The 72,089-nt window shown below is 48.4% G+C and overlaps 2 protein-coding genes and 1 long non-coding RNA gene across 3 annotated transcripts; 1 reads left to right on the plus strand and 2 right to left on the minus strand.

Moving 5' to 3' along the window:
• The first annotated feature begins 32,238 nt into the window (after positions 1–32,238).
• On the plus strand, positions 32,239–34,705 carry LOC109738866 (uncharacterized). Its single transcript, XM_045227453.2, has one exon. It carries the CDS (start codon positions 32,393–32,395, stop codon positions 33,638–33,640), a length of 1,248 nt encoding a protein of 415 aa, XP_045083388.1. The 5' UTR covers positions 32,239–32,392; the 3' UTR covers positions 33,641–34,705.
• An 8,247-nt stretch (positions 34,706–42,952) lies between these two features.
• Positions 42,953–46,690, minus strand: LOC109738867 (uncharacterized). Its single transcript, XM_020297971.4, has 2 exons — positions 43,389–46,690; positions 42,953–43,297 (listed from the first exon to the last, which is right to left on the minus strand). The coding sequence occupies exon 1, from the start codon at positions 45,879–45,881 to the stop codon at positions 43,479–43,481; it is 2,403 nt and encodes an 800-aa protein (XP_020153560.3). The 5' UTR covers positions 45,882–46,690; the 3' UTR covers positions 42,953–43,297; positions 43,389–43,478.
• Positions 46,691–52,695: 6,005 nt separating this feature from the next.
• On the minus strand, positions 52,696–54,058 carry LOC120962779 (uncharacterized). The gene is made up of 2 exons (XR_005753707.2): positions 53,913–54,058; positions 52,696–53,432 (listed from the first exon to the last, which is right to left on the minus strand). It is a non-coding gene; the product is annotated as an uncharacterized lncRNA (long non-coding RNA).
• Positions 54,059–72,089: the final 18,031 nt, after the last annotated feature.

A 72,089-nucleotide genomic window follows, 5' to 3' on the forward strand; every position in this document is an offset into this window, starting at 1 on the left:
CAGAGAGGAGGCAGATGAGTACGAGAGGAGGGCGGAGGCAGCTCGCCGCCACGCTGCAGCTCAGGAGGCGATAACCGCTGCATCTCAGTACGACCCCAGCTACACCTACGGATATCCGCCAGGCCATCCCTGGCAATGAACCAACTTAGGCCAAAAGCCTAAGCTTGGGGGAGTACGTATTTCCCACCGATGTTACATTTATGTTCACACACACTCATTGCTAGATGTCGGTGCTCATACTCTTTCACTGTAATATCCATGCTAGTTTATTTTCTTTTTCCTGCTTTCTTCTTGTGTGTTTGTTAAACTTTAAGAAAAAACCAAAAAAAATTAGTGTAGCTTCTAGTTAGTTTACTTTCCTTGCGGTAGTAGTAATAATTAAAAGAAAACCCAAAAATATTTCCCGTTCTTCTTTTGCTTGTTGGGAGCTTTCCAGTGTAAATAGTTTTATTTCTTTTCTTTTCTTTGGGGGTCGATAGGAGAAGACCATGATTAAATTGTTGAAGTGGCTCTTATATGCATTATTGTTGATTTAACCAAGAGCCCATATTGCCTTGTCTTCTCCTGTTTATTGAATGCTCGCAGATTCCAGCTTAGTCCAACGCACGTGCACTCTTATTATTATTCACATCATTCGGTCGTGCAAGTGAAAGGCAATTATGATGATACATGATGGACTGACTGAGATGAGAAAAGCTGGTATGAACTCGACCTCTCCTGTTTTTGTAAATATGATGAGTTCATCGTTCCTGATTCAGCTTATTATGAATAAATTGCAATGACAATTAGAGATCATAGTTGCTCGTGCCATGCTTGATTAGCTATGAGTTATAATGGTTTACCTTGCGTGCCAACATGCTATTAAAATGGTTGTGATGTGGTATGATGGGGTGGTATTCTCCTTTGAATGATTTAAGTGACTTGACTTGGCACATGTTCACACATGCAGTTGAAACAAAATCAACATAGCCTTCACGATATTTATGTTCATGGTGGATTATATCCTACTCATGCTTGCACTCAATGTTTATTAATTTTAATGCATGTTCATGACTGTTGTCGCTCTCTAGTTGGTCGCTTCCCAGTCTTTTGCTAGCCTTCACTTGTACTAAGCGGGAATACTGCTTGTGCATCCAATCCCTTAAACCCCAAAGTTATTCCATATGAGTCCACTATACCTTCCTATATGCGGTATTTACCTGCCGTTCCAAGTAAATTTGTATGTGCCAAACTCTAAATCTTCAAATAAACATTCTGTTTTGTATGCTCGAATAGCTCATGTATCAACTAGGGCTGCCCTTATCTTCCATGTTAGGCGGGTTATTCTCAAGAGGAGTGGACTCCGCTCCTCACTCACGAGAAAATGGCTGGTCACTGGGATGCCCAGTCCCATGCTTTATGCAAACTAAATCAAAATAATTGAAACAAAACTCCCCCTGGGACTGTTGCTAGTTGGAGACACTCGTTGTTTCGAGCAAGTCATGGATTGATGCTTGTTGGTGGAGGGGGAGTATAAACTTTACCATTCTGTTTGGGAACTGCCTATAATGTGTGTAGCATGGAAGATATCGCCATCTCTTAGTTGTTATGTTGATAATGAAAGTATGCCGCTCAAAATATTATTTATCTATATTTCAAAACCGAGCTCTGGCACCTCTACGAATCCCTGCTTCCCTCTGCGAAGGGCCTATCTATTTACTTTTATGTTGAGTCATCACCCTCTTATTAAAAAGCACTAGCTGGAGAGCGCAGCTGTCATTTGCATCCATTACTATTAATTTATATTGGGTATGACTATGACTGGATCTCTTTTACCATGAATTACAATGTCTAGTCAGTCCTTGATCTTTAAAGGTGCTTTGCATTTATGTTTTGCGGTCTCAGAAAGGGCTAGCGAGATACCATCCTGTTATATCATATTATGATTGTTTTGAGAAAGTGTCGTCATCCGAGATTTATTATTATGGCTCGCTAGTTGATTATGCTATTGATATGAGTAAACATGAGACCTAAGAGTTATTGCAAATGTGGCTAGTCATAATCTTTGCTGAAAACTTGAATGCTGGCTTTACATATTACAACAACAAGAGCAAACAGAGTTTGTAAAAGTTTTTCTTTATCACTTTCAGTTTATCAACTGAATTGCTAAGGACAAGCAAAGGTTTAAGCTTGGGGGAGCTGATACGTCTCCGTCGTATCTACTTTTCCAAACCCTTTTGCCCTTGTTTTGGACTCTAACTTGCATGATTTGAATGGAACTAACCCGGACTGACGTTGTTTTCAGCAGACTTTCCATGGTGTTATTTATGTGCAGAAACAAAAGTTCTCAGAATGACCTGAAACTCCACGGAACGTCTATTTGGAAATAATAAAAAATCCTTGCAAAAGATGAAGACCAGGGGGCCCACACCCTGTCCACGAGGGTGGGGGGTGCGCCCTCCCCCCTAGGGCGCACCCCCTACCTCGTGGGCCCCCTAGAGGTCCTCCGACGCCAACTCCAACTCTATATATTTGCTTTCAGGGAGAAAAAAATCAAGGAGAAGAAATCATCGCGTTTTACGATACGGAGCCGCCGCCAAGCCCTAAAACCTCTCGGGAGGGCTGATCTGGAGTCCATTCGGGGCTCTGGAGAGGGGGATTCGTCACCGTCGTCATCATCAACCATCCTCCATCACCAATTTCATGATGCTCACCGCCGTGCGTGAGTAATTCCATCGTAGGCTTGCTGGACGGTGATGGGTTGGATGAGATCTATCATGTAATCGAGTTAGTTTTGTTAGGGTTTGATCCCTAGTATCCACTGTGTTCTGAGATTGATGTTGCTATGACTTTTTTATGCTTAATGCTTGTCACTAGGGCCCGAGTGCCATGATTTCAGATATGAACCTATTATGTTTTCATGAATATATGTGAGTTCTTATCCTACCTTGCAAGTCTATAGTCACCTAGTATGTGTTATGATCCGGCAACCCCGAAGTGACAATAATCGGGACCACTCCCGGTGATGACCATAGTTTGAGGAGTTCATGTATTCACTATGTGCTAATGCTTTGTTTCCGGTTCTCTATTAAAAGGAGGCCTTAATATCCCTTAGTTTCCATTAGGACCCCGCTGCCACGGGAGGGTAGGACAAAAGATGTCATGCAAGTTCTTTTCCATAAGCACGTATGACTATATTCGGAATACATGCCTACATTACATTGATGAATTGGAGCTAGTTCTGTGTCACCCTATGTTATGATTGTTACATGATGAACCGCATCCGGCATAATTCTCCATCACCGATCCAATGCCTACGAGCTTTTCCTATATTGGTTCTCGCTTATTTACTTTCCCGTTGCTACTGTTACAATCACTACAAAACACCAAAAATATTACTTTTGCTTCCGTTACTTTTGTTACCGTTACCACTACTATCATATTACTTTGCTACTAAACACTTTGCTGCAGATACTAAGTTTCCAGGTGTGGTTGAATTGACAACTCAACTGCTAATACTTGAGAATATTCTTTGGCTCCCCTTGTGTCGAATCAATAAATTTGGGTTGAATACTCTACCCTCGAAAACTGTTGCGATCCCCTATACTTGTGGGTTATCAGAGGGGAGTGCCATCCACCGTGAGAACAGGAACAGGAGAGTCGACGGGTTGAACGGAGGTCAAAGTGGAAGAATCATAAGTCATATGAAAAGACGCTCCGGTATCATCCATGGGGATGTACCTGAATGAGTAGAAGGTGGTTTCTTAGTGCTAAAAGAGTCAGTCACAGAACCTGCAGAACCTGTCGGTGAAGAATCCCAAGCAGCAAGCAGGCATCGCAGCTGCGCAATCTCATGCGTAGACAGGGACACGACCGAAGAGATCGAGGTAGAAACACTAGTGGAAGATGACGATGAGCAGTCACCACCACTCGTGGTCGTAGAGCAGTCACCATCGCGCGCGGAAACCGCGAGAGGAGCTGACATAGAGCGGTCACCGCCGCGCATGGAAGCCGCGAAAGGAGTCGACGTAGAACGACCAGCATAGCATGTGGAAGATGTCGTATTGGACAACATCACAAACGAATAAGCACCAAGCACTGAGCGACGACGTATGTGTGAGACGGGATCAATATATGGAACACCGTCGTTAGTCTGCGGGGACGGACGAAATTGTAGGCCCGACCGAAACATCATATCTGTTTTGTCTCACTCTCTTTTTTTCTCTGTCTTTTTTTTCTCACTTTCTTTTTACTCAAGTAAGCTGACCAGATGGAAGGTCAACATGACCTGGGGAGGCCTTCGCGCGGCCCATCGTATTCAACGACAGGTGCGGAACGGGCGGCCAGGGAGGACACCGGCCGGGGTGGAGGGTGCGCCAGTGGACCTGGAGAAGGCCGGCGGCGGGTTGGAGGAGCAGCTGGAGACGTCTAGGCGAGAAGGAGAGGCCGGATTGCGCCTGTGGGTGGCAGAAGTGAAACCGGGCCGCGGCGACGGGAGGGGCGGATGCACTGCGGCGGCCGAGCTTGAGAGCAGAGGCGCAGAGTGGGAAAGCGGACAGGGCTGGCGGCCGGCGGCGGCAGCTGTAGACGACCGGCAGGGAGCGACGGCTTGGGCGGAATCCGGGCGGGAACAGAGATGTTGCTCCCACTTGTCCTTGTCCAGATCGAACCCGATCTCTCGCAGACGATGATGGAGTCAGATCGAGATCGATCTCTCGCAGATCAGGTAGAGACGTAGAGCAGCGGCAGGAGAGAAACAACATGCAAGGGAATGCGGCAGCCAAGCACAGCTGCAGACCGGGTGGAGCAGCGCAGCCGGAAAAGAGGAACACGGCGGCGCGATTGGACTGAGCACGAGTTGCGGCGTGCGAAGGAAAAAAAATCTAAAGCTCTAATACCATGTCATGAATATGCAACTTGATATTATGGAGAGGCCTAAGCCATCATATATACAAGTACAAGGGGAAGCCAAAAGGCTAGAATGTAGAAGACCAAAAGCTATCATCAATAGTAACTCTAACAGATAGAAGATCAAAAGCATCCCGGTCTTACGTCTTAGTCAATGATCTCCACTGCTGTAGGAACAAGCAAGATTTATACAAGCAATCAATAGGTTTAGCAGGAAACATATGCTCAATGGTAAACTTGTTTCTGGTAGTCCACAAGGCCCAACAGACCGCTGCCAGACTGACCCAAAATAACTGCTTGGTAACCCCAACCAGGCCATTGGCGAGGACCCGGAACTCAGAGAAGGAGGATGGAGCCCAAGACACCTGGAGCCACGACCTAAAGCAGCACCAGACCAGCTTGGCCAGCACACACCGAAAGAAAACGTGGTTCGTGTCCTGCAAGGCACCACACAACGCGCACCGTTCCGAGCCCGGGCCATTGCGCTTACGAATTTGATCGGCAGCAGGGCGACGGCCCCAGAACGCTTGCCATAGGAAAATCATCACCTTAGGAGGGATACGGGCACGCCAAATCGGACTGAATTTGTTAGTGGGGGAGCCATCAATAAGCTTAGCATATAGAGACTTAACAGAAAAACGGTCAGAAGGAGCATGGGGCCAGACCATCGAGTCGGCTGTCTCCGAGAGCACGAGGAAGAAGGCAGCAAGACGCTGCCATTCATCCAAGTCTGTAGGGGACAACGAGCGTCGGAAGGCAAGGTCCCAATTATCAACCGAAACCTCCGCGATGGAGATATCCGGATTCGGACAATAAGAGAACAGCGTGGGGAAGGCCACAGAGAGGGTTGAGTCTCCACACCACCAGTCGAGCCAAAAACGAATCGAAGCTCCATTACCAACCACAAACTTGACATGTGTAGGATCGGAAGTATGTCTAGAGGGGGGGTGATTAGACTACTTGACCAAATAAATATCTAGCCTTTTCCCAATTTTAGTTCTTGGCAGATTTTAGCAACTTAGCACAAGTCAAGCAATCAACCTACACATGCAATTCTAAGAGTATAGTAGCGCAATGTAAAACAATTGCAAATGAAGGTAAAGGGATGAGTTTGAAGGAGCAAACGCAATGTTGATACGAAGATTTTTTATCCGTGATTCCGATAGGTGGTGCTATCATACATCCACGTTGATGGAGACTTCAACCCACGAAGGGTAACGGTTGCGCGAGTCCACAGAGGGCTCCACCCACGAAGGGTCCATGAAGAAGCAACCTTGTCTATCCCACCATGGCCGTCGCCCACGAAGGACTTGCCTCACTCGGGTAGATCTTCACGAAGTAGGCGATCTCCTTGCCCTTACAAACTCCTTGGTTCAACTCCACAATCTTGACGGAGGCTCCCAAGTGACACCTAGCAATCTAGGAGACACCACTCTCCAAGAAGTAACAAATGGTGTGTTGATGATGAACTCCTTGCTCTTGTGCTTCAAATGATAGTCTCCCCAACACTCAACTCTCTCTCTCTCACAGGATTTGGATTTGGTAGAAAGAAGATTTGAGTGGAAAGCAACTTGGGGAAGGCTAGAGATCAAGATTCATGTGGTTGGAATGGAATATCTTGACCTCAACACAAGTGTAGGTGGTTCTCTCTCAGAAAATATGTGTTGGAAGTGTAGGCATATTCTGATGGCTCTCTCCACGAATGAAGAGTGGGTGGAGGGGTATATATAGCCTCCACACAAAATCTAACCGTTACACACAAATCGGCAAACTCGGTGGGACTGAATAATGAAACTCGGTCTGACCGATTTAATTCAAAATGTGAACGTTAGGATTCTCGGTGGGACCGACTGGATCAACTCGGTGGGACCAATGTCATTAGGGTTAGGGCATAACGTAATCTCGGTGAGACCTATTACACAAACTCGGTGAGACCGATTTTGGTAATAGTCAAACAGAGAGTTGGTCAGGCAAACTCAGTGGGACCGGTTCACTCATCTTGGTTCGACCGAAATGTTACGAAAGGGAAACAGAGAGTTTGCATTGCAATCTTGGTGGGACCGATCGCTCATCTCGGTTTGACCGAAACGTTACGAAAAGGAAACAGAGAGATTACAACCCCATCTCGGTGGGACTGAGATCCCTATCGGTGAGACCGAATTGATTAGGGTTTCTGGCAGTGGCTATGACAACTGAACTCGGTGGCTCCGGATATGAAATTTCGGTGGGGCCGAGTTGGACTTTTTGGTTTAGGACATATGTGGATATGAGAAAGTAGTGGAGGGTTTTGGAGCATATCACTAAGCATTTTGAGCAAGATCCTCATTAAGCAACACCTCATCCCTTCTTAATAGTATTGGCTTTTCCTATAGACTCAATGTGATCTTGGATCACTAAAATAGAAAATGTAGAGTCTTGTGCTTTGAGCTTGAGCCAATCCTTTGTCCTTAGCATTTTGAAGGGTCCACTTTCTAATCTATGCCATGCCAATCATTGAGCTTTCCTGAAATGTTTATCTTGGGATAGCATTAGCTTAATGAGCTATATGTTGTTAGGAATTACCAAAACCACCCACGGATAGTTGCACTTTCAATCTCCCCCTTTTTGGTAATTGATGACAACATATAGATCAAAGCTTCGACAAATGATAATAAGATTGAGGAAACATCGTCGCTTTGAGAAGTATGTGATAATCAAGAGCTCCCCCTAAATTTGTGCATTATTTAAGATTTGCTTTTGAATGCAAATGCACAATCGATTAGGATCATGGGTTACTCCATGTCACATACATCTTGGTGGAGCGCTCAAAATGATAGATATTAAAAACATGCACTCATCACCAAGCAAAGTGAATGATCATAATAGGATGTAAGAGATAATATCATCCAACCAGCATTGAGGGTAGCATATGATGAAACACATGATCAAACAAGTATCTCACAAGGTAGCTCACACAAGCACGCAATAAAGTTTCAAATCAAACCAAATAAGTGCAAAGAGAGATAAAAACCAATAGTCTCTCACTCGAAGCCTATGATCTATACATTTTCTCCCCCTTTGGCAACAAGTTACCAAAAAGTTCAAAAAAGTATAGTGCTAAACGACTCTCAGGCTTGATCTTTGGGAGGTGGTGTTGAGAGAACTCCAAGGACGAAGGCTTCTGATGAAGTAGCTAGAGCTGCTGGAGTTGGAACTGGAGCTGTAGCTGCTGGTGCTGATGCTGTAGCTCTGGTGTCAGTCACTGGCACTGCAGCAGACCTCTGTCCTCTGGGCACTCTAACAAATGCATCTGTGGTAGACTTGTCCTTCTTCTCCCCTGCTTCCTCCTGAAGTTGCTCAACCGCAGTTTGGATTTCAGTTACCTTGACATCAAGGTCATAGAATTTTGTATCAATAATCCTTTCCAAGCTCTCCTGGTTCTTGGTCAGGGTGGCCAAGCCCTGCTCAATCCTCAGAGTGGATTGGATCAGATATCCAAGCTGGTCTTGCTTGCTCTTCAAGAATACCTGAGATGCCTCTTCCACAGTTGGCATCTTTGCAGCCTTCTCAGCTTTAGCTTTGGCTTTCTTCTCTTGTGCTTGCACAGATGATGGTTCATTCGCAGTCATGACAACTGTGTTGTCCTCAAATTCAGGGTAGATGGGCAGGTGCTCCTTATCCAAAATGTACTTGCATTTGCCCATCTTTGAGTTGATGAGCTCCTGGATGTGTGGGGCATATCCACAACTTCTCTTCTGATCAGCTGCAGTCCTCTTGATTGTTTCCACAATCAGGCTCATAACCTTGAACTTTTGCGGGACATCAAATATGTGCAACAAGTTGATAACATGTCCTCTGATCATCTTGTGATCACCTGACTTGGGTAGCAGTGTGTGCCTTAGAATCCAATTGATTATTGGCAGACCAGACAATAGGTAATGGACAGATCCAAACTTATGTGTATCTAAAGCAGCATCTGGGATCTCTTTGTACATGTTGGCCATAGAGTTGTGGTCTTTCTTCTTCTTTGCATAGATATCCAAGTCATCCTCATGTTCTTCAGGAGCATTGATCAATTGAGCCCACTCTTCAACTGTAGACTAGTACCTAGTACCCTTAGACATCCACACAATCCTTCCATTTGGATAGAAGTGGGCAGTGGAGTAGAATTGCATAATGAGCTCATCATTCCACTTGGTGAACTTCTGAGCCACAAACTTATCAACTCACATGCCTTGAAGCTATCATATACACCAGGGAAGTGATCCTCATTCTCCTTGATGAATTCCCAGTCAACCCATCTCATGTCACACACTATGGGCTTCTTGTCAAGCAGAATTGTCTCATAGAAGTCCTGCTGTTCCTTAGTGTGAAATCTGTAGTCTACAGCAGTCCTTCTCCTGGTAGCATATGGATCAGACTCCCTCCATAGTCTCAATCCTGAATCCTTCCTGATTTTCATATTCTCTGCAACTAGGTGTGCATCATTGTGGTCAGGGATCTTGGGCTTCAGCTTTCTCAAAACAACAGAATCATCTTCTTTTTCTTCTTCGGCAGCTTGAGGCACTGGGGCCTTGTTTTTCTCCTCAACAGGGATGTTCCTAGTGCTCCTCTTGGGTTTTGGTTTTGGAGCTGGAGCAGCAGCCTTGGAAGCAGCTTTGGGCTTAGATGGAGCAGCCCCTGATCTGATTGCATCTCCCATGAGCTTTTAATCTTTGGGTGCTCGTGCAACATCCTCTTCCTCTTCCTCTTCTTCTGAATCTCTCATGATTGATGGCTTCCCAATAACTCTGGCAATGGTCTTCTTGACCCTTTCTTTCCTCTTCTTGCCATCTCCAGTTTCCTTGGGTTCAAGAGTGAACTCCATTGTTTCTCCTGTGGCAACTTTTCTTGGCTTAGACATGGGCTGTCTTCTTGCTGGCATCTTTGTTTTCAGACCTGGCTTAGTTGCAGCAGCTGAACCATACTCTTTCTTCAGCACTTTCTTCTTTGAGGTGGCTTCATCTTCAACAGCCACATAATCTTCATCTTCAGAGTCGGAAGTCCTCTTCTTTCTTGTCCTTGTGGCAGCCTTTGGCAGATTGCTTGGAGTGCTCCTGCTGCCTTCATCATAGCTGCTAGAGGGACTAGTGCCCTCACTCAACTGAACCTGTTCCTCTCACTTGTTCTGGCTGTCACTTTGGTCAGACATCTCTGCAAATACTCCGACAGCAGATCCTGTGAATGGGTTATAGATGAGGTAGAGTAGATGAGCATCACAAAGTACATGAGTTTTTGCAAAAAGGATGACTTAAAAACTTAGTTTTAGTTCTTCACAGAAAGCATTTCGGATCTACCGATTTGTAAACTCGGTGATACCGAAGCAGCTTTTGGAACCTGAACTAGTGAATTCGGTCAGACCGAGTCACAGTTTGGTGGCACCGAGATTGCTAGGGTTTCACAGAGAATCGAACTCGGTCACACCGATTTGCAATTTTCGGTCAGACCGAAAACGCATGTGCTCTGGCCTAAGCCAAAATCGGTGAGACCGATTTCTACAACTCGGTCGGTCCGAGATGAGTTCGGCGGAGACCTAACCCTAAATTTTCAAATCAAAACTAATCTACGGGATAATTTCACTGGACAGGATGATTTCAATCATGGCAAGAATCATGGCAAAGCAATGTGCTAAGAATCGGAGTTAGGGATTAGCACAATGATCAAGTTCGTACCCTAGTTCGGTGACGAACTTGCTGGCGGCAACGGCGGTGAAGATTTCCGTTGACGGCGGTGGAGACCAGCGGCGGGAGGTCGCTGGCGACGAGAGGACGATCCGGAGACCAAAGGAGGCAGAGTAGGTTACGCGCGGGCGAAGGGGTTCGGAGAAATTTCCAAAATTTGGCCCGGCGGTATATATAACTTGACCATGTCGGTGTGACCGAGTGGAACGACTTGGTGGCACCAAGATGCAAAACTGCAAGCAGTTGCTGCAACTCGGTGTGACCGAAAAGTTCTAATTGGTTGCACCGAGATTGAAAACCCTAGATCAACTTGGTGACTCGGTAGGACCGAAAAGGATGAATCGGCCAGACCGAGATGCACAAAGAGGTTTTGGAGGTTTAAGTCTATGACGAATCAGGATCTCCGAGTGCTCCTCACACAGAGTGGTTCGAATCTGACTTGATCAAACTTTGTGATGTAGCATGAATAGAGTTTGAGACGAGAAACGCATAGATAGCTAGAGGGTGTTCTTAGGCATTCTTGTCCATCCATTTGGCAAAAGGAAAGAAAAACCAAACAATCAAAGCAACAAATGGATGTCCTCGAATGAGTAAAATATGCAACCAACATGCTCATACAGTAAAATGGCAAATGAAATATGTGACAAAGCATGCACAAACATTCTAGCATCTATCAAGCAATTGGTGATGACTAGGTCATCTATATATGAGTATATTGACTTAGGAGTCAAATGAGAACACTTGATCATAGGTCATACTCATCGTTTAAGCACAAGTGGGGTTACCACTTTTACATAAAGCATTGTTGTGATCACACTATTAGAGTTGCTTTAGCTCATTGGTTTGTGTAAAGCTCCCCCTAGATGTGATATCCCCCCTAAAAGGGATGAACTAACCTTGGGTTTTGTCGATGATGACTTCATGTAGGTGTTGAAGATGTAGATGCTCAATGTTGATGTAGATCATTCGGAGCAATCCTTTGGAGTGAGTTGCACTTTCAATATCTACACGGGTTAGTCCCACAAGGAACAAACAAGGATATCCATAGACATAGAGTGATGCACACACAAGATGATGTCCATGAAAGCATTAGGTTACCTTGTCCCTTGTCTTACCAACAAGAGGGTTTGTGACTCCTTTAACTAGTGCAAGATATGGAAGTTGTTTACACTTGTCCTCGCCAAAATGATAAGAGTGAAGTATGTTGGCGGAGTCACCCTCAAGAACTCTCTAGTTCTTCTTCTTCGGGATCCACATCATCTGGATGGGAATCCTTGGAATCGTAGTTGTGCTTGATGAAGTAGAACTTGATGTAGTCTTGGGAACCCACTTGACCAAGGCCTTAGGTGCTTCTTCAAATGCATCAATTTCCTCTTGAAGCTTGTCCTTGCCTTTTTTGCTTGTGGTCTTGTGGTGGAAGATCATCTTGAGCTTGTGTTCCTTTGAAAGAAGTAGGATCATACTTCTCTTGTTGAGGAACAAACTTCGTCTTGGGGTATTGATCTTCTTCCCACTCAACTCCATTGGCATTGAACTTTCGTTCAAAACCAACACCTTGATTCTTCCGGTGTCTTCCTTGCTTGCGCACAATTTCCTCAAATTGCTTACTTCCGGCAAGACTCTTGTAAACACCTTTCTCTATGATTCCCTTCAATAAGCTATTTTCTTGCTCAAGTGTAACTTGGCTAAGAGAATCATTAGTGGAATCAAGAGAACTACTAGAAGCATCAACATTGGATTTAGCATGATTGTTGTTACTACTAGATGAAGAATCTTTCTTGTTCTTGTTGCTAGATTTAACTTGTGGCATGTAAGTAGACAAGAGTCAAAGTTTGGCAATGTAAGAAAAACTTTTCTTGCGAAGATCATCATTGATTGCCTTTTAAAACTCATGCTCTTGCTCAAGGTTGAGCTTTTCAAAGCATAGCTTATCATGAGTCTTTAAAAGTTCTCGATGATTTTCCAAGGTAGTTTCATGAGCTAACTTAAGAGTGTTTAGTTCTTGAGTTAGACGCTCAATCTCCTTCTTATCATCATCATTCATTTTATCTTGATTAGCATGATTAATTGATGTTTCATCATAGTTTTCATCACTAGAGTTGTCAACAAGTAAATCATCATCACCTAGCAAATCATCTTCATCACTATTGAAAACAACATACTCGGGATGTGTTACCTTTGGACCTTTGGCCATGAAGCATCTTCCAATTCCTTCATTTGGTGAGTCAAATATGTCGTAGGAGTTGGTTGCCACAAGTGCTAGACCGGAAACACCTTCATCTTGAGTATATTCGGAGTCGGAGTGATAACTTCTTTCGGAGTGATTGTCGGAGTCAGAGCCGGATACCCATTCACCAACATGAGCTTGATGTCTTCTTTTTGTGTAGCTCCTTGATGACTTTTCCTTCCTTTCCGAATCCTTGCTTCTCTGAGAGGGTCTTCGTTCATAACGATCATCTCTACTCCTCCTTTCTCTTGGTGGTGATTCTTCTCTTCTACTTCTTCTTTTGGGAGAATCTTCTCTTCTTTTGTAGGGGGTCGTAGACTCATTGGAGTAGTGTCCGGGTCTTCCACAATTGTAACAATTTCGCTCACGACTAGAAGTTCTTTTGTCATTGTAGGACCTTGACTTGGAGCTTCTTTCTTTGCTTCTACTCTTGTAGAACTTGTTGAAGTTCTTCACCATTAAGCTCAATTCTTCATTGAAGGTTTGCTTCTCACTTGATGATGTGGGAGCATCACACGAGGCTTTGTAAGCACCACTTGACTTGTTGTGAAGCTCTTCCCTATCCTTGAGTGACATCTCATGAGCAACAATTCTTCCAATGACTTCCGTTGGCTTGAGATCTTTTTAATTGGGCATCATTTGGATCAATGTGCACATGGTATCATATTTTCCATCCAAGGCTCTTAGGATCTTCTTGATGATGAATCTATCGGTCATCTCTTCACTTCCTAAGTCGGCAATCTCATTTGTGATGAGAGCAAGCCTAGAGTACATTTCAGCGACACCTTCACCATCCTTCATTTTGAACTTGTCAAGTTGACTTTGAAGCACATCCAATTTGGATTCCTTGGCGGAGTCGGTACCTTCGTGCATATCAATCAAAGTATCCCAAATTTCCTTTGCATTCTCAAGAGGGCTGATTTTGTTGAATTCTTCGGGGCACAATTCATTGAAGAGAATATCACAAGCTTGAGCATTGTATTGTAGCATCTACAATTCTTCCGCGGTAGCATCACGGTTCGGTTCTCTCCCATCAAAGAATTCACCTTGCAAGCCAATACACACAATAGCCCAAACGGCGGGGTTATGTCCAAGAATATGCATTTTCATCTTTTGCTTCCAACTAGCAAAATTAGTACCATCAAAGTAAGGACCTCTACGGTGGTGATTTCCCTCGCTAGACGCCATACTCTCCTAGGTTGTGAAACCAAGGGTATGACCACCAAAAGCTATGGAAATCAAAGCAAATGGAGACCAAAGCTCTGATACCACTTGTAGGATCAGAAGTATGTCTAGAGGGGGGGTGATTAGACTACTTGACCAAATAAAAATCTAGCCTTTGCCCAATTTTAGTTCTTGGCAGATTTTAGAAACTTAGCACAAGTCAAGCAATCAACCTACACATGCAATTCTAAGAGTATAGCAGCGGAATGTAAAACAATTGCATATGAAGGTAAAGGGATGAGTTTGAAGGAGCAAACACAATGTTGACACGGAGATTTTTTATCCGTGGTTCCGATAGATGGTGCTATCGTACATCCACGTTGATGGAGACTTTAACCCACGAAAGGTAACGGTTGCGCGAGTCCACGGAGAGCTCCACCCACGAAGGGTCCATGAAGAAGCAACCTTGTCTATCCCACCATGGCCGTCGCCCACGAAGGACTTGCCTCACTCGGGTAGATCTTCACGAAGTAGGCGATCTCCTTGCCCTTACAAACTCCTTGGTTCAACTCCACAATCTTGACGGAGGCTCCCAAGTGACACCTAGCCAATCTAGGAGACACCACTCTCCAAGAAGTAACAAATGGTGTGTTGATGATGAACTCCTTGCTCTTGTGCTTCAAATGATAGTCTCCCCAACACTCAACTCTCTCTCACAGGATTTGGATTTGGTAGAAAGAAGATTTGAGTGGAAAGCAACTTGGGGAAGGCTAGAGATCAAGATTCATGTGGTTGGAATGGAATATCTTGACCTCAACACAAGTGTAGGTGGTTCTCTCTCAGAAAATATGTGTTGGAAGTGTAGGCATGTTCTGATGGCTCTCTCCACGAATGAAGAGTGGGTGGAGGGGTATATATAGCCTCCACACAAAATCTAACCGTTACACACAAATCACCAAACTCGGTGGGACCGAATAATGAAACTCGGTCTGACCGATTTAGTTCAAAATGTGAACGTTAGGATTCTCGGTGGGACCGACTGGATCAACTCGGTGGGACCGATGTCATTAGGGTTAGGGCATAACGTAATCTCGGTGGGACCGATTACACAAACTCGGTGAGACCGATTTTGGTAATAGTCAAACAGAGAGTTGGTCAGGCAAACTCGGTGGGACCGATTCGCTCATCTCGGTTGGACCGAAACGTTACGAAAGGGAAACAGAGAGTTTGCATTGCAATCTCGGTGGGACCGATCGCTCATCTCGGTTTGACCGAAATGTTACGAAAAGGAAACAGAGAGATTACAACCCCATCTCGGTGGGACCGAGATCCCTATCGGTGAGACCGAATTGATTAGGGTTTCTGGCAGTGGCTCCGGATATGAAATTTTGGTGGGGCCGAGTTGGACTTTTTGGTTTAGGACATATGTGTATATGAGAAAGTAGTGGAGGGTTTTGGAGCATATCACTAAGCATTTTGAGCAAGATCCTCATTAAGCAACACCTCATCCCTTCTTAATAGTATTGGCTTTTCCTATAGACTCAATGTGATCTTGGATCACTAAAATAGAAAATGTAGAGTCTTGTGCTTTGAGCTTGAGCCAATCCTTTGTCCTTAGCATTTTGAAGGGTCCACTTTCTAATCTATGCCATGCCAATCATTGAGCTTTCCTGAAATGTTTATCTTGGAATAGCATTAGCTCAATGAGCTATATGTTGTTAGGAATTACCAAAACCACCCTGGGATAGTTGCACTTTCAACATGTTCCTTAAAAAAGGGGCGAACCTTGACAAGGTCTTTCCAAAATTGAGACCCTCTCCAAGAAGCAGCGAATATAGGATTTGATGTAGGGAAATACTTAGCCTTGAGAATAGAGAACCACGAGGTGTTAACTCCCGTGGTCATGATTTTCCGCCACCATTTGATCATGAGGCATCTGTTCATAATAGCAGTGTTAATGATCCCCAACCCCCCAAGGTTTTTGGGTCTACAAATAATTTCCACTTAACCAACCTATATATACATTTATTATCCGCAGAGTTCCAGAAGAAAGCACCCCTATGCTTATCAAATCCGTCATGAGTACCAGCAGAAAGGAGATAAAATCCCATGATAAACATAGGTAGGGAGGAAAGGCAAGAATTAATCAAGGCAACCTTCCCAGCATTTGTATTATATCTGCCCCGCCAAGGTAGCACCCTGTTCCCCACCTTAGCAAAAACATGAGCGAACTCCTTGGCACATAATTTGTCCGGGGAAATCAGAAGGCCCAGGTACTTGAAGGGGAAGGAACCTAGGCTGCAATTAAGAAGATGGGCCACCCGTAAAGCCTCCGAATCATCTACACCAGTGATAATGACCTCGCTTTTGGAGAAATTGATCTTAAGACTCGATAAGGCTTCAAAACATAACAGAATGAACTTAAGGTGGGCAATTCACGAGTCGTTAAGTTCCACCGTAATGATGGTGTCGTCCGCATACTGGAGATGCGTGACGCCTTCAGGGATGAGGTGAGAGATGACCGGAGAGATGTGCCTGCATGAGGCAGCCCTGGAAAGAATACGAGAGAGAGCATCCGCCACAAAGTTAAGCAAAATGGGTGAAGCTGGGTCACCTTGCCGTAGGCCCCTGCCATTGGTGAAAAAATTACTCACCTGGCCATTTACCGAGATAGCCGTGTGCCCCCCTGAGACCAACTGCATAATCCTATGAACATAGGCTCCATCAAAGCCTTTGGCAAGAAGGACCTGCCTAAGAAAAGGCCAACTGACCGAATCGTACGCTTTTTCAAAGTCCAATTTTAGTATCACCGCCTTAGCTTTAAGGATTTTGAGATCATGAACAATCTCATGCAGGTAGAGAATCCTGTTAAGAATGAATCTCCCTTTGACGAAAGCAGATTGGAATGGGTTGTGAGTTCTGTGAGCAACAGGAGACAAGCGAGTGGCAAAACCCTTCGCCGGAAATTTCACAAAGTTGTTAATAAGGGCAATCGGCCTAAACTATGAAATCAAATCGGCCCCTTTGACCTTAGGAATGAGAGTGATGAAAGGATAATTGAGCCGGGATATATCCACCGTCCCTAGGCAAAAGCCTTGGATAATCTTACACACCAGAGGCCGAAGCTGTGGCCAGAACTTCCTAAAGAAGGGGATAGAGAAGCCATTTGGGCCCAAACTGCATTGGGATTAGCAGATTTGATGACCTCCCAAATTTCCTCCTCATAAAGAGGCAGAAGTAAGGCGTCATTGTCAGCCCTAGAAATCCTAGAAGGTGCATCCCACAAAGATAGAGAAATCGAGAGGCCAGACTCCGGCTTGGCAGAGAGGAGGGACGAAAAGAAATCAATCACATGCGGCAAGATTTGTGACTGGTCCAAAACTTTAACACCATTAATAAGAAGACTATCGATCGAACATCTCCTCCTGCCATTGGCAATGGCAAAAAAATATGTCATGGGGGAGTCGCCCTTAAGAGTCCAATTCAAAGTGCCCCATTGGCGCCAGTATATCTCAGCCTGCTGATGCAACTGCATCAGGGCCTCCTCTAGGGCATATCGAACAGACCAGTCTCTCTCCGAAAGGCCCAGTCCATCGGGCCTCCGTTGCTCTATTATGAGACCATCCACGTAAGAATTTGCGAATCGCATAGGAACATTTGTGCCAATCGTCCATGGGGCCAAACGACGGATGAAAAGAAGCCAGCAACACAGAGATCTTGTTAGCTAGCGTATCTACAAACCCATCCACTAGAAGCCAGGAAGCATCGAACTGGAACCGGGAAGAAATAGTAGTGTTGTCCAGGCCCGCGTCTAGAATAAGAGGAGCGTGGTCGGAGCCCACGATCAATCTAGCTTTCAAGGAAGCACGAGGGAATAAGGAGTCCTAGTTCGAACATATGAAGACACGGTCCAACACCGATCGTACTGGGTCGGTCTGATGATTAGTCCAGGTAAAATGTGCTCCCACCCGAGGAAGTTCACGTAAAGCGTAGTTTCTAATGAAACCATTAAAAGCATCAGCAAGAGGCCAAGAGAAGTTGCGATTATTCTTGTCCGCAGGAGAGCGTAAAAGATCAAAGTCCCCTCCCACCAGAATAGGCAAAGTACAAGCATCGATTTTGGTGGAAATCTCGTCAAGGAAAAGTGGAGACAAGGAGTGGTCAGTAGGTCCATACACAATCATAATTTCCCAGATAGTATTGAAACGTCGATGATGAACAACTGTGCTAGCCCAAAAAATACCATGGTCAAAGGTAACAAAATAAAAAAGGTCTCGTTTAGTGCCAATTAAAATCCTACCAGAGTGGCCCGAAGCAGGGAGACAATTCCAATCGAATCTATCCATCCCCGTGATGGCAGAGTGTTCGTTGGGAGAGAAGGATTCCTTGGACGTTTCAACCAGCCCTATTATGTCAATATTTTCACCTCTAACCACATCCCTAAGCTGATCTCGGCGCCCCCTAGCACCGAAACCCCTTATATTCTAGAATAGCGCTTTCATTTGAAAGAAAGGTTTTTGATGTGAAGGTTGGACCTGCACGGGGCTACGCATGGATTAGTATGTTTAGAAGGAACCCTCTTGGAGGAGGGAGGGCGAACTTGGCCACCACCATTGTCACCCCCCCTCCCCGACCACAACCGGATCTGCAACGACCACATTCGCCGCAGCCGCCTCCTTGGCCTTAGCAATGGCCGCTTGGGCCAAGTCATTTGCCCCAATGAGAGAGAGAGGATAGTAGAAGGAGAACCAAACCCCGGATCAAGAGAGACCCCCACATCAGATAGAACGTGTAATAAATGATCATCAGAGAAAGAAGGCAATACCAACCGAACAGGGGAGGGAGGGGAGGAAGGATGGGAAGAGGTACCTGGGGGAGGCAGATCCTTGGCCGCTACACGACGCTCCGCACACACCGCCACCGGCTCCCCGGAGTCCCGCACCCGACGCCCCTTACGAGCCGTGGAAGTGGGCGAATGATACGTCTCCAACGTATCTATAATTTTTGATTGCTCCATGCTATATTATCTACTGTTTTGGACCATATTGGGCTTTATTTTCCACTTTTATATTATTTTTGGGACTAACCTATTAACCGGAGGCCCAGCCTAGAATTGCTGTTTTTTTCCTATTTCAGAGTTTCGAAGAAACGGAATATCAAACGGAGTCCAAACGGAATGAAACCTTCGGGAACGTGATTTTCTCACCGAACATGATCCAGGAGACTTGGACCCTATGTCAAGAAAGCTCCGAGGTGGGCACGAGGTAGGGGGCGCGCCCACCCCCTAGGGCGGGCCCCACCCTCGTGGGGCCCACGAAGCTCCACCGACGTACTTCTTCCTCCTATATATACCCACGTACCCCCAAACGATCAGATACGGAGCCAAAAACCTAATTCCACCGCCGCAACCTTCTGTACCCACGAGATCCCATCTTGGGGCCTGTTCCGGAGCTCCACCGGAAGGGGAATCCACCACGGAGGGCTTCTACATCATCATAGCCCCTCCGATGAAGTGTAAGTAGTTTACCTCAGACCTTTGGGTCCATAGTTAGTAGCTAGATGGCTTCTTCTCTCTTTTTGGATCTCAATACAATGTTCTCCCCCTCTCTCGTGGAGATCTATTCGATGTAATCTTCTTTTTGCGGTGTGTTTGTTGAGACCGATGAATTGTGGGTATATGATCAAGATTATCTATGAACAATATTTGAATCTTCTCTGAATTCTTTTATGTATGATTGGTTATCTTTGCAAGTCTCTTCGAATTATCAGTTTGGTTTGGCCTACTAGATTGGTTTTTCTTGCAATGGGAGAAGTGCTTAGCTTTGGGTTCAATCTTACGGTGTCCTTTCCCAGTGACAGTAGGGGCAGCAAGGCACGTATTGTATTGTTGCCATCGAGGATAACAAGATGGGGTTTTTTTTATCATATTGCATGAATTTATCCCTCTACATCATGTCATCTTGCTTAAGGCGTTACTCTGTTTTCTTGAACTTAATACTCTAGATGCATGCTAGATAGCGGTCGATGAGTGGAGTAATAGTAGTAGATGCAGGCAGGAGTTGGTCTACTTGTCTCGGACGTGATGCCTATATACATGATCATACCTAGATATTCTCATAACTATGCTCAATTCTGTCAATTGCTCAACAGTAATTTGTTCACCCATCGTAGAATACTTATGCTCTTGAGAGAAGCCACTAGTGAAATCTATGGCCCCGGGTCTATCTCCATCATATTAATCTTCCATCACTTTATTATTGCTTTGCTTTTTTACTTTGCCTTTTATTTTACTTTGCATCTTTATAGCAAAAATACCAAAAATATTATCTATCATCTCTATCAGATCTCACTCTCGTAAGTGACCGTGAAGGGATTGACAACCCCTATTCGCGTTGGTTGCGAGGAGTTATTTGCTTTGTGTAGGTACGAGGGACTCGCGCGTAGCCTCCTACTGGATTGATACCTTGGTTCTCAAAAACTGAGGGAAATACTTACGCTGCTTTGCTGCATCATCCTTTCCTCTTCGGGGAAATCCAACGCAGTGCTCAAGAGGTAGCAAGAAGAATTTCTGGCGCCGTTGCCGGGGAGTCTATGCAAAAGTCAACATACCAAGTACCCATCACAATCCCTTATCTCTCGCATTACATTATTTGCCATTTGCCTCTCGTTTTCCTCTCCCCCACTTCACCCTTGCCGTTTTATTCGCCCTCTCTTTTCCGTTTGCCTCTTTCTCGCTTGCTTGCTGTTATGGCTAGTCCTCTTTCTGCTCCTTTGTCCCCTGAGTTTGAGGTTCTTCACTTCAAACAAAAACAAGGAGAAAACTTAGATGCTTGGTTCAGAATGATGGAATCTTATCGTAATTGTACCCTAGAGGTGAATTTTATAATTTTGCTTCGCAACTTTTATGTTGGACCAAATATGTCTCATAGACAACTTTTGGATTGCGTTGCCAAAGGCAATTTTATTGAAATTGATCCCAGTATTGCACATGAAATTATAGAAGGTATAGTAGGAACTCTACCTCAACAAAAGGGGTCTCATCATACCCAAGAGGAAACGCAAGTTTTTGAGAAAATTTGCGAAGTAACTAAGATTTTACAAAAGTCTCTTGAACCTCTTAAGAGTGTTAGCGGGAATCTCCACCGCATGAATATGTTGATTACCCTTTGGAATAAGCGGTTGGACTCTTTAGATCTCAAGATTTCTGAATATGAAGGGAAACGTAAAGAACCTCCCGGATTCGAACATGACTCCGCTAAAAGAATTAAGAATCAAGATGGCAATACCTAGATCTATCCTTGCTTTTATGCCTAGCTAGGGGCGTTAAACGATAGCGCTTGTTAGGAGGCAACCCAATTTTATTTTTAGTTTTTTTTCTTTTGCTTCTGTTTAGGAATAAATCTTTGATCTAGCCTCTGGTTAGATGTGTTTTTATGTTTTAATTAGTGTTTGTGCCAAGTTAAACCTATAGGATCTTCTTGGATGATAGTCATTTGATCTTGCTGTAATTTCCAGAAACTTTCTGTTCACGAAAACAATTGTTAAAAATCACCAGAACGTGATAAAATAGTGATTACAATTGCTGCTGATCAATAAACAAATTGCCTAGGTCGTCCTATTTTGGCTGAATTTTTTGAGTTACAGAAGTTTGCGTTAGTTACAGATTACTACAGACTATTCTGTTTTTGACAGATTCTGTTTTTCGTGTGTTGTTTGCTTATTTTGATGAATCTATGGCTAGTAAAATAGTTTATAAACCATAGAGAAGTTGGAATACAGTAGGTTTAACACCAATATAAATAAATAATGAGTTCATTACAGTACCTTGAAGTGGTCTTTTGTTTTCTTTCGCTAACGGAGCTCACGAGATTTCTGTTGAGTTTTGTGTTGTGAAGTTTTCAAGTTTTGGGTGAAATCTTTTGATGGATTATGGAACAAGGAGTGGCAAGAGCCTAAGCTTGGGCATTCCCATGGCACCCTCAAGATAATCTAAGGACACCAAAAAGTCAAAGCTTGGGGATGCCCCGGAAGGCATCCCCTCTTTCGTCTACTTCCATCGGTAACTTTACTTGGAGCTATATTTTTATTCACCACATGATATGTGTTTTGCTTGGAGCGTCTTGTATGATTTGAGTCTTTGCTTTTTAGTTTACCACAATCATCCTTGCTGTACACACCTTTTGAGAGAGCCATACATGAATTGGAATTTGATAGAATACTCTATGTGCTTCACTTATATCTTTCGAGCTATATAGTTTTGCTCTAGTGCTTCACTTATATCTTTTAGAGCACGGTGGTGGATTTGTTTTATAGAAACTATTGATCTCTCATGCTTCACTTAGATTATTTTGAGAGTCTTAAATAGCATGGTAATTTGCTTAATAATAATAATATGCTTGGTATTCAAGATTTGTAAAACTTTCTTTTGAGTGCGTTGGATACTAAGAAAAGTTTGATGCTTGATAATTGTTTTGAGATATGGAGGTGATAATATCAAAGTCGTGCTAGTTGAGTAGTTGTGAATTTGAGAAATGCTTGTGTTGAAGTTTGCAAGTCCCGTAGCATGCACGTATGGTAAATGTTATGTAACAAATTTGAAACATGAGGTGTTCTTTGATTGTCCTCCTTATGAGTGGCGGTCGGGGATGAGCGATGGTCTTTTCCTACCAATCTATCCCCCTAGGAGCATGCGCGTAGTGCTTTGGTTTTTGATGGCTTGTAGATTTTTGCAATAAGTATGTGAGTTCTTTATGACTAATGTTGAGTCCATGGATTATACGCACTCTCACCCTTCCATCATTGCTAGCCTCTTCGGTACCGTGCATTGCCCTTTCTCACATTGAGAGTTGGTGCAAACTTCGCCGGTGCATCCAAACCCCGTGATATGATACGCTCTTTCACACATAAACCTCCTTATATCTTCCTCAAAACAACCACCATACCTACCTATTATGGCATTTCCATAGCCATTCCGAGATATATTGCCATGCAACTTTCCACCATTCCATTTATCATGACACATTCATCATTGTCATGTTGCTTAGCATGATCATGTAGTTGACATAGTATTGGTGGCAAAGCCACCGTTCATAATTCTTTCATACATGTCACTCTTGATTCATTGCATATCCCGGTATACCGCCGGAGGCATTCATATAGAGTCATACTTTGTTCTAGTATCGAGTTGTAATCATTGAGTTGTAAATAAATAGAAGTGTGATGATCATCATTTAATAGAGCATTGTCCCAAAAAAAGGCCAAAGAAAAAAAGAAGGCCCAAAAAAAAGAAAATAAATAAAAAGGGGCAATGCTACTATCTTTATTTCCACACTTGTGCTTCAAAGTATCACCATGATCTTCATGATAGAGAGTCTCTTGTTTTGTCACTTTCATATACTAGTGGGAATTTTTCAATATAGAACTTGGCTTGTATATTCCAACAATGGGCCTCCTCAAGTGCCCTAGGTCTTTGTGAGCAAGCAAGTTGGATGCACACCCACTTAGTTTCTTTTGTTGAGCTTTCATACATTTTTAGCTCTAGTGCATCCGTTGCATGGCAATCCCTACTCCTTGCATTAACATCAATCGATGGGCATCTCCATAGCCCATTGATTAGCCTCGTTGATGTGAGACCTTCTCCTTTTTTGTCTTCTCCACATAACCCCCATCATATTCTATTCCACCCATAGTGCTATATCCATGGCTCACGCTCATGTATTGCGTGAAGGTTTATAAAGTTTGAGATTACTAAAGTATGAAACAATTGCTTGGCTTGTCATCGGGGTTGTGCATGATGAGAGCATTCTTGTGTGACGAAATTGGAGCATGACTAAACTATATGATTTTGTAGGGATGAACTTTCTTTGGCCATGTTATTTTGAGAAGACATAATTGCTTAGTTAGTATGCTTGAAGTATTATTATTTTTATGTCAATATGAACTTTTGTCTTGAATCTTTCAGACCTGAATATTCATACCATAATTAAGAAGAGTTACATTGAAATTATGCCAAGTAGCACTCCGCATCAAAAATTCTTTTTTATCATTTACCTACTCGAGGACGAGCAGGAATTAAGCTTGGGGATGCCTAATACGTCTCCAACGTATCTATAATTTTTGATTGCTCCATGCTATATTATCTACTGTTTTGGACCATATTGGGCTTTATTTTCCACTTTTATATTATTTTTGGGACTAACCTATTAACCGGAGGCCCAGCCCAGAATTGCTTTTTTTGTGCCTATTTCAGAGTTTCGAAGAAACGGAATATCAAACGGAGTCCAAACGGAATGAAACCTTCGGGAACGTGATTTTCTCACCGAACATGATCCAGGAGACTTGGACCCTACGTCAAGAAAGCTCCGAGGTGGGCACGAGGTAGGGGGGTGCGCCCCCCACCCTCGTGGGGCCCACAAAGCTCCACCGACGTACTTCTTCCTCCTATATATACCCACGTACCCCCAAACAATCAGATACGGAGCCAAAAACCTAATTCCACCGCCGCAACCTTCTGTACCCACGAGATCCCATCTTGGGGCCTGTTCCGGAGCTCCGCCGGAAGGGGAATCCACCACGGAGGGCTTCTACATCATCATAGCCCCTCCGATGAAGTGTGAGTAGTTTACCTCAGACCTTTGGGTCCATAGTTAGTAGCTAGATGGCTTCTTCTCTCTTTTTGGATCTCAATACAATGTTCTCCCCCTCTCTCGTGGAGATCTATTCGATGTAATCTTCTTTTTGCGGTGTGTTTGTTGAGACCGATGAATTGTGGGTATATGATCAAGATTATCTATGAACAATATTTGAATCTTCTCTGAATTCTTTTATGTATGATTGGTTATCTTTGCAAGTCTCTTCGAATTATCAGTTTGGTTTGGCCTACTATATTGGTTTTTCTTGCAATGGGAGAAGTGCTTAGCTTTGGGTTCAATCTTGCGGTGTCCTTTCCCAGTGACAGTAGGGGCAGCAAGGCACGTATTGTATTGTTGCCATCGAGGATAACAAGATGGTTTTTTTTATCATATTGCATGAATTTATCCCTCTACATCATGTCATCTTGCTTAAGGCGTTACTCTGTTTTCTTGAACTTAATACTCTAGATGCATGCTGGATAACGGTCGATGAGTGGAGTAATAGTAGTAGATGCAGGCAGGAGTCGGTCTACTTGTCTCGGACGTGATGCCTATATACATGATCATACCTAGATATTCTCATAACTATGCTCAATTCTGTCAATTGCTCAACAGTAATTTGTTCACCCACCGTAGAATACTTATGCTCTTGAGAGAAGCCACTAGTGAAATCTATGGCCCCCGGGTCTATCTCCATCATATTAATCTTCCATCACTTTATTATTGCTTTGCTTTTTTACTTTGCCTTTTATTTTACTTTGCATCTTTATACCAAAAATACCAAAAATATTATCTATCATCTCTATCAGATCTCACTCTCGTAAGTGACCGTGAAGGGATTGACAACCCCTATTCGCGTTGGTTGCGAGGAGTTATTTGCTTTGTGTAGGTACGAGGGACTCGCGCGTAGCCTCCTACTGGATTGATACCTTGGTTCTCAAAAACTGAGGGAAATACTTACGCTGCTTTGCTGCATCATCCTTTCCTCTTCGGGGAAATCCAACGCAGTGCTCAAGAGGTAGCAGCGAACGGATCGGCGGAGAGCGAGTCGCGGGGGAGGGCGCTGTAGCCCCCGAGACAGAGCCAGACGCCGCCCCCAGGTCAGCATCCAGACGGTGGCACAACCCAGCCACGGAGTGCTTGGAGCCCGACGAAGCCCTACTCTTGGCGGAAAATTTCTTGACAGAGATCTTCTTCTTCTTGCTACAGGGACATCAACCATACGAGCTGGAGATAAGGGCAGATCTTCAATCCTCGAGGAAGTAAGAGAGAGAGGCCGGGCCGGCATGATGGAACAAACACCAGAGATCGGCTTGCCCACAGGCTTCGCCGTCCCCTGGACACCACGGAGCAGGCCATCCCCACCGATCATGGGCGCCTCGGACGCCTCTTTCCGTGCAGCACCCGCAGGGGCATTCTTCTTGAAAAGTTCCCGGACCTCAAGCTCCATGCCGTCCCACTCAGATTGCGTGAAATGCACATCAGTACCTCCACTAGGATTCTGACCACCAGCAGAACCATCATCAGGCTTATCAATATTCAAAGACCCGGGAGGAGGAGGGGGCGGTGGAACATGGAGAGCCTCGGCCCCCTCGACCCGAACCCGCATACGGATACCATCAGACTAGGGAAAAACATCCACCACGCCGTGGAGACACAACAGATCCACACACCAGACTTTGATGCGGGTAGGGCCAAGCTTGTCTAGAGAATCACGATCAACTTCAATTGGTTTGCCAAGAAGAACACCAAAAGCCATCAGAAAGGGAACAGATTGGAGACCCGCAGGCACATCATCTATCAACACCGAAACATCAGAAAGAGGTCCCACCGACTTGGTACCGCTGGCCGCGGCCTTGACAGAAACAACAAGTTGGTTGTGCGGGAGCGTGAAGCTAGTGCACGAAGAAATCATCCCGAGACTCTCTTTGGAGGGGAACACCGCTGCAAACTCAAAGTTGGACAACTGATGCACTTGCCAGTCCCAGCCATCCACATCCCAAAACTGGAGACCTTCCAACAGAACCCGGGGGGAGATCTTTTGCCCCTGCATGGTGATAATGGCAGCATTGGAGAATGAGGGGGCAGCGACCACCATCAGCACCTCACTGTCGAGGGCAAAGAAGGAACAACCCGGGAGCCCAAGCCCGTAGTGCACAAAGGCTGGGGGATTGATCCGATTTTGGCAGTCGACAGTGAGGTGGCCTTTGGCCCTACAAATGAGACAGAAAGGGGGATTGAAGCATCTGGATTGGAAGTGGCCCGGTTGGTGACATGCGAAACAAGTGAGCGTGGAAGAAGGATCGGGCGAGGGCGTGGTGTGACGCGGCGGGGGAGGCGGAGGGGGAGGAAGGATACCATCCCCAAGGCCAGAGGAGGCGCCAGGGTCAGATGCGGGGAAACGACTAGCTTTGGACTGTTGAGGAGGGGGCCCGTAGTTGCGCTGCGGAGGACGGCCACCGAAGCCAGATCCAGGCGCACGGGCTGGCTGGCGAGGGGGGGAGGGCACTGGACCCCGGGGAGGAGGGCGGGGGTTGGACGAGGTCAAGCCCGTAGCACCACCCGTCGTCGCCATCTCCCAAGGATCCACCTCCGGCGCCACCCCACCCCCAGATCCGGTCGTCAAAGAACCATAACCACCCAACGACCGCGCCCGCTCCTCCCGCTGGAGCCATTCCGTCCCAGCAGCCCAAGCCTCCCGATCACGAGCCACCTGCTCGCGAGCCACTTGTTCGGCAGCTTGGAGTGGAGGAAAGCCTCATACTTCAGATCCACGCCCTCTGCCGATGAGTCGTCGCGGCGGCGCTTGCTCCGAGAGACAGCCCCACTAGAAAAGCCCCCTAGATTTATCCATGGCGAGGATCTCCGTGAAGGAGAGGGAGAGTGGGGGGGGGTGGGCTAGATCTGTGGAAGAAACAGATGGGAACGCAGCGCTGACGCAGGTTAGCGGAGGAAGCCAAAAACCCTAGAAATGGGGGAGGGAGCCCTTGCGCACCCATAAATACCCCGAACAGGCCGTGCCCAAGGCGGGCGAGTGGGCCGAACGGGCTGGTGGGGGGTGGGGTTGAGAGGGGATAGACACAAGAGGCCTAGGGCCCAAGGAAGGGAGAGGAGGGAAAATAGACAAAGAGGAGAGAGGGGGAGCCGGAGGCGGCCCAACCAAGGTTGGCCCAAGGTTTAGATGATCCACAGGCCGACAAGCCTCCAGGAGGGGAACCAGATCTAGGGTTCGCGAAGCCGCCGTCACCCCCACCCCCGCTCTGCACCGAGCCGTCAGCGACGGCGCCACTGCCGAATCGGAGGGAGGGGGCGAAGCGCCAAACGAGCATGATGGCGAAGGAGACACGCCTAGGAAAACCAAGGCCGCGCCCACGCCAGCGACAAGCGCTGCCCCAAGAACACCACGAGCCGGAGACGGAACCGAAAACTTACAAGATTTACGACTCCGACGAGCCACTTGAGACCAGTCGTGCTCACCCAACGGGATGGCGACCGGCCGGCCCCTGCCCCCCGGAGCAAACTTTCTGGCCCGTGGCGCCGCCTTCCCCACCACCGACGCCAACACCACACCGGGAGTGAGATCGGGGTCGGAATCAGAGGCGTCCTCGTCACTATCCAGGGCCCAAAAACGGTTCCCAGAACGAGAAAGAGAGGCGGAGGGGCAACACCGTGGAGAGCAGGAGCCGGGACCGTCTAGCAGACCGCTCGCACCGACGAGGGAGAGGGACAAGGGGGTTGGAAGGGAGCTAGCCGGGGACGGAGATGGGGGGATCAAGGTCGCGCGGAGGGAGAGAGGGAAGAGGAGGGAGAGGGAGGGAGGAGAGACATTCTAGTCCTGCCATTACTTAGAGTCAAGCAAAAATATTTTTATTTTCTACGCTTGAATGTTATGTATCTTAAACACCCATGGTGCAGGCTTATGATGGTTAGCCAAAGCCATATTGGTGAGTGGCTGATAAGAAAAAGGCAGTAAATGCTTATGCAATTTCTTGCTTTTATGTAGGTGGGCAAAACTGAATATGTGGAATTATCAGGTGCTAGAGGTGAGGTCTCATCACTTTTGGTATGTTCCATTTCACTTAAACAACCGTGAAATAGTAGATATGTGGACTATCAACAACCAAGCACCTCATTCTTTAGGACTGGCGGAAAGTATTTATGTATGGCTTGCTTTATTTCTATTAGTATTAGTATATTAGAAGCTAGTATACAAATAACTTACACACACATACTAGATCAACATCTATCATCATATTCGTTCCTGGATCCCAGTATCAGATGAAATCAACTCAACACAAGAATTTCCATGTATTTAGATTAATTTCTATCACACTATCATAAATAGTTAAAAATGGACAAGCGCGGCAATGCGCGCTATAAACGATCTAGCGTACCTATCAAATCACACTGGAATTGGCTGTGGTTTGTTTTGGGTGGAGCTCTGTGATTTGTGAAACAATTAGTGCTAGGGAAGATACATGATTACGAGCTACACATCACAAAGAACCCGGATTCCTTTTACAAAAACCAATCATAGACTATCTAATTTTTTGAAACGTCTAAATATACATTTTGTATTTTAAAAAATGCGTAGCAGACTCCATGGAGTATGGGAGCCACCGAGCCATACTCATGTTTGGATATGTATATCTTGACCCTATAAGGGCCTGTTTAGTTACATGCGACCATTTTGGCCTCCTCGCATATGTGGCCTGGTTGAGCGTGTACTTGCTTGTTGTTTGAAGTGTCCATAATTCATATAAATCCCCGTAGTCATATCCTTCCAATCCTATGGCTCTAATTCCTCGCAATGACCATGCCATGTGTATTTAAAATCATTTTCACTTCCAAAACCCTAGAATAGAGCTTTGAACTAAAAGTATTTATTGCAAAGCAAAAGTTTATTAAAAATCATTTCTGAGGTCTACTTATGTATAAGACAAGTATCCCCTTCAAACATATTAGTTTGAAAGTTTTAAGTATTTTTTAAAATTCTTTTTAAGGCCAATGGCTTTAAAATAGGGAAAATACTAATGTTATTTCAAAAATTCCCGAACATCTACCCAAGCCCCTTTGGACTATTTTGATCATTCCATAAACTTTTCACCACATGGTGCTATGTATCATATTGCACAAATCAGCATTAAACACCTTCTGCTCATTCATAGGGTTTGAAATGTTTCAACATTCAAACTCTTCTGAAAATTCCGAGAATATTCCTACAACCTCATCTTCCTTCCCTTTTCACCCCAGCCAAGTTTTCACTGCTGTAGATCATTGTGGAACTAGGGTAAAACTAGAGCAATCACCTTCTGTAGTAAACTAGGGTTTACTGTTTTGGTTGTCTACCCTGCTCCAAATTCCCTCAAATTTCTACCATAGCTCCCCCTCATCTCCCTTTTCACTGTAGTAACCTTGTCCTGCTCGAGATCAACCATTTGCGTGGTGGAAACCCCCCTTGGCACAACCTCCTCTCCCCTCCATTTTTCTATTCTAACAGCTCCCCTATCCCTAGAACCTCCTATGGCACTTGAATAATCACCTGGAAGCAACCATGCCGACCAAAGTTGCGCTCCAGAGCGCGTACAGTGCACAAGAGCACTGTAGCTTCACCCTAACTGAGGCTTCCAACAGCCTCGAGCTTCCACAGCTCACCTCTGACCTCTCCTCGATGTCGCAAACAAGCCTCCGTGCCGGCCCCCTCCTTCCTCTCTATCCCTAGCTCGCCCTCACGAGTGTCTCACCACCATGGCTGAGCCAACCGTAGAGCTCACACGCACGACACGCTGTCCCGCCCAGCCTTTTTCTATGTGTGCGCTGACGCTGCGTCGACACGGTGAAGTTTCCCGCGCAAGCCCGCTTCCTCTCCCCTCTCAAAGAGATCAACTCCTAGGGTTTGACACTATAAATCTATTTTGTATCACCAAAAATAATAATAACGAAAACCTTTTGGTCTAGATATTTATTGCGCAATAGGTTTTGCCAGAGGCCATCCTCAGTAAGTAATTTGAACAATCATTTACTAAGTAAGGCATCATTCTTGACCTAAAGGTCATGAATACCTAGACCACCTTGGTCTTTCGGTCTACAAACCACACTCCATTTGACCATTCGACACCTTTTCTTTTCACTGTTTCCTTGCCAAAAGAATACTGATCTGAAATAATCCAGCCTTTGCATGACCCCTTTTGGGAGCCGGAAGTAGTGCATATAGATAACTATATTTGTGAAGGCATAAATGATCTAAATCAGTCGCCTCCTTGGAGAGCAACTTGCTATTCCAACTGCTCATCCGTTTCTCTAAATACTCTTCAACATGTTTCCACTATGCATTAGTGGTATGCCGATAATGAATCACTCTTCAACATGTTTCTACTATGCATTGGTGAGACACCGATAATGAATCAAAATTTCCAAATATTAGAATTGACCTTGTGCACAACCAAAAAGGTTAGTGTATTCAACGGCTGCCTCATTGGCTTCTCTAAAGCAGAACAATGCATTTTTATAGAAGTCAATTTTAAGGCCCAACATTTGCTGAAAAACTGAAAGCAAGAGTTTCAGGTTTGAAGCCTTATCCATGTCACGCTGCATAAAAAGAATTGTACCATCAACATATTGCAAGGTAGAGAGACCACCATCCACAAGGTACGACACTACTCCTATAATTTGTCCATCGTGCTTAGCCAACATGTCAGCGATAATGTTAAACAACATTGGAGGTGGAAGAGAGAAGCTGAAATCAGGAGGCAAGATGGGCGATGCAAGCCGGGTGACTGGCCGCTTCGGCGGCCTTGCGCTCCCTTCTCCCGCCGTCTGCGCTTGCCCTGCCCTCGCGGCTGGCCGTCGCCGCGTGCGCTCCTCACCCAGTCCCTTGTGCCGCAACTTGCATCGCCGCTAGGTGGGCCGACTAGGCGGCCGAAGAGGACCTCGATTAGGCGGCGGCAGCGGCCATCGGTCGTCCTTTGCATGTGCGCCGCTTTGGTGACCGCCTGGCAGAGGTGGGGACTGGCGAATTGACAACGGCGCTCAAATCCGCCCCCTCCCGCAAGTGCTCACCCGCCCCTCCTGTACACTACCTTCCCCGTTGATCTCTGTCTCCGGTGCGCTGGCCGGACACCGAGGTCGCGGGGCCTGAGCTCGCGCTTGGGGGGTGGTCGGCAGGGCAGACCTCGGTCGTGTGGAGGTCACCTGGTGGCAGGACGGGGTGATGCCTCCTCGCTCGCCCGTGGCGCTGCTAGCGACGACCTCGGCGGATCTGGGCCGGCTCCAGTCAAGGTCGACGGGAGGTGCAGATCTTCAAGTATGATTTAGGGCCTTACATCCCTCGCCGGCGGCTGCAGCGGCGTCAACGACGAGGTCCGTATGATGGTTCCTCGGTGCCGCCACCCTGCGACCATACACAGGGAAACCCTTCCCTCCCACCTCCTGGAGACGGGTGTTGGGTTCGGCCGGCACGGGCCTTCTGGGCCGGTTGTGCCGGGGGATTTCTCGTCTGCCCTGGGCCGTGACTCGGGGCCCAGTGCGCCACCCCTGATGGTCCTTCAGCCTGCTAAGTGAGCTCTTGCTCGGCCGGACGGATCCCAGTCGGCCATTAGGGCACCAGCTCCCGTCGGGGGTGGCTGCTTCTGCTCACTCCTCTCCCCACCAACGCTGCAACTCCTCCCCCGTTTGCTACGCCCCTCCTCCCTGCTCTGCCCGGGCCCTCGGCCCAAGCGGCGGGTGGACGGACGTGAGGCTCGCCGGATGGATGAGCCATGGCGTCCTTCCCCTAACGCTGAACGATGGGAGGCGGAGCTCCGCTCCACCATGCTCAAAGGCAAGAGCCCGGCTGCCGAGGCCGAACCAACCAGGCGCGACGAGCACTCCCAGGATTGGTCGCCCTACCATCAGCGTGGTCGCGGCCGCGATCGGGATTGCCGTTCCTCGCCCCGCCTTTCTCGGTCGCCGGCCCGGTCTGGTCGCACCGAGCAATCCCCACCTTGGTGTTACAATCCACCATAGCGACATGCTCAATTTCCCGCACCGGCCCCCAACAACCGCAATACCAGGGAAGCATTTGCAGAAGAAGAAAGCCGGCCAGCGCCCCGGCGGTGCGGCTGGGCAAGCATCCTCGGTCACCAACCCCCACCAGCACCCACAACCGTGGCTGCTGCTCCTCCGGGGGCTACGCCCGTGGTGTGTTTCAACTGTGGCGAGGAGGGGCATTGCCAAGTGGAGTGCAAGCAACCCCCGACGTGCTTCAAATGCAAGAGGATGGACCATCCGACATTGCTTTGCCCAGACCAGTCGACGGAGGGGAGCTCATGCTCTTTGGCTATGCCCTGGATGATTTGGGCTTCCTCCAGATGGACTTGTCGGAGCCGGCGGCTACACCCTCCCTGACCGCCCTCGTCTCGGTCTTGGGGGGTAAGACGGCCTCTCCGGCGATCATCATGGACGAGCTTCGACACCTCTTCCGTCCGGATTGGGATTGGGAGGTGACTCCGATCTCCGATCACGATTTCACGGCAGTGTACCCGGACCTGGTTAGCCTCCGCTACCACACTCACAGTGCGGAGCTCACCTTGGCGCTCAACAAGAATACTGTCAATATCTCGGTGCCCGAGGTCGATACCTTGGCGGTTGCGACCCTCTCGACGGTGTGGATCCAAATCCGCGGGCTCCCTCCGATTGCCAAGGAGTGTGTCATTCATAACATGTCGAGACTCCTTGGCAAGATTGTCGAGGTGGATGGTCCCTCCCTCGTCCGGGTGCCGGCGGTGCGCGCCAAGGTCAAGACCCCGGACCCTGCAAAGCTACATACTACGATAGGGATGTTCTTCAACGACATCGGCTACGACCTTCACATCTCGGTCGAGGGGGAGAACCGTGCTGCCCCTCTTGGCTCGGATGGTGGTAAAGACCCGGACGGAGATAAGGGGCGTGGGGATGGTGGTGGGGGTGGTGCCGGCCATTGCCACTCCCCCATCACCGAAGTCGCAGCCACTCCCCGAGCTTGGAGGATGATGACGAGGAGTCGCCGAGGATAGGGGTGTCTCTCAAGCATGCCGACACTGAGCACCTCCCCAAGCGGGACATGACGGCGGCACCACCGGTGGAGACCACAGTTGAGGGTGAGGATCTGCAGACCTTCACGGCGATGTTAGAGGAGGCATCGGCCGTCCGGCCAGGCTCTGCATTGGCACTGCTATTCTCCTCTCCGGTTTCTTTGACCGGGGACGAGGGGAGTAGTGATGCCAGCAGCGCGGGGCTTGACGTTTGCCCCCCTCTTCGCCTCGCTTGGCCTCGCCGCTGCCGACTGGTTCTTCGACTCCGGACCCCGGCCCCATGCCTGCGATGCTGGCTAGGGAGCAGGTGGGTCCTGTGGTTCCGGATGGCCCCTCGGCTATCCCGGCTACAACGCGGCCCCCTAGGGCCAAGGGACGGCCCCGGTCCGCGTAATCTCCGGCCACTACGGCGCGGAAGAGTTCGCGACTTGGCTCGGCTTCCAGGTTGGAGGGGGCGTCGCCCAATGCAGTGGAGAAGGCGCTGCGTCGTGCCGCGGCACAAAACCTTGACACAGGTCCATCCAACCCCATTGCTGTTTCGTTCAATACTGATGATGATTGTGATGGTTCTTTCTTGGCTTTGGCGGGTGTCCCTTTGGGTCACCTAGCTAATGTAGCGGCAGACTCCGCGATAGTTTTTCGGGGTGAGAAGGGTCCCGCGCTTGAACAAATTGCGACCATTCGGGCTAAGGAAATACTAGAAGGGTGCCTTGTGGCGGCTCGGGCCTGAGCGGCCTCCTCATCGGAAGAGATCGCTCCTCCCACACCCCGGCCATCTGGCAGGCGGGGACGCACTGACATGGTGCCGGAGGAAATAAGGGGGCAGACGTGGTCTCGAACTGCCCTACTCCAACGTGCGCTCAGTGCATCCACTACCATGGGGTCCAGGGTGGACCCCCCTAAACGAATAGACATGCTTGCCCTGTTTTGGAACCTGCGCTGCTTCGACCATGGTGGCCATCGTAGGGAGTTTATAGAATATATGAGAGAAGAGTCCATTGATGTCGTGGCGATCCAGGAGACGATGAGAACTGAGTTTTCGCTTGCGGAACTTGATCGCCTTAGTCGACACTTGTTTGCATGGCACTGGCTGCCATTTAGTGGAGTGGCGGGACACTCCTGTGGCATCCTTCCGGGAGTGAAGGACGCCACCTTTGAGGTTGGCTCCATGGACCGTGGAGAGTTCTTCGTTAGTATGGAAGTGTGGGAAAGGGCAGTCAACTTCAAGTGGGAAGTGATTGTGGTCTATGGCCCGGTGGACCATGGTCGGTCTGCTGCCTTTCTGGAGGAGCTCCGGGTCAAGATTGGCTTCGCCACCCTCCAGTGTGTTGGAGGGGACTTCAACCTTCTCCGCGCGGCGTCGGATAAGAATAACACCCGTGTTGATCTTTTGGGGATGCAATGCTTTAACGACTGGATTGCGGATCTGGGCCTCCGTGAGTTAGACAGGGTTGGGGCACGCTACACTTGGACTAATAGACAGGTGTCCCCAACCCAAAGTGTCTTCAATCGGGTGTTTATGTCACCCGAGTGGGAACTTCGGTTCCCATTAGCTACATTGCAAGCGATTACATGCATTGGATTCGACCATGTCCCCCTCCTTCTATCCTCGAAGGATGAACGGCCATGCCCCCCGCCGCGGTTTTGATTCGAGACCTTCTGGTTACGCCAACCCAGTTTCGTTGCGGTGGCCAAAGAGCATTGGGTGGCGGCCAAAGAAGAACCACACCGAGCTATGTCCACGGTGGATGAGTGATACCACCTAGCTAAATGCTCCAGACAATTCCTGAAAGGCTGGGGTGCCAACGTAGGCCGCGACATTAGGGTCCAGAAGGGTGCCCTACTCGTGGAGATTCAGGCCCTCGACCTACGTGCAGATGGTGGTGGCCTATCTTTGGACGAGTGGGCCAACGATACAGCCTCGAAGATACTCTAACGGGCATCTACGCCAAGGAGGAATAATATTGGTGACAACGGGGATCCAGGAACTGAATTCTATTTGGCGATGCAAACACAACATACTTTCAGGCTATTGCTAATGGCCATTGTAGACGATGTACCATCTCCCTGTTGTGGGATGGGGATTAGATGCTGCAGGATCCGGACGAGATTCGGAGCCATGTAGATGGGTTTTACAAGGCTATTCACCGAACGACCTAGGGGGGGCTTACCCCAATAGAGAATATTTGGGTGGTGCAACAACAGATTCCCTTGGAGGAGAATAATCCTTGCTTGCGCCCTTCGATGAGGCAGAGGTGGAGACCTTTGTCAAATCAATGAACCCCGCATCGACACCGGGTCCGGATGGTCTACCGGTTCGCTTTTTTCAAGTGTTCTCGCCAACCATCAAGGGGGATATCCTTGCCTTGTTCCTCGAATTCTCTAGAGGAACGTTAGATATGTCGCGCCTGAACTATGGGATTGTCTCACTTATCCCTAAGGTTTCGGGGGCATCGGATATCCGACAGTTCCGCCTGATCACGGTTCTGAACATGATCTTTAGGATTCTGGCCAAAGGGTACGCCACTAGGGCGGCCCTACTTGCCCCCGGATCCATCATCCTAACCAGACAATGTTTGCCAAGGGACGATTTATTTTGGATGGGGTCTTGTCCTACACGAGGTCCTTCACGAGGTCAAAAGGAAACACCTATGGGCGGTTTTCTTTAAGATTGACTTTCATAAGGCATATGATACGGTACATTGGTCCTTTCTTCGGGAGGTGATGTCGAAATGAGGTTTCGACCCCCATTGGATTGCGTGTGTTATGCAGCTCGTATCGAGCGAGCGCACGGCGGTCAATATCAATGGGGAAGTTGGTCCCTATTTCCACACGGCCCAAGGGGTGCGGCAGGGAGATCCCTTGTCACCCTTCCTTTTTAACCTTGTGGTAGACACCCTAGTGGCTATCTTGGACCTAGCAAAGATGGACGGACACATTACGGGTGTTTACCCATGATAACCTACAAGTATAGGGGATCGCAACCGTTTTCGAGGGTAGAGTATTCAACCCAAATTTATAGATTCGACATGAGGGGATCCAAAGAATATTTGTAAGTATTAGCAGTTGAGTTTTCAATTTAACCACACCTGGAGATTAAATATCTGCAACAAAGTGATCAGTAGCACAGTAGTATGATAGTTTGATGGTGATAGCAGTGATAGTAACAGTAACGGTAACAGTAACAACAATAATGATAATTTTGTAGCAGTTGTAACGCTAGCAATAGCAATAGTAACGTAGCAAGAACAATATGTGGAAAACTCGTAGGAATTGGATTGGCGAATTCGTTGGATGATATTCATCATATATCACTCATAACCTAGGGCGACACAGAACTAGCTCTAGTTCATAAATATAATGTAGGCATGTATTCCGTAAATAGTCATACGTGCTTATGGAAAAGAACTTGCATGACATCTTTTGTCCTACCCTCCCGTGGCAGTGGGGTCCATAAGGAAACTAAGGGATATTAAAGCCTTCTTTTAATAGAGAACCGGAACAAAACATTAACACATAGTGAATACATGGACTCCTCAAACTACGGTCATCACCGGAAAGTATCCCAACTATTGTCACTTTGGGGTTTACGGATCATAACACATAATAGGTGCATATGGCTTGCAAGATCGGATCTAGAACATAGATATAATGGTGAAAACATAAACGGTCCAGATCTGAAATCATGGCACTCGGGCCCTAGTGACAAGCATTAAGCATAGCAAAGTCATAGCAACATCAATCTCAGAACATAGTGGATACTAGGGATCAAGCCCTAACAAAACTAACTCGATTACATAATGAATCTCATCCAACTCCTCACCGACCAGTGAGCCTACGAAGGAATTACTCACTCCCGGTGGGGAGCATCATGAAATTGGTGATGGAGGATGGTTGGTGATGGCAAAGACCGAAGGTTCCCCTCTCCGGAGCCCCGAACGGGCTCCAGATCTGGCCTCCCGATGAAGAACATGAGGTGGCGGCGGCTTCGTATCGTAAAACGCGATGAAACTTCCTCTCCTATTCTTTTCTGAAAAAATAGGATTTCATAGCGCCGGAATTAGGGTCAGCGGGCCTCGAGGGCCCCACCACCCACCAGGGCGCTTGGCGCGCCCTGGTGTCTTGTGGGCAGCCAGGCCCCCCCCCCCTCCTGTGGGTCTTGGTTCCAGTATTTTTTATTGCAAAATAATTCTCCAAAAAGTTTCGTTCAAATCCGAGAACTTCTATTTCTGCACAAAAACAACACTATGGTAGTTTTGCTGAAAATAACATTAGTCCGGGTTAGTTTGTTTCAAATCATGCAAATTAGAGTCCAAAACAAGATCAAAAGCATTAGGAAAAGTAGATACGATGGAGACGTATCAGCCCACACCTGGTAGGAGATGGGGGTCTTACCCACCTGTAATACGCGGATGACACAATCCTGATGGTTGAAGGCTCAAACGAGGACATTCAACACCTTAAGTTCCTCATCTTGTGCTTCCAAGAAATGTCGGGATTGACAATAAACTTCGCAAAGAGCGAAGCGATGGTAATAGGCTACTCCGCCGAGGAATCCCTCAGCATAGCGAATCGACTTAATTGTCGATCAGGATCATTCTCAACTACCTATATCGGCTTGCCGGTTAGTGACTCCCGGCTCTAGGAAAAGGACCTCCGCCCGACCTTAGCCAAGGTTCAGCACCGAGTTGAACCATGGCAAGGGTGTTGGCTTTCCAAGGCGGCACGAGTAGTCTTGATGAACTCTTCCATATGATTAGCATGTTGATGTATATGATGGGATTCTATAGCTTACAAGAATCCCTTCACCAGGAGATTGCCAAACACATATCCAGATTCTTCTGGGCAGGACAGGGTGATCGGCAGAAGTATCACATGGTTAAATGGTCTGAGATATGCGAACCAAAAGATCAAGGCGGTCTCGGGGTCATATCATCCAAGCGGATGCACATCGCCTTGCTGTCTAAGTGGTTGTGGCGCATTGAGACCGGTGAAGTGGGTTTGTGGCTCTAGATTATCCGTGCAAAGTATTTGCGTGGGCAACCCCTAGCTTTTGCCCCCAGAGCGGGTGGCTCCCAATTCTGGCAATCAATCATATAGTTGATGCCAGTTCTTCAGATAGGATCTTCGATCTCGGTTGGGTAGGATATGAACACATTGTTCTGGCTGGATCGGTGGTCGGGCGACAGACCGTTCGCGGAACGGTTCTATGCGCTCTTTAGTATGTGTACACGTTTAAATCTCAAGTTCCCAAGAGAAGTGAAGTCATCAACCTAGTATTAGTTTGCCAATCTAAAAGTCAAGTGATACAGGTTGGGATGGGAAGAAAGAACCGATTTCCTCGAATTTGCTTTCGAAAAGGTGTAGCTGCATGGAACAAAATCCACATTACCAGTTCTCAATTATGAGTACATTGCAGGATGAAAGATTATTGTTATCACCTCTGCTCTACCTTTCATGCTAGCTTCCCATCGCTCGAAGTACACTTCCTGTGCACTTCTCACTGCTCAACCACTATCGCTTAATTTCTCTCTTAACTCTTCCACCTACTCCTTTGATGAAAGGAGAAGATTGTTGGATTGATCCCTCGATTTGGACACCGTAGGGAGCTTCTTCAGTCAGCGGTCAAGGAATTCCGGAGTAGGGAGCTTCTTCAGTCAGCGGGCAAGGAATTCGGAGGAGTAGATTCTGGATATCTAGTAGGAATGGGGTGAAGGGTCATGAAATAAATAATCCATTGGAACTCAATACTACTATCAGATCGGTTCCTTCCTCTGCTACGGCTTTGGTTTCATCGTATTGACTACGGAAGGTACGATGTAGGTTCCCACGATTTCTATGAATAAATGACTACGACTAACACAAAAGGGATTCCTGCGACTAACGCTAGAGCAAAGGGAAAGGGCAATGAAGCAGCAATAAACAAATTGAAGAGCTATTAGTATAGCAAGTATTAATTCAACAATTAGTTAGTTTGGGAAGATTGCTTTGCCTGGATTGATGGTGAGCCTGGAAGCCTTGCTTCTCCACTGGGGGCTAACTCCATAAACAAGTTGTTCTATCTCAAAAATCATTTTTGGAATGAATGAGAATTTCATTAGATTTCGCATACAAGGTAATGCATCGTACCTCCGTTAAAGGCTCATTTTCTCCAATCCCTGAATTTCTGCAAAATGAATTGGCATATAGAGAATAGCATTTATCTGTCTGGAGTCCCATGACTCCAAACGAAGTTTTTCTATCAAATCCTGCAAGCTATTGATATCCTTTCCATTACTATGCATTATTTGCTCTATTCTATCTTGATAGCCTGGAAGATTCCCAGGATCCGAAAGACTCCATCCCGAAAAGGCTTTTGCGATCCTAAATAAAATCTTAATGCCCCATTCAAACTGGTATTTAATTTGAGCATCCCCATAATGGCGTCTTTAGCATTACTGTCGAGATCGTCAGCTGTTGGCAGAGCTGGATATTTTTCTTGGATTTGAGCTAGGGTTATAGTCATACTTCTTCGGAAGAGCGCGGCCCCAAGTTGTTGGTTGAATGGATTTGCTTCGGCGGAAGTAGAGTTGAAATCTACTGATGGACAAGGCTGTTGCTCTACGGGCAGTTGTTGCCCCTCAGTAGAGTGAGTCTACTTAGCGAACTGGCAGGACGCGAAGATTGATTGATCAATATGCATATCGAGAGTTGATGGTTGACCGCCGCCCCCCTTATCCTGCCCCGGCCTGGGAGGCAAAGGGGATTGCTATCGTCACCCTTTGTCCCGGTGTGAAGTAGAAAAAGTGACGCATGGTGGGTGCGGCTCTAGCAGACCTTGGGTGCATCGCATTTCGGCGTACCTTCGGCCCACTTGAGAGACAATAGTGGGAGGAGCTGCCGGAGTGCATAGCCCTCCACTCCCCCTCCCTTGAGCATGATGCCATTTCTTGGACTCTTGAGCCGAGCGACACGTTTTCAACCAAATCCCTGTACCACGCATTGTTGGCCACCCCAAGTCTAGCTGAGCTGAACTGACTCTCCTATGGGAGATTAAACTACCGATGAAGATTCACATCTTCTTGTGGCAATGGGTGCGTGGCCGCCTACCCTCGGGTATGGAAGTGCCGAAGAGGAACGACCCCAGTGACGGGCTATGCCCTCTATGTGGGGTGCCGGAGGACTCCAACCATATATTCTTCCGGTGCCCAGCGGCGATCTTTCTTTGGAGTTGTTTCTGGGATGTTGTAGGTGGGATTTGGTGTCATGATAATCTCCCGGACATGTTTTGGGAGATCCTTAGCTTTCCATGCAGGGCGCGCCCATCCCTTTGGGTGGCGATGGGTACCCTCGCCTAGACTTTATGAAATGTGCACAATAAAATCGTGATTGAGCATGTGATTCCATGTCATGGGACTGACGCTATCTACAAAATGTGAGGCTTCTTACAGCTCTAGAGACCGCTTAGCAAGCAGTTCGATCGGGAAAACATCGTCGTCATCATCGCAGGACTTCGCTCCACCGCCGGATCCATTGCGCCCCCGCCCCCTCCACCACCACCTGAGCCGGATTAGCTAGTAGGCTCTTTCATTTTTAGGGGTTTGTTCTGTTGTGCCCCCAACTGAACTTATTCTAGACTCTTGCACTCTTTGCTTTTGCTTTTGTTTGAACCTTGAACCTTGGATCGTTGATGTTGTCGGATGTTGGTGATGTTGGTGCGGTTGCTTTATAATATAAAGCAGGGGAAACCCTTTTTCATCAAATAACATTGGAGGCATCGGGTCAACCCGATGCAGTCAATTTTTTGTATGGAGGTAATGGCTAACATTATCATTAACTTTGATAGCCACACTGCCTCCAGTGACAAAATTTTGCATCCACCGGCGCCATTTCCTGGAGAAGCCCTTCTCACGATCAGTTGAAGAAACAATCATTTGACTTTGTCATAAGCCCTTTCAAAGTCAGTTTTGAATACTACTCTACTCATATTTTTTCGATGCATCTCGTGTACGGTCTCATGAAGGATCACTACTCCATCGTTTATGTTCCTTCCTTGCATGGAAGTTGTTTGAGATGGTCGGACGACATAGTCAGCAACCGTGTTGAGCCTATTAGTAGCTACTTTGGTGAAGATCTTGAAGCCGGCTTTAAGGAGGCATATGGGTCTATATTGTTGGATCCACTCAACCTCCTTACACAACAACCCCGCCAAAATTTGGCCTTGATAGGTCAAGTTGGCCGGCATGATGACAATTGAACAAATCCATTAGGTTAGAATTGATGACAACCCAGAAATTCTGATAGAATTCTGCGGGGAAGCCATCTAGGCCTGGAGTTTTGTTATGTTCCATTTGAAACACTGCAGCTCTCACCTCCTCTTCAGAGAAAGGTACAGTGAGGATACCATTTTCTTCTGTCGTCACTTGTGGAATATCATCTGTTTTGGTCTCATCCAGGGTGAAATTCTCTTCATCCGGAGCCCCGGACAGTGACTTGTATTATTTGGAGATATGATAGTTTAGCTCTGCCTGACCTTTGATCCACTCCTCATCTTGTTGGAGACAAAATACACTTCTTCCTATGCGGACCACTCGCGACCGTTTGAAAGTATTGTGTATCGTTGTCTCCCTCCAAGATGGAAGTCTGCTTTTGATCTTTGGTACCATTTGATTTCCTCTTCTCGCGTTAGACGTGCAATCTTAGGTTGATTTTTTAGATCAATCTCTTGTTGAGACAGGATGCGAGTCTTTGCGATTTTGTGGACATCATCAATAATGATGGAGAGGCTTTTGTTTCCATTTTTGTGCATACCACTCTGTGTTTCGCCCATCTAGATAGGAGCTGCCTTGTGGCCCTTATTTTAAAGTTCCACCTCTGGATCGATGTACAACCAACGGCGAGCCTCTCCATACATTCTTGATTACATATACAAATCCACCCGGGTGCAACCATCCCAATTCAAATTTGAAAGTGTGGCGAACCGATGGGCTCGTAGAGTTAGAATCGAGAATGATGGGTGCATGGTCCTAAAGTGTATCTATACGCTCTAGGGCCCGCACGGTTCTCATAGGAAATTTTAGCTCCCATTCGGTATTCATTAGTACCTTATCGAGTTTTTCGTAGTTATTGGCCCAAATGAATTCCTGCCCCGACATACTGACCTCCTGAAGAGTCAAACTATCGATCACATCATTGAATAGGAAAAGGCCAGTGCGTGTCAAAACGGTCATTATTTTTCTCTTCCCGATATCTAAGTGTGTAAAAGGCCCCCACATAAACAAGTGTTTGCTGGGAATTCCAGCTTACAAATTTGGCTACTTTTAAGATATAGGACAATAACGTTAACTTGCATCCTTTTTTCATCTGATACAGCAAGCAGAACAGAAAATATAACATGACAAAAGAAATCACCATACAAGTTTATCCCAGAGTGTCTGGTGAAATACACAACAGTCAATCAAAGATGACAGTAAGAAGCATCATCAACAACAACATTCAGATGGCCCAGACAGGGGCTCTTCACACATATACTTTGCAAACCACAAGTCCTTTGCTCCAACAAATGCAGTGAATCTGTTCAAGGGGCTTCTTTCACTTGCTCCAATAGTCCTCCAAGTGAATTCACCACTTACTATTCTAACCAATCGTAGTGTCGGCATGCTGCAGGTACATGGTAAAGTACACACATTTACAGCCACAAAAAATAAAAATAAAAATACACACATGTAAAAGTAGATAATCACGCACTCACCTTCATGTAAATCTGCTTGTATCAGAGTCTTGATCACTCAGTCTCATCCTCATCGTATTGCTCCTCCTCCTCGGGCTGAATGTTGCTGGTTTAAGTATTATTTTCCTGGGGTACTTGAGCATTGCTTTCAGCTTCTGGTTGCTCGTCCACTGGCTCGGTGTTGCTGGTTTCAGTATTATTTTCCTGAGGTACTTGAGCATTGCTTTCAGATTCTGGTTGCTCCACCACGGGCTCAATGTTGCTGGTTTCAGTATTATTTTCCTGAGGTACTTGAGCATTGCTTTCAGATTCTTGCTGCTCCACGGGCTGAGTGTTGCTGGTTTCAGTATTATTTTCCTGAGGTTCTGGAGCATTGCTTTCAGATTCTTGCTGCTCCACGGGCTCAGTGTTGCTGGTTTCAGTATTGTTTTCCTGAGACACCTGAGCATTGCTTTCAGATTCTTGCTGCTTCTCAGGCTCAATGTTGCTGGTTTCAGTATTATTTTCCTGAGGTTCTGGAGCGTCGCTTTCAAATTCTTGCTGCTCCATGGGCTCAGTGTTGCTGGTTTCAGTATTATTTTCCTGAGATACCTGAGCATTGCTTTCAGATTCTTGCTGCTCCTCCGTGGACTCAGTGTTACTGGTTTGTACTTGAGCATTGCTTTCACATACTTTACCATTCTTCCACATGCTGCTCTTCTCGATGCCACAGTGGCAAAGCAATGCCCATATGAGGGTTATGAACTCACCTCCTGACTCAAGGTTGTTCTTGTGATCTACTGCATTCCAACTGGGGGCGATGTGCACAAATAAATCAGCCCACACTCCAGCTAGAATCTGCCAACGCATTTCTTTATCCATGGAAATCAGGTCCTTGCCTAAAGTAGCACCTTGCTGCACTATGTTCATGCTCAGCCTCCTATCCACATGGTTTCGTGCAGCATCCTGATTGTTTTCCGCAGCTTCTTGCGCTACTACCATAAGTTTATTATACCAACACCATTTCAAGTTGCAATCATCGGCTTGTTCCTGAGCTTTTTGCAAGGTTTCTAGAAATATCAAGTCTGGTACAACAAAACTATCCGGCAACAGTTCAGGCCGAAAAACCCGCAGATAAGCACAGTACCGTGACAAGCTGGTTGCGGTGTCGTAATTAGTCTTGAGGTCAAGTTGCTTTTGGATTTTATCATCTACAATGCATGGCTTGGAAGGGCGGCAGAGTGTTTTCAGATATGACCAGGCTGAGCTCACAAACCCGGGCTTGGATAAATCAATTTCACCCTCTTTCACCAGCTTGATTTGGCAGAAGCTGGTGGCGATGTGCCACACCAGAATGACCTGAGAGCATGTGTCTAGATCCATGCAGGCCCATTTGTACCTCTGAAAATGGTTGCCTGCGTTAAGTGATGGGATTTCTCTGGGAAGCTGATCATTGTTGAGGCCTATTTTGCCGAGTGCCTGCAGGATTGCTTTCTTTACACATTCGGAGATCTTGATAGGCTCACCACATATTCTGCCATCTAATTTTCTTGCAGTCTTTCCCAGGGTAACTGATTTTGCCTTTTCCCAAAATGATGGGTTGTAAGTACAGGACTGCAGGAAATCATACTGATCGATTTGGCCATCCCATGGGTCAGCAATTTTGGAGACAAATAACAAACTTGTCATACTCTCCGTGAGAGCAATTTTGGAGGCAAAGAACAAACTTATCAGATACTCAGTTGGTGACAATCTCCCAGACCTCCTTGAACGTTGGCGCTGCTCACTCTCCATGCTCTGCTGCACATATTTGCACACAAGGAGTAATCTTGTCCAGTTTGATAGCAGGTAGGTGATGATCTCCCATACCTCCTTGAACATCATGAAGAGGAACACCCAAGTGATGATAACGTCAACATTCCATCCGCCCACCCAGAGCACAACGGTTTCTTCGGTGGGCTCGTAGGCCTTGCGGATGCTGATCGCCAGCCAAAATGCGGCAGCGAAGGTCACCATGGACAGCAAGACGCTGAAGCAGAGAGAAGAAAGACCTTGACAGAAGACCATAGGGTAGAGGGTGTAAAAGTAGTCTCTGACAAATCCAAGCTCCCACTGTAGGATTCTGAATATCCTCTTGGCCTCCATCTTTTCTTGACCAGTAACTTTTGAAATGATTAGACCACATATCTCATCTTTGATATCTTGGTGCAGCGTTGCGTCTTCAAGCCTACAGCGAAGCAGCCTTGACAGTGTGAAGGCCAGGCTCATATCCTTGTATTTGTTGCTCTTGCTGTCGCTGTTGCTGTTGTTGTTGCTGTTGCTGTTGGTGTTGCTGTTGCTGGAGCTCAGCAGATGCCCAGGGCAATCTGAAATCTTATCCAGTGTGATGAGTGATCCAGGATTGACGACATTGAGATGCAGAGTATACCCAGGCCTCTGCAATTTGACCTTCTGACTTGACTCTCCGTAAACCAGGTACATTTGATGGCTGTCCAAGTTTTCGCCCTTTTCACGGTCGCTGCGGCTTTCCTGCATGTACTCCGGGAGGAATTCCGAGCTACGGCCGTGCCACAAGGATTTGATCGCCCTATGATGTGCGAGAAATCTGCACACGCTCCTCAGCACCAGAATGGCCTAGAGTAACCAGAGTGGGTCATTAAACTCCAGGCCGCGTGTGCCATTCAAGACCCCTGCTACTATGAACTTTATCACGTTTGCTGCCTCAGTGAGCTGCCGCTCGCGGTCCGTGATGCCATACCCAGAGAGGTAGCCGAGGCTGGCACGGAGGCTCACCAGCACGATGGACCAGACCGGGAACATCTGATTGCTGAAGCTTGCAGACTGCATGGCCCCTAGAAGATAATACACAATATGATCGGACAGGCCATCAATGATCTGCAGCATGTTGATTGCCATCAAGTTGCGAGACCGGCAGCGGTGAAAGTCCACGATGAACATCACCAGGAACATCATCGTGACTAGTGCCACCAAGAATTCGATGCGGATGAGGACGTACATGTCCTCTTTCAACATGATGAAAATGGATGTGATTACGCCGCGCGCATCCACCATTTTTCCTGACATTCTCGCTCTTGTGTGCAGCAGCCTATACGTCCTGCTAGTGAAGTTACACAGAATGAGGACCAAAGTTGTTTCTTAACCACAATAAATACTGCTTATAAGGTTTAAAAGCGACAAATAGCAAGCCACTGTGTACTATGTGCTCTATCCATCCAGGTGAGCTGAGCGAGGCCAATAAATTTTTCCTTAAGTCGAAACAGTTTTACGTTTGATCAAGTCTACAGAAAAAAATCCCAAACAAATAACCATGAAACTGTAAAAAATAAATATACAGTATGAAAACATACTTTGGTACAGTCTCTAAATTGATCCAAATCAACTCTTAAGCACAGTCTTTTGTAAGCTCTTCATTGCAGTTTTTTTTGTCTTTTCAGTTTATCAGATACGTAACGAGCACCTAAGCAATATGCAGGGGATGGATGGACATACCTCGACGGGAAAGGGGACTATGAGATCCGAGTGAGTTGTTGCTTATCTCCGCAGCGAGCTATTACCAGCTTCAGGCCCTGTTTGGTTCAGCTTTTATCGACGGATTCCGCTGCCGCGCAGCAGAATCTGAACCAAAGGGCGAACCCAGCAGAATCCGATTCCAGAAATCCGCTGCCAAAATCTGAACCAAAAACGAAAGCAGCCCAGGACGTGCTTTCCAAAATCTGATTCCGCCGCGGGCCAAAATCTGAAAAAAGTTGTATCAGCTGGTTTGCCAAATGACCTACATCTTTTTCACATCAGATTTTCCACAGCTATTTTTTCACAACAGATTTTTTACAGCTATTTTTAGAAATCCACAGCCAAACCAAACAGGGCCTCAAGATGATTGATTCATGTTCCTCCGTCAGTCCCTAACTGTACCTACAGTACTGACAAGTCGGCGACCATGGTTAGTCTTGTAACAGATACATGGAAGAAATATGCATATAATTATTGTTCCAAAAATGAAAGAGAGGAAGATGGCCAATGCAGCATGCAAATCATCCTTTCATTTGGCACAAAAACTGAAGAAGCGCGCTACAAGTGCACGGCTACGGAGAAAAGGGAGGAGCCATCTCATACCAGGACTCGGAAGCTATCCATCCATGGCAGAACCTTGTGGTGAACTGGTGGTGAAGAAGCGTAGGTACACGTACCCTAACTATCAGTAAGTATCAGGGTTAGCAGCAATAAATCTACCCCGCAAAAGAAAACACAGCAAAACTTGACTTGGATAGTAATATTGAACTTGACTAGCGCATTGACCGGACACAGGGAATTTTTTATTCATAGATCTTCCAAATTGGCAAGGTTGGCGATAATTAACGTAAAGAAAAGTACTCCCAAGTGTAGATCCCGAAGTCGCATTGCTTATTTGATTCCCCACCTTGTGGCCTGTACAATGCAATTCATCAATTCTCTCGAGGTCAACACACTGTCACCAAAGATAACACGATGTGAATACAGAATTGGTTTGACTTAGCCCCCCGCCCCTCGCGATCGCGCGTCGCCCCCGCGGGCGACCGGCCGCGCCCCCGGCACCTCCTCCCCGAGCCCTCCCTCTTCCCTCCCTTGCCGTTGCTGGCGTCCGGCGCCGAGCCTGGCCAGGGCGGCCGCTGGCCTTTCCCCTTTCGGGTCGCTCTGACGCGGGGCGGAGCGGCGCCGCGTGGTGCTCCTAGGCGGCGGGGTTCTCTGCCGTGGTCGCGGGCGATTTGCTGGGCGGTTGCGCTGCCATTGGTGGCAGGGTGACGCGGCGGCGTGATTTGGCGGTGCCCGCTCGGCCCAGATCTGGGCCCTTTGGGCCCATCTGGGTCTGGGGGGGGGGGGGAGGATCGCGGGTGGGTGCTGGCGGCGCTGGTGACGACCTACTGCAGCGTGGCCGGTGGGACTTTGCGGGCCTAATTTTGGCCTGACCGGGCCAGGGGTGGCCTAGTATGCCCTGCTGCCGCATCCGGATGGCGACCGCGACGGTGCCGGAGGCACGTGCCTCCCGCACAACAGCGGTGGAGGTGGTTCCCTCCCGCACGGCTTCGGTGTTGCTGCTCCCGACGCCTGGTGCTTCTCTCTCCGTCCTCTTGGCCTCGTGGTGGTGATCTCAATGAGGCGGCGTGGGTGGCGTCAAGATTGCGGTGGCGCATGCTGGTCGGCGGCGAGTTGGCTGGTTGGTTTCGGCCCGATTGGGCAGTGGGATTTGGAGTGCGTGGGAAATCCTTGCCGGTTCTTCCGGCTCTGAAGCGGTGACACCTGCGGGTGCCTCCATCCCTTCCTGGAGGGTGTCGGTGGTATCCAGCCCCCACTCCCTTCCGCGTGCTGGGAGAAACCCTAGGACACGTCCGGGTAGCAACGTCATTGGTGTCGCATTCCTTCTTGGAGGTGCTGCTTGGTACGTGGTGGATCGGTGCCTTGGACTGTGGTGGGTCGATTCTGAAGGGTGCAGCGGTGGCAGGTCATCCGTGCTTTGTCGAGCTATCGTTGTTGGCTTTTGTTTCTTCTTCTTTGTTCTTTCTCTTTCTTTTGGGCTTATTGTGCTACTCGCCCCAGCAATTGCTATGTGATCGGTGTTGGTTTCTTTGTAATACAAAGCGGGGGAAACCCTTTCTCGGTAAGATACCACGATGTATGGTACACATATTTGTTGTACTGAAACAATAGCAAACATATAAGTCCTAGAGCATCTACAATCAGACTAAGCAACCACAACACACGCACACACCCAAGGCATGATACATAGGCGCTGAGCGCGGCAAAACCACTCCTAACACTACAAGAGCAACCAGAGTCCTCAATCGTGAACACATGACCGCGAAGAGATGAAGCAGCATACGATGAACCGTGGGCTCCAAGGCGGCGCCTTCAGGAAGGTTACGACACTGGAGCACCGGCACCGCCCGACTCGAGGATCAGAGTTTCCCCTGGAGCAACACGACAGGCAATGAGAGCCGCCGCAACGCCTTCAGGAAGGGAAGGAGCTTTGCCGTCGCTGGTCCGTCCAAAGATCAAACATGTTTTCACCCCGGCCAACACTCACCGTCATCGAACGCCACACCCCAAGCGACTACGCTGCCCACACGGTCATGGCCACCTGGCAACATTGAGCCACTGGTTCTGCCCATGAGCACCGCGCTACCACCACCGGGGCCACCGCCCCGACATCCAAGACCTTGACACCACGACACCCCAGACCTGCTGCTACCCCAACCAAAGAGACGAGTGGAAAGGCCCCACCTTTCGCACCCCTGGGCGGCCCCCAGCACCGAGACCCAATAGGCCAGCCAAAACTGGCCTGCATCGTCCCGTCCTGCTGCTGGGCGCGAGACGATTTCGGTCCTGTTGCCGGTCGCGAGACGAGTTCGGTCCCGCAGCACCGGGCGCGAGACGAGTGATGGACCACACCTGGGAGAGGGCCAACCCTTTGACGAAGGCAGCGTCCGGACGACGAGGAGAGGGATCGAATGCCGACACAGGCTGCTCACCGACGGGTCAACGCCGAAGATGTCCAACCACTGCCGTGAAATGACCCAAACTACCGCCATGAGCCACCACCATGCTGTGGCAGCCCACATCCACGCTGGGACCCCGAGGAGTAGCCCCGAGCCGCCCTGCAGCAAATGCAGCGCGCCGCCGAGGTCGCAACCCGCCCCCACGCCACTTGTCCGCGCCAGATCTTGATCCAGGAGCCGCCGCCACTAGCACGCTAGCCACTTGGACCGGCGAAGCTACAATAGGCCAAGGAGGAGAGTGTCGCGCCGCGAGGACCAATGCCACCGCCAGCCAACCATCCCCGCCTGCCTACGCCCGCCATCCACCGCCATCGACCTGGATCTGGCGTGCAGGACGCGGCTGCACCCGGGCACGCCCCCGCAGCAGATCGACACCACCACCACCCTGCAACGCCGCCAGAGGCCTCGCCGGCCCAGCGCCCCCGCAAGGACGATCCTCCCAAAACACCCTACAGGAATGGGAGGAAAGCCCCTCCACCGCTAGCGCCGCACGGGCTTTGCCCGGCTACGCCCTCTGGCAGCGTGGGGGGGGGGGGGGAGGAGAGGAGGAGGGAGGAGCCTAGGGACGGCGGCGGCGCAAGCTCTCCTGTGGCACACGCGGGGTGCGTCGTGGGAGCTCTATCCTATCCTTTCAGCCTTCTTCTTGTTAATCAACCACTTCTTGCCTTCTTTATCCAAAGGGCTAGTGTCCTGCAACATTATCATGTGTCGCTCGCAAGCCTCAACTTCTCTTTTCCGAGCTCAATTGATTCCATTGCCTTGCCTTTTGAAACTCCCATTTTGCCCATTTCTCTTACTTCTTCATGTCTATCTTCTCCCTCCCAATGTTCAACTTCCCGCATCCCCTCTCGGTCGAACAACATCCGAGAAGAACTTGTACCTCTCCTTCTCCTAGGTTGGAAAAATGTTCGCCCATGTGGCAGACATTTCTCTTGCCGCGACCCTCCCCTCCTCCAACTTGTTTCTCTTGTACCTCTCCTTCACATGTCGGTTCTCTTTGGCATGGTCGCTTGTCCATCTGCCCCTCACTTGGGATTTTTTAGCTCTTCAACGGCAAGTTGCCACTTTAGTTTCCCATTCAATTTCAATTAACAAAGGGCACAAAGTGAATGGCTTGCCCCCATCTAGTAAACTAGAATCACACAAGATAATGAAAAAAGAAGAAGCTAGCAATAGAAATGATGCAATGTGAAGCAAGTCAAACTTACATGGTTATCGACTCTAACTCCACTTTGCTTCCATCCAACCACTTGTGTATAAAAACCGCAAAGCTTGTTGACGCTCTCTTGGATGATGGACCATGTATGTTGGAGAGAGCCCTCATTTGCGGGTGGTATGCATATGGTTTGTCTACACATAGTTCTTATGTTCATGGTAATGCTTTTGGATTTTTTAACGATATTTAACGCCCTTTTGCTTGGTTCCACAAATAGGATCCATGCTTATGGCCAACCAAGCTTCACACAACTATACATCCTCATGTGTTGTGAATGTCGAACCTCTTGCCTTTGGTGCCTTCCTTTTTTAGTGCCTGATGTTTACCCAACATGAAATAAAGAGGAATTCGTACCAGCCAAGTCATAATGATAGGCTCTTGACCTTCATTTCTCAAGTTCATCATGTATGTATCCTAAAATATGCATCACTATGAAACAACATCCTAATTTGTTTTTCTGTATTGGGCTAACGATGCAAGCAACCCAGTGGTATATGAAACAAACAGAGCAACCAATACAATGTCATGGGGGAAACAATATACCTACATCGGTTGTGTCTAGGTCATCCATTTCATTGAACAGGACGTGGGCATGCCCGATGTTGGCGTGGTGTTGCGGCAAGTCATTCCCATGTCCTCGGAGGCATCTGCTTCCTCCAACATCCAGGCATCCGGGATGCCCAGCTATTGTGAGGCCAGAACGACGTCAAGCATTGCCGAGGGCAGTTACCTTCTCACAAGCGGGGCGGTTGGGGCGGTAGCGCACTATTGCAGATACCTCCTATGCAAACGGGTTTTTACCCCCTTTACGTGACACATTTTTAAATCATCGTCTTGCATGTGCGAGAGATAGGGGGTGCATCCCACACGACTCATATAAATCGTCGGTGAATCCTTCAGTCACACACGCGGGGCGAAAAGAGCTCGTGTGCGATCGGGTGAGCCATCACAAACAATTATACGAGACAATGCTTAGCATCTGCTACTTGTGAGCTGTGTTGGGATTTTCCCCAAAGAGGAGGGGAGATGTAGTATAGTAGAGATAAGTATTTCCCTCAGCGAGAACCAAGGTTTGTCGAACCAATAGGAGAATCACGCAAAGCCTCGTGAACAATACCTGCACACACAAAAGCAAATACTTGCATCCAACCGGGCAAGAGGGTTGTCAATCCTGTTGAACTCGTTACTTGCAAGGATCAAATCTTGTATAGGTAGATGCATAAATGGAAAAGTAAAATAAAAGTAAATAAATTGCAGCAAGGTATTTTTGTTTTTATAATATGATAAAAGTAGACCGGGGGGCCATAGTTTTCACTAGAGGCTTCTCTCTCGAGCACATAAAGTGCGGTGGGTGAACAAATTACTGTTGGACAATTGATATAAAAGCGCATAGTTATGACATATTCACGACAATGATCATGTATATACGCATCACGTCCGAGACAAGTAGACCGACTCCTTGCATCTACTACAGCTAATCCACCAATCGACCACTATCCAGCATGCATCTATGGTATTAAGTTCATGAAAAACGGAGTAATACCTTAAGCAAGATGACATGATGTAGACAAAGTAAACCCAATCAACATGAATAAACTCCGCCGTTTTATCCTTAATGACAACAATACAAATATGTGTCTTGTCCCCTTTTGTCACTGGGATATAGAGCGCCGCAAGATTGAACCCACCATAAAGAATCTCTCTCATTGAAGATAAATCAGTCTAGTTGGCGAAACCAAACAGATAGATCAGAGGGAAATACAAAGCTATAACGATCATGCATAATAAAGTTCAGAAAAGACTCAATTACTTTCAATGAATAATCTGATCATAAACCCACAATTCATCGGATCCCAACAAACACACCGTAAAAAAGGATTACATCGAATAGAACTCCAAGAAGATCGGATCCCAACAAACCAACAAATTCGGCATGATCTTTGCTAAAATAGGACACATCGAGCGCCTTAAAATTGCCAGAAAGGAAACAAATCAACATTCCGGCAAAAATATACCACTCGGAGGTGTTCCCTGCAAAATTATACACATGTCCAAAGAGACAACCAATACATGTCCAAATATCATCATATATACAAACCGTACCACTCTCGACAAAATGTTTTAGTGACATGAAACAAAGAGCATAGGAGGAGGAGGTGGTGAACTTTTATCTTACCCACTCAGCTGAGGAAGTAGAGGAAGCTCCGATGATGATCACTCCAAGGAGACATGACACGAGAAAGCGTGCATATTTCACCGAGTGACAAATTTAGATCATCGATATAATTGGCAACAACATTTTTATATTTTATTCGGTACCTAAAATTTTAAGGTATTTGGTTAATTTAAATTCCTAAAAAAATTATATTTTATTGGATACCTCAAAATTTATGTATTAAAAAAACCTATTTGATATCTAAAACATTTCCTATTCGATACCTCAATTCTTTATTCTATTACTATTTCTTGCTTAAAATTATCTATTCTCTACTACTAATTTTTCTATTCTATTCTATTAGCAGTTTTAATATTTTTCATTCTTGTATACATCATTCATAAAAATTGTATGAGCAGCACCGTTCATCATTCTCACATTAGCATTGAACAACAGAAAAAACAACACCACCAATAGACAATAGCCAAAATCTACAAATTCATCCATCCATCCATCCATCGAACAACGTCCATAATCAATCCATCCATACATCTAACAATCCATCCATACATCTATCAATTCATCCAGGCATTAATCCATCCATGGAGGGAGAAGGGAGGAAGGGAGGGAGGAGGGAGATATACCCCGGTGGAGGAGCGAGGGCAACAGCGGGCGGCGCCAGGCGATGGTAGCGGCTGGCGGGAGACAGCAGAGAGCGAGCAAGAGAGTGTGTGAGGGGAGAGTGAGTAAGAGAGAAAACATGCGTGGTGGATAAGGTGCCAATAGCAGCAACGAGGGGCTAAGAGCCGCGCTAGTTTAAGGGCACTTACGGAGGTGGTCCAAATACTACACCATACGTACCACTAGTTCACAAGTTGAGCAATACCAACATTCATAAGAAATGCATGGTATGATTTTGTACTATTATTGGTGCCATTAGTCCATCTTAAATAAACTACATTGCTTACAATGTTACTATGTTGTTCTTCAACAGAATCTCCCAAGAGTTGTTGTGCCTGCAGCGATGGATGCGAAAGATGAGGTGGCAATTATTTCTCGTCAGAAGACCAATTTCAAAGGCACCTACTTGACTGCAGACCACTAGATGGATGCCTCAAAATTGATGAATGGCGGCAAATATTGAATGAGTGCAGACCAGAAATTGGAGATCGGTGGATCTCCGTGCTCCACCATGGAGATGCAGGGGTTTTCTTATTCTTTTCAATTTATCCTAAAAGAGTGGAGTAGGTCCTAGTACTATGTCATTATCAGGACTAATTAACTGGTGCATGTTTGTATCGTCAATCGTGTTTCTCCTACTATATGTTGGCTGCTACCTAGCTACGAATATTTAGTTGGGGCATTTGTAGTCATGGTTGCAAACAATTAGAGCTGGTGGTTAATGTATGCAACAATATTTTGTCCTCTCTTATTCTTACCAATGTATTCTGATATGGGTTTTATGAAAAACGCAGCCATGACAACATAAATGTTGACGTGGATGTGAAAGTTTTAATTTGTATGACTGACACTCAGTGGAGGGCGCTACAAAAAACCCGCCACAGCTTCCAGACACACCAATGGCGAGCATCTAGGAGCACACGCCACAGCTTCCAGACACACCAGTGGCGAGGATCTAGGAGCGCCCCCCACAACAAAGTCTCTACAAGTGGCAGGCGCCCGCCCGCTAATGTCTACTACGCAACATTCTTCTTGTAGACTCATGTTGGGCCTCCAAGCGCAGAGTTTTGTAGGACAGTAGCAAATTTCCCTCAAAGTGGATGACCTAAGGTTTATCAATCCGTGGGAGGTGTAGGATGAAGATGGTCTCTCTCAAACAACCCTACAACCAAATAACAAAGAGTCTTTTGTGTCCCCAACACACCCAATACAATGGTAAATTGTATAGGTGCACTAGTTTGGTGAAGAGATGGTGATACAAGTGCAATATGGATAGTAGATATAGGTTTTTGTAATCTGAAAATATAAAAACAGCAAGGTAACTAGTAACAAAAGTGAGCAAAAACGGTATTGCAATGCTTGAAAACAAGGCCTAGGGTTCATACTTTCACTAGTGCAAATTCTCTCAACAATGATAACATAACTGGATCATATAACAATCCCTCAACGTGCAACAAAGAGTCACTCCAAAGTTCTGATCGCGAAGAACATAAGATGAAATTGTTTGTAGGGTACGAAACCACCTCAAAGTTATTCTTTCTGATCAATCCATTGAGCTATTCCTATAAGTGTCACAAACAGCCCTATAGTTCGTAGTAAAATAACACCATATGATACACATCAATCAACCCTAATGTCACCTAGATACTCCAATGTCACCACAAGTATCCGTAGGTCAATTATACGATATGCATCAAACAACTTCAGATTCATAATATTCAATCCAACACAAAGAACCTCAAAGAGTGCCCCAAGATTCCTATCAGAGAAACAAGGACGAAAACGTGCATCAACCCCTATGCATAGATTACCCCAATGTCACCTCGAGAATCCGTGAGTTGAGTGCCAAAACATACATCAAGTGAATCAATAGAACATCCACCACGGGTATCCCATGCAAGACATACATCAAGTGTTATCAAATCCATAATAGTATTCAATCCGATAATAGTGAAATCTCAAAGGTAAAACTCAATTCATCACAAGGTAGAGGGGGAGAAACACCATATGATCCAACTATAGTAACAAATCTCGCGGTACATCAAGATCGTGCCAAATCAAGAACACGAGAGAGAGAGAGAGAGATCAAACACATAGTTACTGGTACATACCCTCAGCCCCGATGGTGAACTACTCCCTCCTCATCATGGAGACCGCCGGGATGATGAAGATGGCCTCCGGTGATGGTTTCCCCCTCCGGCAGGGTGTCGGAACGGGCTCCCGATTGGTTTTCGTGGCTACAGAGGCTTGCAGCGGCGGAACTCCGATCTAGGTTTCTTTCTGGGGGTCTCGTAATTTATAGGAATTTTTTGCGTCGGTTTCACATCAAGGGGGTTCCCGAGGGAGCCACAAGGCAGGGGGTGTGCCCTAGGGGGGGCGCCCTCCACCCTTGTGGTTGCCTCGGGACTCCTCTGGTCCATCTCCGATGCCCCGTGGGTCTCTTCTGGTCCATAAAAATTCATCGTAAAGTTCAGGTCGTTTGGATTCCGTTTGATATTCCTTTTCTGTAAAACTCAAAAACAAGGAAAAACAGAAACTGGCACTAGGCTCTAGGTTAATAGGCTAGTCCCAAAAATAATATAAAATAGCATATTAATGCATATAAAACATCCAAAACAGATAATATAATAGCATGGAACAATAAAAAAAATTATAGATACATTGGAGACGCATCGTCAGCGTTCTGGGAACCGGGGTACCCAGACTTGCCTGCCTGCGGCCCACGGCGTGGCTCCATCGATGGCCTAGTACGACCTATATTCAACACCAACAACACAAGACCCTCACGAGGCGGACGCCGCCAAGACCTCCAGAAGTAGTGGCCTCCTTAGGCTGGCTCCTAGGAGCGGAGATTTCTATGCGAGCCCTCACCTCGCGAGGTTCGGATGACGTGAGCCATGACGACCAAGGCCAGGCGGGCGCCAGCGGGTGCAGTATAGCAGGTTTCCTCTTTGGTGCTAAAGAGGCAAGCGCAGGCGCAGAGTCCCTAGGCATCAACCAAAGGTTTCCATTTCCATGCTACAAGACCAAGACCGCCAGGACGGCAGGACGGAGGTCATCGCCGAGCCCACCACGGCGTCACGACCAGAGGCTTTGCAGGCGAAGACCACCTTTCATCAGGATAAGATGTACTAGTTGTCTCCCTTTGAATTTGGCCATTGTGGGATCCCTTCGCGCCTTCATTTTGGGAAGAGGACCAAGGACACTATAAGTATAGCCTAGCCACTACCATAGGGGACGACGGATCATTCATCCATCCGCACCCTCACTAGCTCACGCAAACACACGAACACACCTCCTAAGGTTGTTCTTCCACTGTAGTAGTTCATCCTCAGCCCGCCTCGAGGCTAATCCACCACAAAGCAGGAGTAGGGTTTTACACCACAAGGTGGCCCGAACCTGGGTAAATTGCCTTGTTCCATTTCCTTCCAGTTCATCGAGCTAGGCCGTGAGATCGACGAGTTGGCAGACTGGGAGTTTGAGTTCTTCGCACACACCCCAGAGTTCGAATCTAGGTCTGCGGAGCCCCGAATCCGACATTTGGCGCGCTAGGTAGGGGTGCGTCGAAGCCTCTCTTCCGTCGGTTGGCTCACCACCGCTCCGCCGTTCTTATGGCTGACGTTCCTTGAGCTCACACTGAGCACTGGGCTGCTCGGCCTGCCCGAGCAGCGCCTTTCGCCCAAGAAGATCTCCACTCCGCACTCCTCGTAGCCCACACGCCGCCCAGCATCGTCGCCCGTGGGCGGCAAGGACCGCCACCGCCCGCTCCCGCGCTATGCCACAACCGCGCCACCACGCGATCTTCGAGCTATGCTGCGGCGACAATGCTACACACCCGCCGGGAGCAGGTGAACACGTGAGTTGCGCTCATCGTGGCACGGGAGCTGCTGCGATGCAGACTGGTGGAAGGCGGCCATGACGCCCTACTGGAGCGGGTCGCTGAGCTGCTCGATGACGCCTGCAAGGGCGCAACACCTTTCTACACCTTGCCTACGTCGCAAGCGTTGCCAGGGGCACGCGCCGGCCCCCGCTACACCCGCAGGCCCCTCCTCGGGCGACCTAGAGGACCTCACGACACCAACCTGACCCGTGACGCCGTTTATCCTACCCAGGATACACTACCTCCGGGCGTGGCGAGGTCGGGCGGCCCCTCCTGGGGCCGCGCCGAGACGCCACCCTATGGTCGTCGTGACTTGGCGCCAAGCCTGGCAAGCAACGACGCGGGATGGCTAGGCGACGACTCGAGGATGGCGGCTTCAGGCACCCCTGTTCCCCCCCTGACGGACTTGCTATACGCGCCAAGAAGAAGCCCCTACCCATTTCCCTCTCCAGCCTGGGCATCGAGGCCACGCGAGGTCGAGGCTCTTTGCGAGCCACCCCGGAACTTCACCGACGTCTTCAATGACAATAGTCACCGGGTACAGCCAATATCTCAGGGGCACGATTACGCTAACCATGGACCGCAGGTGAACCAAGCCACGACAGTAGGCATGGACCTTAGGATGATGGCCCCACTACAGGCAAACGTGATGCACTAGGAGTTGCGCGGGGGGAGCCCGGCGCCAGGGCCTCCCCCGCTCCGCATGGAGCAAGGCGCCGCCACGACGGCGGTGCACGCCGCATGAAGGTAGACCCCCCTTGCCGGGGAAGGCGCCGACAAGCCCTCCCCCCGGTAGTTGGGGCCTGCGATCGCCGAGGCACCGCTAGTGTCCGCCTTGCCCCTTGGTCTCGTCCTGGTTTCCGGACGCCCCAACGGTGATCGGGGGAGGTGCAGGCGGGGCCCTCGGCAGGCGTCGGGGAAGCCCGTGAAGATCTCGGCTCGTGACACTCTCACGTAATAATGAGTTGGGGCTGTACACGCCACGGAGTCTCCTGTGTGCCGCCCTCAGGCCTCACGGGGGCTCCCACCCAAGTTCGAGTGGAAGCACCATGCTCCGTGCTGGCCGTCGACACTGTCCCCCAATGACTATGCTCACGCCCAGTGGAAGTACTTAGCTCCGCGCTGGTGAGAAGACTAGCTAGGTGCGGGACGTGGTTGTTTGCTTTCGCCCTCTTTCTGTAACCCAATTTGCCATCTTTTGGAATGAGATTTGGAGTTTCGTGTGCTTATCAAAGGAAAAACGGGGGGAATTTTTCTTGGCTCGTGGCGATTTCTTGCCTTTTGGTTTGTGTTTAAGAGTAAGGCTCACACCTGCTACCCCCCTGTGAGCGCCCCGCCGGCGGGGTCTTTGCATGGTATGCGCGCGTGAAGCACACTCGGGCTAGCCCAGGCGGCGCCGAGGCCTCCTCGGGGTCAGGAATGCAACCGCCTCAGGATCACCATGCGCACACCTTGCCCTAATCCGGCAATCGGCTCCTTGCAAGGCCCTCTTGGGCGGGCCAGCAGGCTCCTCTAGAGGCTTAAACCCTCGCGAGCTCCCGGAGGGCCCGCCTCGGGAGAGGGGTGCCTATGTGACACCAGGACCCGCTCAAGACCTACGGAACCAAAGATAAGTCGCAACAGTTACTTTTCTCGGGAGCCTCCAGGGACATGACGGCACGTTCCAAATTCTATCTCAAAAGCAATCATCATTTCATATGTTATGAGCCCCCCCCATCCAAAAATGCTTTCACGTTCGCAGGGCCGTATCCGAAAATTTTGGCATACAGGTCAGGACAGGAAGGGAAATGCAGGACTAGCTAGATGCGCTGCCGTCGGTGTCGTCGCCTCCATCATCACCATCTGCACCATCTTCTTCAGCTGCGGGCACGACCATGTCGTCCTCGGGAGCGAACTTCGCCACCAGGTCGTCCAAATGGTCATTCACCCAGTCCGCCAGATTGCCCTGGATGACCGTGGGCACGGGGGTTATCGTAGCGTTGAAGTCAAAGTCGGGGTCAGTGATAAGGAGGTGGCTAAATACGCGCGAGAATGTGTGCCCAAGAAGCCCCCGGCTTCTCTCCTCGACAAGCTGGTGAGCCCTCGTGGCCCGATCTTCCAGGCGCGTCACGACTTGAGTGAGGAAGTGGAGGTGGCCGGCGTCATCGTCTTCGTGCGGGTGAGAGATGCTCTCTTCGCAAATGGTACCTAAGGCCCGGTTGGCCCTGGTCCTGAGGTCCTGAAGCATCGAGGAACGCTCGCGCTGCATCGTCCAACGGATGCTGATACGTCTCCAACGTATCTATAATTTTTGATTGTTCCATGCTATTATATTATCAATCTTGGATGTTTTATAATCATTTTATAGTCATTTTATATCATTTTTTGGTACTAACCTATTGACATAGTGCCAAGTGCCAGTTGCTGTTTTCTGCATGTTTTTTACATCACAGGAAATCAATATCAGACGGAGTCCAAATGCAACGAAACATTATGGAGATTTCTTTGGACCAGAAGACACATAATGGGCCCTGGCTACGCCTGGGGGGTGCTCCGAGGAGAGCACAACCCACCAGGGCGCGCCAGGAGGCCCAGGTACGCCCTAGTGGGTTATGCCCACCTCGGGTGCCCCCCAGACCGCCTCTTTGCTCTAAATACCCCAATATTCCCAAAACCCTAGGGGAGTCGACGAAATATTGATCCAGCCGCCGCAGAGTCTAGAACCACCAGATCCAATCTAGACACCATCTCAGATGGGGTTCACCACCTCCATTGGTGCCTCTCCGATGATGCGTGAGTAGTTCTTTGTAGACCTTCGGGTCCGTAGTTAGTAACTAGATGGCTTCCCCTCTCTCGCTGAATTCTCAATACAATGGTCTCTTGGAGATCCATATGATGTAACTCTTTTTGCGGTGTGTTTGTTGGGATCTGATGAACTTTGAGTTTAAGATCAGTTATATCTTTTTATATCCATGAAAGTATTTGAGTTTCTTTGATCTCTTTTATGCGTGATCTCTTATAGCCTCGTATTTCTTCTCCGATATTTGGTTTTTTTTGGCCAACTTGATCTATTTATCTTGCAATGGGAAGAGGTGCTTTTTAGTGGGTTCGATCTTAGGGTGCTTGATCCCAGTGACAGAAGGGGAACCGACACGTATGTATCGTTGCTACTAAGGATAAAATGATGGGGTCTATCTCTACGTAGATAGATCTTGTCTACATCATGTCATCGTTCTTATTGCATCATTCCGTTTCTCCATGAACTTAATACACTTGATGCATGATGGATAGCGGTCGATGTGTGGAGTAATAGTAGTAGATGTAGGCAGGAGTCGGTCTACTAATCTTGGACGTGATGCCTATATAATGATCATTGCCTGGATATCGTCATGATTATTTGAAGTTCTATCAATTGCCCAATAGTAATTTGTTTACCCACCATTTGCTATTTTTCTCGAGAGAAGCCACTAGTGAAACCTACGGCCCTCGGATCTCTTTCTCATATGTTTGCCTTTGCGATCTACTTTTCTTTTGCATTTATTTTCAGATCTATTAAACCAAAATACAAAAATACCTCGCTGCGTTTTATTCTTATTTATTTTATTTGGCGTTCGATCTATCAATCTATTACAACTTTCTCCCGTCCATGCACCATTTCTGGCGCCGGTACCCGAAAGGGATTGACAACCCCTTTAACACGTCGGGTTGCGAGTGGTCGTTGTTTGTGTGCAGGGGCTGTTTACGTTGTGTTGCTTGGTTCTCCTACTGGTTCGATAACCTTGGTTTCATTTATGAGGGAAATACCTACCGCCGATGTGCTGCATCATCCCTTCCTCTTTGGGGAAATACCGACGTAGCTTCAAGCGACATCAATGGCACGCTTCGGTTGTGGCCCTCTCCGCGAGAGACGTGACGCCCTCAACCTGTTGTTGGAGTGAGGCCGGGTCGGCTTGGGCGGAGGCCTGAGCCTCCTGGGCGGTCCTCTCGCACTGCTCTGCCGCGGCCAGCAGCTTCGCCTTGAGGGCGGTCGTGCTGCCCTCAAGCTCCACCTACTGCAGTTCGAAGCGGGTCTCCTGGAGCCCCAACTCCCGGCGGTGCTCGTCAGCACGAGCCGCGTGAATCTTCGCCACCCTTTGGTCAACCTCCTGATGGATCCTGGCTTCCCGAGAGGCCACAACGTCCTCAGCCGCGGCTGCTTGGCGCTCCCTCACCTCGAGCCGCTCGAGCTGCAGGCTGTGCTCCAGGACCTCAAGCGCCAGTGCGTCCTCGTGTGCCTGGACCTCCTTCTCGTCGGAGGGGGCTTCCCTCGGCGGTGCGCCAGGGCGGCCCTGCGGGCCTGGACCTGCCGCTCAAGGGCGATGTATGAAGCTCAAAGCTCCCTCTCCCGCTCCTTGGCTGCCTCACGACGGCAATCGGCGGCCCGGGCTTCTTCCAAAGCGCGGGCGCAAGCCTTGCGAGAATTGGCAAGGGATACCATGGCGTTCGCGCGGGCGCGCTCATGCTGCAGATGCGCGAGGTTGATGGCGACCTTCAGCTGGTGCCACTCGCGTGCCAAGCGGAGGCCCTCCGCCTCAAGGCGGGCGTCGACATCGACAAGCTCTCCTCCAATCCGACTCAGCGCGCCCACTGCTTCCCGAAAAAGGTCATCGCGGATGGCGCTACGCCCGCGCGCAAGCTCTAGCGTGCCGCCAAGCCCTTCCTCTGTGCCAGGGGTTGCCGGAGAGGCGCGGAGCGGCTCGCCCGTCTCCGACAAGGGGCTGGTGGCCGGCGCTTCCCCAGCCATTTCCTAGGCCTCGGCAAAGGCATTGGGCGGCGTGGCCTCGCCGCTCGAAGATGAAGCCGATGTTGGGGCCGCCCAGCCACCAGCAAATACGAGTGGAGGAGCCCTCGGCACGCCTCGTGTGCCCCAGGGGTGACCATGAAGGAAGGGTCCCAGGATCACATCCTCACGGCCCTCCAGCGGCACCCCCGCCTCACGGACCGGTCTCGCGCCTCGCGTGGATGTTTGTCATGAGGGGTCTGGGATCGAGAGCGGACGAAGGGCCTCCGGAGGTCGCTCCCCAGGAGGTTTCACCGCCGCAGCCGAAGGGATCCTGAGGAGCTAGGGTCAGGAAAGGATGCGACACGCGGAGAACCGCAAACATAAGGCACTTACTCGTCTATGGCTATGTACTTTCTCTGTTTCAGGGGCCAGTAGGCGTCACCACTGCTGCTCCAGAGCCCTTTCCTCTTGCGGAGTGCTCCAAGGTTCAGACGAAGCGAGCCGAGGGTCGGAGCATGGCCCTTGGCAGCTGGGCCGCGTACCGCCACCTCAGGAGCGCTTGCCGGAGCTTCGAGGGCAGCCGCCTCAGGAGCACCGGGCCGCACCAGCTCGCCAGCGACCACCTCAGGAGCGCTCGCTGGAACTTCAGGAGCGGCTACCTCGGGGGCGCCTAAAAGCATCCGCTCCCCAGCGGTCGCCCCAGGGGTACCTGGCGACATTCGCCCCCCTGCAACCACATCCATGGTGCACGCCACAGGATCGGCAAAAACAGGGGCCACCAAGATGGGATTCTCGCGAGGCCCCTCGAGGCTCGCTGGGCGCAGCCCCCACATGTCGAAGCAAGGCATCAGCTTTGCGAACGCCTCCCCGTTCGAGCATTGATACAGGAGGCACTTGTCTGCTGGGAGCACGGCAGGCGTCGGGTCACCTGTTAGGAGCTAGAGCACCATTTGCAGCGTCTTGAAGGGAAGCGAGGGCACCTGTAGCCTCATGGGGCCTTTGAAGACGGCAAAGGCCCGCATGGGGCAAGAGTGGCGCTGAAGTGGGGCGATGCGCCGCCGGACAAACTCCCTCACCACAATCGGTGCCGTCACCCCCGCCTTCTTCAGCTCAGCCAACCTGGACCAAACGAGGGTGAGCCGACGGTCGACGAGCTTCGAGTGTCCCCAGCCGGAGCTCAGCTTCGCTGGCGCCCGCGGAAGCTGGAGAAGGGGGTTGTACATGGCGGCGGCCACATACACCCACTGCTCCTGGAATTCCATCGCGTCCGGATGAAGCGTGAAGTCAATGTCGGAGCCAGCCGGAGCCGCCATCGCCCGGAGCGACACGCATCCCGAGAATTGTCTGCTGTCGACCAGATAAAGCGAGAAGAAATGGCGGAGCAAGGCCACAGATGGGGCGACGCCCACAATGGCCTCGCACAGAAAGGCAAAAGCGGCAAGGAGCACAATGGACCCGGGGTCCAGATGCAACGCATGGATCTGGTAATGCGAGAGCACGGCGTTGAAGAAATCAGAGAAAGGGGGGCCAAGCCGGCCTGGAGGGCGTGAAGATGGATGTGGATCTCGGTGGCCGTCATATCGATCTGGGCCCGCGAGGCAGGCTAGACCACCGTCGCCTTCCATTCATTGGAATCGGCGGCGAGGGTCGGCCGGACCTTGTCCAATCCCTCCTGATTGATCACCGACGACCGGCCAAGCGTGAGCTGGAAGCCCAGAGGGGATCCAGCAGTCGCCTGAGTGTTCACCCTCTTCTTCGACCTCGGAGCCATGGCGGCAAAGGTGGATCAGCACCGGCGCAGAATCTGGAAGGGGAGGAGCGAGCTCACAGGAAAAGAAGAAGCGGAGGACCGGCGCAGCGGGCAATGTTGGCTGAACCGCGCTCGCAACAGACAGCCGTCAAGTCGAACGGTTGCCGAGGCTGCGTGGGGAAGTGGAGGCGCCCACGTCCCATCAGGCGCCATGCGTCGATCGAGGCCGCAAGCAGGTGGGGCCCGCGGCGCTCCACCCTTGCCCTTTGGCTTCGCCTAGAAGCCAAGTTCGAGCGCGCCTTGGGCCCCGGGGCTACCGTCACCGTTCTGGGAACCGGGGTACCCAGACTTGATTGCGTGCGGCCCACGGCATGGCTCCATCGACGGCATGGTACGTCCCATCTTTTGAACCAACAACACAAGACCCTCGCGAGGCGAACGCCAAGACCTCTAGAAGGAGCGGCCTCCTTAGGCTGGCTCCTGAGGAGCGGATATTTCTATGCGAGCCCTCACCTCGTGAGGCTTGGATGACGCGAGCCATGACGACCAAGGCCAGGTGGGTGCAAGCGGGAGCAGTACAGTAGGTTTCCTCTTTGGTGCTAAGTAGGCAAGCGCAGGCGCTGAGTCCCGAGGCATCAACCAAAGGTTTCCATTTCCATTCTACAAGACCAAGACCGCTAGGACGGCAGGACAAAGGTCATCGCCGAGCCCACCACAGCGTCACGACTAGAGGCTTTGCAGGCGAAGACCACCTGTCGTCAGGATAAGACGTACTAGTTGTCTCCCTTTGAATTTGGCCATTGTGGGATCCCTTCCCGCCTTCATTTTGGGAAGAGGACCAAGGCCACTATAAGTATAGCCTAGCCACCACCATAGGGGACGACGGATCATTCATCCATCCGCACCCTCACCAGCTCACGCAAACACAAGAACACACCTCCTGAGGTTGTTTTTCCACTGTACTAGTTCATCCTCAGCCCGCCTCGAGGCTAATCCACCACAAAGCAGGAGTAGGGTTTTACACCACAAGGTGGCCAGAACCTGGGTAAATTGCCTTGTTCCATTTCCTTCCAGTTCATCGAGCTAGGCTGTGAGATCGACGAGTTGGTAGACTGGGGAGGTTGAGTTCTTTGCACGCACCCCAGAGTTCGAATCTATCTAGGGTCTGCGGAGCCCCGAATCCGACAGTATCAAGCATCCCCAAGCTTAATTCCTGCTCGTCCTCGAGTAGGTAAATGATAAAAACAATTTTTTTGATGTGGAATGCTACCTGACATACTTATCCATGTAATCTTCTTTATTGTGGCATGAATATTCAGATCCATAAGATTCAAAACAAAAGTTTAATATTGACATAAAAACAATAATAATTCAAGCATACTAACCAAGCAATCATGTCTTCTCAAAATAACATGGCCAAAGAAAGTTATCCCTACAAAATCATATAGTCTGGCTATGCTCCATCTTCATCACACAAAGTATTAAATCATGTACAACCCCGATGACAAGCCAAGCAATTGTTTCATACTTTTGATGTTCTCAAACTTTTTCAACTTTCACGCAATACATGAGCGTGAGCCATGGATATAGCACTATAGGTGGACTAGAGCATGGTGGAGGTTGTGAGGAGAAGACAAAAAGGAGAAAGTCTCACATCAACTAGGCGTATTAACGGGCTATGGAGATGCCCATCAATAGATATCAATGTGAGTGAGTAGGGATTGCCATGCAATGGATGCACTAGAGATATAAGTGTATGGAAGCTAAAAAAGAAACTAAGTGGGTGTGCATCCAACTCGCTTGCTCACGAAGACCTAGGGAAATTTGAGGAAGCCCATCATTGGAATATACAAGCCAAGTTCTATAATAAAAAATTCCCACTAGTATATGAAAGTGACAACATAGGAGACTCTCTATCATGAAGATCATGGTGCTACTTTGAAGCACAAGTGAGGTAAAAGGATAGTAACATTGTCCCTTCTCTCATTTTCTCTCATTTTTTTGTTTGGGCTCTTTGGCCTCTTTTCTTTATCTTTTTTTATTTCTCTTCTGGAGTCTCACCCCGACTTATGGGGGAATAATAGTCTCCACCATCCTTTTCTCACATGGGACAATGCTCTAATAATGATGACCATCACACTTTTATTTACTTTACAACTCAAGAGTTACAAATCAATACTAGAACAAAATATGACTCTATATGAATGCCTCCAGCGGTGTACTGGGATGTGCAATGATCAAGAGTGACATGTATAAAAAATATGAATGGTGGCTTTGCCATAAATACTATGCCAACTACATGATCATGCAAAGCAATATGACAATGATGGTGCATGTCATAATAAACAGAACGGTGGAAGTTGCATGGCAATATATCTTGGAATGGCTATGGAAGTGCCATAATAGGTAGGTATGGTGGCTGTTTTGAGGAAGGGTAAATGGCGGGTTTAATGCACCGGCGAAAGTTGCGCGGTAAGGCTAGCAATGGTGGAGGCGCGAGAGTGCGTATAATCCATGGACTCAACATTAGTCATAAAGAACTCACATACTTATTGAAAATTTTTATTAGTTATCAAAACGAAGTAATAGACGCATGCTCCTAGGGGGAGAGATTGGTAGGAAAAGACCATCACTCGTCCCCGACCGCCACTCATAAGGAAGACAATCAATAAAAAAATCATGCTCCGACTTCATCACATAATGGTTCACCATACATGCAAGCTACGGGAATCACAAACTTTAACACAAGTATTTATACCAATCCACAATTACTCACTAGCATGACTCTAATATTACCATCTTTATATCTCGGAGAGAGAGAGAGAGAGAACAAACACATAACTATTGGTACATACTCTCAGCCTCGAGGGTGAACTACTCCCTCCTCGTCATGGAGACCGCCAGGATGATGAAGATGGCCTCGGGTGATGGTTTCCCCCCTCCGGCAGGGTGCCGGAACGGGCTCCCGATTGGTTTTTCATCGCTACAGAGGCTTGCGGCAGCGGAACTCCTGATCTAGGTTTCTTTCTGGGGGTTTCATGATTTATAAGAATTTTTGGCGTCGGTTTCACGTCGGGGGGGGGGGGGGGGCGGGGGTTTCCCGAGGGACCCACAAGGCAGGGGAGCGCGCCCTATGGGGGGCGCCCTCCACCCTTGTGGTTGCCTCGGGACTCCTCTGGTCCATCTCCGATGCCCCGTGTGTCTCTTCTGGTGCATAAAAATTCATCGTAAAGTTTTAGCTCGTTTGGACTCCGTTTGATATTCCTTTTTTGTAAAACTCAAAACAAGGAAAAAACAGAAATTGGCACTAGGCTCTAGGTTAATAGGTTAGTCCCAAAAATAATATAAAATAACATATTAATGCATAAAAAACATCCAAAACAGATAATATAATAGCATGGAACAATAAAAAATTATAGATACGTTGGAGACGTATCACCCACCACTGATGCCATTTTAGTAGTGGCGGGCACTACTAGGAAAATGCTTATACATAGAAGTTTACCAGTAGCATTTGTTTGGGCCCCCACGCTACTCGTAATTACTAGTAGCGCTGGGTACAAAGAGCGCTACTCGTATCGATTAGCAGCAGCGCTGGTTTCTTTCGGGCACACTACTGGTAAGTGTGCCACACCACACCACCAGATCAATAAATATTAGCAGCGTCGGTCGTCTACCCAACGCTACTATTAAATTAGTATCTATGGCGCCTGTTCTCCGAAACGCCCTACTGTTATTTCTTCTATGTGTATACTTTTACCAGTAGCGTGTTTTTCCTATCGGCGCTATAGCTAGTAGAATTTAGCAGTAGATATTTTGGTTGGCGACCATAGCAGTAGCGCACATTGGTAGCCAGCGCTACTGCTATGGTCGCAAGCCAAAATACCTACCACCTTCCCCCCTCTTCTCCCTCCCCCTTCCTCCCCCCTCCTCTTGCACTTGCTTGTTACTTTCAATGCTCCCCCTCCTCCCCCTCTTCTTTGCCCCTCCACCTGTTGGGGAACGTAGCAGAAATTCAAAATTTTCCTATGTGTCACCAAGATCAATCTAGGAGATGCTAGCAACGACAGGGGAGGAGTGCATCTACATACCCTTGTAGATCGCGAGCGGAAGCGTTCAAGAGAACGGGGTTGATGGAGTCGTACTCGTCGTGATCCAAATCACCGATGATCCTAGCGCCGAACGGACGGCACCTCCGCGTTCAACACACGTACGGAGCGGGGACGTATCCTCCTTCTTGATCCAGCAAGGGGGGAGGAGAAGTTGATGGAGATCCAGCAGCACGACGGCGTGGTGGTGGAAGTAGTGGGATCCCGGCAGGGCTTCGCCAAGCGCAAGTGGGGAGGAAGAGGTGTCACGGGAGGGAGGGAGGCGCCAGGGCTTGGGCGCTGCTCCCATGCGCCTCCCCACTATATATAGGGGTGGAGGGGGCTGGTTTCTTGCCCTCCAAGTCCATTGGGGCGTTGGCAAAGGTGGGGGAAAGAAATCCCATCATTTCCCTTCCCCACCGATTGTTATCCCCTTTTTTAGGGATCTTGATCTTATCCCTTCGGGATATGATCTTATTCCTTCTAAGGTGGGATCTTGGTGCGCCTTGACCAGGGGTGTGGGGCCTTGCCCCCACTACCCACGTTCATGTGGGTCCCCCCATGCAGGTGGGCCCCACTTCGGAACCTTCTAGAACCTTCCCGGTACAATACCGAAAAATCCCGAACATTTTCCGGTGGCCAAAATAGGACTTCCCATATATAAATCTTTACCTCCGGACCATTCCGGAACTCCTCGTGACGTCCGGGATCTCATCCGGGACTCCGAACGACTTTCGAATTTCCGCATACTAATATCTCTACAACCCTAGCGTCACCGAACCTTAAGTGTGTAGACCCTACCGGTTCGGGAGACATGCAGACATGACCGAGTCGACTCTCCGGTCAATAACCAACAGCGGGATCTGGATACCCATGTTGGCTCCCACATGTTCCACGATGATCTCATCGGATGAACCACGATGTCAAGGATTCAATCAATCCGGTATACAATTCCCTTTGTCAATCGGTACGTTACTTGCCCGAGATTCGATCGTCGGTATCCCAATACCTTGTTCAATCTCGTTACCGGCAAGTCACTTTACTCGTACCGTAATGCATGATCCCGTGACCAAACACTTGGTCACATTGAGCTCATTATGATGATGCATTACCGAGTGGGCCCAGAGATACCTATCCGTCATACGGAGTGACAAATCCCAGTCTCGATTCGTGCCAACCCAACAGACACTTTCGGAGATACCTGTAGTGCACCTTTATAGCCACCCAGTTACGTTGTGACGTTTGGTACACCCAAAGCATTCCTATGGTATCCGGGAGTTGCACAATCTCATGGTCTAAGGAAATGATACTTGACATTAGAAAAGCTCTAGCAAACGAACTACACGATCTTGTGCTATGCTTAGGATCGGGTCTTGTCCATCACATCATTCTCCTAATGATGTGATCCCGTTATCAATGACATCCAATGCCCATGGTCAGGAAACCATAACCATCTATTGATCAACGAGCTAGTCAACTAGAGGCTTACTAGGGACATGTTGTGGTCTATGTATTCACACATGTATTATGGTTTCCAGTTAATACAATTATAGCATGAACAACAGACAATTATCATGAACAAGGAAATACAATAATAACCATTTTATTATTGCCTCTAGGGCATATTTCCAACACCCCCTCATTAATGCACGCCCTCCTCCCTCTTTCTTTCTTTGCCCCTCCACCCCTCTTCTTTGCCCCTCCTCCCCCTCTTCTTTGCCCCTCCACCACCCCCTCCATTAATGCCCTCCCTCCTCCCTCTCTCTCCCTAGCTCTCTCTCTCTAGCTCTCTCTCTCTCCCTAGCTAGTTAGAGCTATATATATGTAGGTACCTCACTATCTAGAGCTAATAGCTAATTAAGAAGGTGCTCGATATCCTTCTCGACACATAGGTGAGCAAAAAAAGTGTGTGTGCGATAGGACCAAAACTATATATGCGCGATATGAGAATATACCGAATTATGTGTGGCATGTGAGTTGCCTATATTGTGTATTTGTTGAAATGTGGGTGACATGAGTTGCCTATGTTTTGCCAAAATGTCGATTCAATTCCATTTCAGCGAATTTCGGGAAAACTCAATATGTCCTATGTTTAGGGAAGGCCATGCCAAATTTTTGTATGAATTTGATCCATGCATGCAAATGGGTTATAATATTTTGCTCTGCGTGGTGATCATGAAGGTCAATGGAAGGATGGTGGAAAGATACTGGCAATCCGCGGTGGACGACATGTATGAAAAAAGATTGAAGGATGTTGTATGTACGTGTCGAAAATGCAAAGGAGGAGTCAGGCTCGACCCCTTTAAGGGTGGTAAATTCAAGGCGCACCTACTCATGCATGGTTTCATGGATGGCCATACTCGGTGGATATGTGAAGTTGATGATGATGATGAGGAGGAGGACGTCGACGGGGCAGGAAATAACGACATGGGGCCAGATGAAGAGATGACCGATTATGGGCCCGAAGAAGAAGATGACCTCGAAAATGGCGATGGTGAAGAGGCAGTACAAGGCGGAGAAGACGCGGACACGCCGCCGTCTTCATCACTACTAAGTTCAGCCATGCGGGACCCGCATGTTCGAGACCTGCTTCGCAAAAAGACGACTAGCGACAGAGTTGGTTCTAGAGAGGATGCCAAACTGGCGCAACTGGAGGTAGACTCGATGACTCCTTTGTATGATGATTGCGACCCCGAGGTGACCCGCTTGAGTTTCACGCTAGAACTTCTAAAGACGAAGGCAAAAAAACAAATGGACGGATGCAAGCCTGGATGAGCTTCTGAAGTATCTAAAGAAGGTTCTTCTCACAGGAAGCCTGTGTCCTACTAGTGTTGAGGAGGCAAAGAAAATCGTGTGCCCTCTTGATCTGCCACACATTAGATATCACACATGCATCAACGATTGCATCATATATCGGAACGAGCACACGGAAAAAACCATCTGTCCAAAGTGCAATGCTTCACGATATAAGAAGGCCGGAAAGAAAGCTCCACAGAAAGTTGTATGGTACTTTCCGATCACTCCGGGTCTGCAGCGATATTTCGTAGATCCTAAGGAAGCAAAGCTTATGCGCTGGCATGCGGAGAGGGTGAAGCCAGATGACGGAGATGACACGAAGCTGAGACACCTCACAGATGCTAGCCGGTGGAGAGCATTAAACGCTGAATTTGATTTTTTCGCAAATGATGCAAGGAACATCATGCTTGGCGCTAGTAGTGATGGCATGAATCCGTTTGGCAACCAGAACACCAATCATAGTGTTGGGTAACGTAGTAATTTCAAAAAAATACCTACGCACACGCAAGATCATGGTGATGCATAGCAACGAGAGGGGAGAGTGTTGTCCACGTACCCTCGTAGACCGAAAGCGGAAGCGTTAGCACAACGCGGTTGATGTAGTCGTACGTCTTCACGATCCGACCGATCAAGTACCGAACGCACGGCACCTCCGAGTTCAGCACACGTTCAGCCCAATGACGTCCCTCGAACTCCGATCCAGCCGAGTGTTGAGGGAGAGTTTCATCAGCACGACGGCGTGGTGATGATGTTGATGTTCTACCGACGCAGGGCTTCGCCTCAGCACCGCTACAATATTATCGAGGTGGACTATGGTGGAGGGGGCACCGCACACGGCTAAAAGATCAAACCGATCAATTGTTGTGTCTATGGGGTGCCCCCTGC

This window comes from Aegilops tauschii, chromosome 4 (assembly GCF_002575655.3).
Source record: "Aegilops tauschii subsp. strangulata cultivar AL8/78 chromosome 4, Aet v6.0, whole genome shotgun sequence".
Taxonomy (NCBI): domain Eukaryota; kingdom Viridiplantae; phylum Streptophyta; class Magnoliopsida; order Poales; family Poaceae; genus Aegilops; species Aegilops tauschii.

Excerpts from the sequence above, each read along its gene's own strand:
- LOC109738866 (XM_045227453.2), top strand. The coding sequence starts at position 32,393 with ATGGGAGGCGGAGCTCCGCTCCACCATGCTCAAAGGCAAGAGCCCGGC.
- LOC109738867 (XM_020297971.4), bottom strand. The coding sequence starts at position 45,881 with ATGCAGGAAAGCCGCAGCGACCGTGAAAAGGGCGAAAACTTGGACAGC.